This window comes from Oncorhynchus masou, chromosome 25 (genome assembly GCF_036934945.1).
Source record: "Oncorhynchus masou masou isolate Uvic2021 chromosome 25, UVic_Omas_1.1, whole genome shotgun sequence".
Taxonomy (NCBI): Eukaryota; Metazoa; Chordata; class Actinopteri; order Salmoniformes; family Salmonidae; genus Oncorhynchus; species Oncorhynchus masou.
The window spans coordinates 42,865,627-42,937,715 of NC_088236.1; the positions used below are offsets into that span (position 1 = coordinate 42,865,627).

Genomic DNA, 72,089 nt, shown 5'->3' on the forward strand with positions numbered 1-72,089 from the left:
TCGAGGGTTCGAGACCTGCTCCCTGCTGTTTCCTTACACTGGTGTCAGAAGTGATCGGACCTCGCATCCACGATAGTGCGTGTGTATGGCCGGTGAGCGCGTTCCTATAAATCGTAGAGTCGCAAGGAAGCGCGAGGACACACTCTTTGAAAGGAGGGAGTAGTGTAACCACACTGGGTTTATAAGTGCGGAAATCGTCTCTGCCGCAGGGGCACTGTCGATAGCGCGCCGAGACCTGCTCCCTGCTGTTTCATTACAATATGTATTCTATCAAATGGTAGCCTACAATGGTTTATACATTCATAGGCTACTTGATGGCCAACCGAGGCAAATGTATAATTCTCCACATTTAGCCTAATGTCAGTTCCATTGAAGACTTTTTCCCCACAAAAAGAACCACGAGATGGAGTTCCATAACTTCCATTTCAAATTTACACTCGGGCAGCCCCCGAGACATGTATAGGGCACTTAGCTTGATACCATTTTCTTTAATAAGCAGTCAACATAATAAGGCAGTTTAAACCACCTCCGTGACTCAGCCTACAACTGTAGTGCTCTCTCAACACACACGGCCTCACGGCCTGACAGTAAGCAGCAGGTCAACGTGAAATATATATTGTAATGAAACAGGCAGGGAGCAGGTCTCGAACCCTCAACCTACCGGCCCTAAATCCTGCGCGCTATCGACTGTACCCCAAACATGCTCAAGCGGCGGAGTCGATATCCGCGCGTATAAACCCAGGGTGGTTACAATATATTTTAATAAGAGAAATGCCGCGGCGCAATTTAGAAATAGGCCAAGAACCGGCAAATTGTTTGCAAAGTAGCTAAATTTGTGGGTACCGAGAACATGGCAACACTGCGACTGACTTACTGACTACTAGGATGCTAGCGCAAGAGCCACTGTAGAGTGAGTGTGCGTGAAGCAACCACCAGAGCGAGCGGCTCCCTCTGCGGGGCGAAACAACCACAACACCCCTTAACTATAAATACTCTACATTATTACAAAAGGCCAAAGATTAAGCTACTTAAGTTTCTTTATCAATCGTACCGTTTTTTGCTCATGTTTGAGTTCCCTGTGTTGCCAACCGGAAATAAAAACGGTACTATTAATACAGAATGTATTACCCCATTTTCATTGATGTTACAGACAAACTAGGACCAACAATAGCAGCCTGCCTCTGATTTGATGAGAAACTTGCCAATACTGGTATATAAATGAATCAATATAATACCAAGCAACCTCTTTTGACCTTGTGGTGTTTATTTATTTAATGCATTATACTGCCACTGTGCTATGGTAACACACACACTTTTTAAAATGTTTATGTATCCTTTATTTATACAGGTTTTTCTCATTGAGATAAAATACATTTTTCACTTAATAAATATGGTGCCATATGATCATTTTTGGCACCATTTATCATGATTGTGTGTTACCATGGTAGATTGTATACTGCAGTTTAAAACCATGGTATTTCCATGATCCACATCTATGGTATTATTTAGGTGCATCGCAGTACCATCACACTTCAAAGCTAAAACCATTTTTTCAGATCTATACCATGGTATAAATGATGCAATACCATGGTGATATTTAGGTATAGGCCTAATGGCAGTGCCATGGTAAGCGGAGGTGGTGTAGCTCATCTATTCACATGCTCATCTAACACTGTTCAGAAACATTTAGCATGCAGTAATGTAGCCTATGTTAAGTGCTCCCTAACAAAGCGGAGTAAGGGTAGGAAAGAGATGAAAGGAGGATTAAAAAATAGCATGGGCTTGCCTTCAAAAGATGACTTTTATATATGACAGCGCATATAGGCTGCACAGACCTGTAGCCAAATTAAACTCTAAATATGCCATTATATTATTTTGTAGATTTTTTTTTATTAGTCTTATGTTTCTTAGGACCGACCTAAAACGAATTAATAATGGATTTATTTTTGATCGTGTATGTTATTAAGATTGATGTCCACGCACATCTGCACAGGTCAAGTCCCACTTCTAAACTTGCTGAGAGATATAGAAGGCTTATCCCAGAATGTGGTAAAAATAGGACTGTATGAATTGGTCTCTAAAAAGCATTTCCTGATTTGTTGTTTTACAGGCAACATACCGTAAAGTCTGTCTGTAAAGGGTATATTTTACCAATCCAAAAATGGTTAGCTGACATGGCCAATTAAATGACTGTCAGTGACTGACAAAACAAGAGAAAAACTGCTGATGCACATGCTCATTTCGAATTTACACCTTGCGTATTCTACTATTCTAACTCTCAACAGTAAATTGCGACCACGACTGAGGGAGCCAAAGCGACTGAATATGTCACGTATGCCTGGCACTGAAAGGTATGCACTTTTTACATGGTTGAATAGCCTACATGATAGCCGACTCATGAATATATTACATGAATAAATATACATAAAGAATACACACGAATGTAAAACTATTTCGATGACTGGCTTTACCTTTTAGCATGTCAACATCTTGAGCGCCCCATTCATGCTCCACAGAACAGATGTATTTGTTCCTGTACGTATTCTCTTTATCAATGATGATCATACTGGTCGTCCGTCCTTCCTCCCTCTGCTCAAGCTGTTCCGTCTCTGCTTTGGACACCTCCACTGTTTGGCCGCATTCATCCTCCATCTCCCATGAGATCTTGACCAAGTCTGGAAACATATCTCTAGCCAGACATAGCAGGGTGATCTTCCCATTCGACTCAGGGTTGGACGCTGGGTAGACGGTCACTTTGGGTTTACGTACGTGATTGTCTGATTTTCAAGAGAAAAAATAACATTTAGAGTGAAAGGACCGTCACACACACGTTTTCAGACTTCAGATGTATTATGGTGTCAAGATTAATCGCAATGTCCCACACCATTTGTTTTATATCCATCTTTACTGCCTATATTCAAGTAAACAATTAATTACATACATCAATAATTTCCACGTACCAACTCGTCTTTCTTTTGTTGTCATAACAACTGTCCTTTATTGGAATATATAATTTCAATATAAAGTAAATTATAACGTTCAATATTATTTAAAATATTAAGATTATTAGCTCAGTAAACAATTCGACATTCTTGCCCTATATCAGGCTACTTTACATTTATATCACACATTTAACTGAGAGTGTATATCTATAAGATTAATGACACGCAATATACTGCAAATTGTGCGTATGGCTTCCTTGAAAATCTGAATGATCAATTATACAGGCTAATAACAAACGTTCAAATAAAAAAAATGAGATTTTGTTCAAACTTGGGATGATGGTAAATAGTGCGTGCATATTCGGAGCAATACTGCAGGAAGTTTTGTCAATTATTTTTGGACTGATTAGACATAGATTAATTATTAATTATTAATGACTACTGCTTAGTTTATTTCTGCCGAAAATCCGAGGAATGGATATCTTACCTGTCACATAAAGTCTCGTACCAGAGCCAAATACATAATCATACACTGTGAAAATTCCCTTGTCAAAAAGTAGTCTTCACTGTGTCTTGGGTGAGCTTGTGTTAACAATACAAAGGTTCAGCGGCATCATGCACCCCAAATGTCTTAGGGAGCACAAATATCTGAGGGGGCACATTCAAAACATGTTTAATTCTACAGTATGCACAAAAATATGTATATTTTTATGCATACCTAAGCATACCTCTTGAGCTAAAATATATATATATATACGCACATAGAATGAGTTGGAACATGAAGCCTACTGCCAAAGTGTTATTATACTGTTTATTTTTCATTTTCTTTAGTATTATTATTATAAAAACACAACCCCGCCAAGCCGCACTGCTTCTTGACACAATGCACACTTAACCCGGGAGCCAGCCACACCAATGTGTCAGAGAAACACCGTACAACTGGTGACCATGTCAGCATGCATGAGCCTAGGCCTGCCACAGGAGTCACTAGAGCGCGATGGGACAAGGACATCCCGGCAGGATGTTTTGGAGCCCAACACAAACATTAGGAGTACCAGAAATGAATATTTTTTTAAATCGTTTGCGATATAGCCTATATTGGGCCTATATTACCTACTTCTGAAGCACACGTTGTGCCATTGAAACTAATATGTAACACTGTAAATACGTGTTTATTATAAAAAGCTAAAATGTTGATACAAATACCTGTTATTTAAATTCGAAAATTAATTTGTGGAATATTAAGTTTCTACATTGTATAAAATCCCTTTTTTCCAATCAAGCTTAGGCTTACTGCTGTCAACAACCACAAAAAGAATGTTAATTTATGTGAAGGTAATAATGAAAATGTATGATGTAAATTATCACTATAATGGGGTAGGAAACAGGAGTCCTGACCTACAATTCATTCCAATAGGTTGGCCCTCTTTTACTCCTCCTTGCAGAACTGAGACAACTGGATAGGTATAAGAAACAGCTTCCAAATTCTGTCATGTCTCTTTCTGATGAAGGTTGACTGGGCGAAAACTCAGTTACTATTAAAATACATTTGCATCTGATTGGAAGTGTGCAGAAACTTTTTCCCGCTTTTTCAGCTTTGCATTTTGTCTCCAGCACCTTCACTAATCTTACAGGCTCCATGATCTCTATCAAAAAAAGCCAAACATACCATTGGCCCTGGCATCACGCAAATGCGTACAATATGGTGTTAAATGGGGAGTCATTGCAAATACTGTATGCTATTAATCATCACCCCCATTTTACATAGTTTAATAATCACAGTCTCCTCTTGGGTGACCAGCAAATATATTTTCCAGCTTGGAGTGTGAGGGGAATTCATACTCTCTCTGAATTTGTGGACAGTTGTAGCCTACATGCTTTCCTAGACTTGAACAAGCAAAAGGATCTGCCTGGTTCTTCATTTTTCTTTTATTAGCAGCTTTGTTCTGCTCTACGTGATTATGGAGTCCCATAGGGCGGCATACAATTGGCCCAGCGTCGACCGGGTTTGGCCGGGGTAGGCCGTCATTGTAGTAAATAAGAATTTGTTCTTAACTGACTTGCCTAGTTAAATAAATGTTAAATACACACACACATATATTCATAATAATGGAGTACCCTAAGTTTCAGATCTAGTATCTAATTCTATCCAGAAAATAATGACAGCAAAAGGTATTCTCAACATGTCACAGACTACACACCAGTCTGTATTGTGGAGCTACGGGACATTTCTTATCTACCTATTAAAAGAAAAGGCTCATCAGTAGGAACAAGTACACTGGTGAGCCTTTACTACTCGTAACCCCCTCTATGCTACCCTGTAGTGGGGAGGCCAGTCCTTAATCCATCCGGGTGCTCATTGACTCTGGGGCCGGTGAGAGCTTTATGGACACTACCCTGGTGTCGGAGCTGGGAATCTCCACTCAACCCCTTTCCATTCTGATGGACTTCAGAGCGCTGGATGGGTGCTCTGTTGGCAGAATCAACCAGCTCCTATCCACCTGCAAGTATCAGGCAACCACAGTGATTCCATGCAGTTTCTGCTCCTGGAGTCTCCTCATATACCCATGGTTTTGGCACCATCCCCTTATTGACCGGGCTAAGGGGTCCATCATGGGTTGGAACCCATTTTGCCATGCTCATTGTCGGAAGTCGGCACAGCCTGCCCCGGGACGTCTCCCTGCTGGCTTGGGAAAAATCCTGGATCTCTCCGCCGTTCCCATGGAGTACCAGGACTTATGGGAGGTTTTGAACTCTTCTGCCACATTGGCCATATGACTGTGCTACCGACCTTCTCCCGGGCACTGCATCGCCTTGGGGGAGACTCTATTCCCTGTTGACCAAAGCGATGGAAGAGTATATTGAGGATTATGCGTCCATCTTCCTCTTCTTTTTGTAGAAGAAGGACAATACCCTGCATCCATGTACTGACTACCGGGGTCTCAATGACATTACCGTTAAAAAACGTGACCCGCTACCACTCATCTCCTCAGCTTTTGAGCCTCTCCAGAGGGCGATCATCTTCTCCAAGTTGGACCTTTGGAAGCCTACCATCTGGTTTGGATACGGGAAGGAGATGAGTGGAAGTCTGCCTTGAACACAGCTAGCAGGCACTATGAGTACCTGGTGATGCTGTTTGGACTGACCAACGCTCCCTCAGCATGTCCTCCATGTCCGACAAGTCCTCCAGCGTCTCCTGGAGAACCAGCTTTTCGTGAAGGGTGAGAAATGTGAGTTACATCACTCCTCCATCTCCTTCCTAGGATACATCATATCTGCAGGGAATATTCAGATGGACCCTGACCATGTGAGAGCTGTGTTGGATTGGCCTCAACCCACATCCAGAGTGCAGTTGTAACGTTTCCGGGGTTTGCCAATTTCTACCGTTGTTTCGTCCGGGGTTACAGTACCTTTGCTTCCCCCATCTTTACACTCACCTCTCCCAAGGTTTCGTTCATATGTTCTCCAGCAGCTGAATGGGCATTCTCAGACCTCAAGCAGCGAATTGCTGCAGCTTTTGCCTTCCCCTCAAACTACTATAATAAACTCAAGACTCGTACTACTTAGCCTGCGCCATGATAACAGGAGTTGCTTACCAAGACAGTGAAAGTTCCTGAGTGTTGGGTTAAAGTTTTGACTTAAATCTACTTGAAAATCTATGGCAAAACCTTTAAATAGTTGTGTAGCAATGATCAGCTTTAAGAATCTTGAAAATAATAATGAGCAAATGTTGTATAATCCGGATGTGGAAAACGCTAAGTAACTTACCCAGAAAGACTCAGAGTTGTTATCACTGCCAAAGGTGCTTCTACAAAGTATTGACCCAGGGGTATGAATACCTACGTAAATCAGATTTTTCTGTATTTCATTTTCAATGAATTTGTTTAAAATATTGTGTGTAGATGGGTGAGACAAATAAATACATTGAATCCACTTTGAAATCAGTCTGTATATCAAGAATATGTGGAATATGTTTTTTTGTGTGTACTTTTTACCCCTTTTTCATGATATTAAATTAGTAGTCACAGTCTTGTCCCCGCACTGCAACTCCCGTATGGACTCGGGAAAGAGCCATCCGTATGGACTCGGTCGAGAGCCATGCGTCCTCCGAAACATGACCCTGCCAAGCCGCACTGCTTGCTTTACCTGGAAACCGGCTGCACCAATGTGTCGGACACCTGGTGACCGAAGTCAGCATGCATGCGCCCGGCCCGCCACAAGGAGTTGCTAGAGGGTAATGGGACAAGGACATGCCGGCAAAACCCTCCCCTATCTCAGATAACGCTGGGCCAATTGTGCACCGCCTCATGGTTCTCCCGGTCATGGCCGGCTGCGAGTGACGTCTCAAGCACTGAGATGCAGTGCCTTAGACTGCTGCGCCACTCGGGAGGCCCTATGAATAATTTTTGAAGGCACTGTAAATGCTACATTTTGTTTTGGTACCAAGGACTGATATGAGAATTATTAGAGACGCTCTCTGGAAACTAAGACAAGATAACTCACAGTTCTTAGAGGTGTAAGAGATATATTCAGAATAATATTTTATTTAATATATATATATACTCTGATACCGTATCACCACATAGTGATCAATGATGTATATAATCCCTGGATTGCTGATACTATGCTTTGGCCATGAAGAGGCTTTGAAGCCACCGGTCGGCCATATTGGCACTCCTCAGAAAAGCAGAAAAGCAGTCCTCCATAGGAATTAATGGAATTATACAGTATTTCAAGGACATAATTACATGAATACTTTGTAAAATGTTGTTCTATGTTTTTTAATATAATTTAAAAGTATGCATTAACCGGTCTGTAATACAAAAAAACGTGGACGAAATGAATGTAGACATGTTTTACACTGGTGGAGGAGTTCCAAGTAGTCTCCGTGGGTCCTCCCCCTGGGTAGACATCTGGTGTAGCCTAAATCATTGCTAGTGACTAATGTCATTATCAAATCGAGTTATTGCATAGCTTTTTTTTGTTGCTATTTCATGTCTGTCTCTGTGTGGGCTTTTGTATTTTATTAGATAATCTATGTGATTTTGTTGTGCTTGCTCCGTTTGTAGATTCTGATGAGGAAGTACTGGATGATAAATACGACCTGAAGAAGGGTGTCACGCCCTGACCTTAGTTATATGTTTTCTTTATTATTTTGGTTAGGTCAGGGTGTGACAAGGGTGGGTATGTTTGTTTTGCATTTGTCTAGGGTTTTTGTATGTCTAGGGGTGTTTGTAAGTCTAGGGGTGTTTGTAAGTCTAGGCATATGTAGATCTATGGTGGCCTGAATTGGTTCCCATTCAGAGGCAGCTGTTTATCGTTGTCTCTGATTGGGGATAATATTTATGTTGCCATTTTCCCTTGGGTATTTGTGGGTTCTTGTCTATGTGTAGTTGCCTGTTCAGCACGCTTTGTATAGCTTCATGGTGCGTTTTGTTCAGTGCTCATTCTTATAATAAAGAGATTGTACGCATACCACTCTGCGCCTTGGTCTCCTCCCTACAACGGCTGTGACAAAGGGTCTTATTTAGCAGGTCGATATACTGTCTGTACCTCTCAAACTAATCTGTCGAGGGAAACTTTTAATAAAATGTCTAAATTATTTCGGTGTATAGAATGATGTATATCATTGGTATAATTTATCTAATTAAAATATAAAAGCTGTATGGCTCTATTGTCAAAATACTTCCACAATACAAAATTTTTGGTTTGATTAACTATGTGGCTCAATCTGTTTTGGAGATAAGAAAATAATAGAATTTGTGTTTTACTTTCTTATAGCATGCTTTTCTATATAGCATTTTATATATAGCATTTTTTATGCTTTTTCTTATAGCATGCTCTGTATTCCTCCACTGAGAGATCCATGTTCCTCACCCTCCGAAACAGTTGTTTTTAAAGAACAAGAGAATGGTTAATTTTCCTTGACTGTGTACATGCAGATAAAAAAAATTTAAACCATGTTTAAAATATTAACTAAATTAGATCCTGATGTGGTTATAATTGAAATGGCTGCATTCACATACATCTGCACTGTATGTTTTCAATGTGAACAGTCAGAGCTTTTCACGCAGTTGCAGACTTGCAGGTACTGAAGAATGCAGTCCCACACATGTGAATACACAAACAACTAACACAGAGAGGACCGTTTAATGTAGTGGTTAACAGGAGTTATGTTTGCATGAATCAATATAACTCCCACCACCACCATTTCTATTCACCATGAGAAGACTATGAAAATGATAATACACTTAAGAAAATTATGACAGTCTGAGTGCAGTATAACTGCAGTATCTTGCAAATACTGTGTCGAAAAGACATTTTTTACTGTATTATTGTATTCAACTGTAGTACACTGCAGTTATTCTGCAGTTTCTGCTTCCAAAATACAACAGTCAACTGTAGCTACTGCACTTAACGCAATTTAGAAACTAAAACATCTGTGGCCCATACTTAAGAACATTAGAAAAGTTTATGTTTAAAAAAACGTATCTGTCTTAAAATGCGCATCAGCCAATTAAAATAATTGACGTAGTTGCATGTGATAAACGTTGGATATTTGCTGTTCCCATTAGAACCTGGCACATTTACCTCAATGCTAACCTGAAAAGCTGACTGTGATTATGGCAACTGATGGCTTTTCTTAAAATAGGTCAACATGGCCACCAGATGGATACTGTAGACCTCAAAATGCAAGGTTATAGGCTACTTCTGTCCCACTTGGTCTAAAACAAGTACAGTGTCCCAATATTGCATGATGCATCCTTGACTAGCCACCCTTAATTCAGGATTCAATCCAATTAGCAGTAGATCTGCATAGTAGCACATGACATTTAAACATATTTTCTGATTGAGCCAACATACTTTATGCAGAACTTACCATGAATGCAGTGTCCGTGAATAGAGCAACACTGCCTTTTAAAGGTGCATACTGTAATTCACAAAGTGCAATCAGATTGAATCCCGGCCTTAGTGTTTCATATTGAATACCCACTAAAGAGAGTATTTATTATCTATTATACAAAGGGTGGGTCTAATCATGAATGCTAATTGGTTAAATCTGCATCCCAGCGGTGTCTATTCCACAAGTTACTACTGGCTAAATCTATGATGTTAAAATGCCTATTTATTCTGTTCCATCTGACTGCACAATCCACTGTCTCATCAGCCCAGCCAGGGAATTTATGATCTTGATCTCCGCTATAAAAAGCATCTAGATAATATTTCACATTTCGTTTAGACTAACATTTAGTTTTCAACAGAGATATGGTTAAACCTTGCTGTCTCTCTCCAACATTTGCAACATAGTTTCAAAATTCAAATTCTGACTGACAGACTGACAGACAGGCATCTTGTCTCAGCCAGTCGGAATCATGAACAGCTGGTATCATTTTTATGAATGAACACTTATTTTAACTTAATATAATACATCAATAAAAATCAATTTAGCCTCAAATTTAATAATGAAATATGTTCAATTTGGTTTAAATAATGCAAAAGCAAAGTGTTGAAGAAAGTAAAAGTGCAATATGTGCCATGTAAAAAAGCTAACGTTTGAGTTCCTTGCTCAGAACATGAGAACATATGAAAGTTGGTGGTTCCTTTTTACATGAGACTTCAATATTCAATATATATATAGTTAATTTATTTAAGCACCATAGATCAAAGTGGGACAAAACCCAAATGCTGTTGTGTATTTAGGCGATGCCAAACACGTGCTGGATAGGAGGGCGAAGGCTGGATGGCCAAAGCGAAGGCTGTTCTGACACTTGGGTTGAGTTGGCCTGGACGAACAAAATATATCACAATTTTTCCCCAAAATATTTTAAGGTTGATATGGGTATATAATAGGTATAATTAATTTCTTCATATAAGAACATATACAAGTTGTATGGCTCTATTGTCAAAATGTCCTTTTGATAATGTTGACATGAAAATACTTCCACATTGCTGTATTTTTAGGACACTAATTCTGCTTTGATTAATTATGTGGTTCACTGATCACTTATTATAGAATATTAGGTTATAATTGAATTTGTTTTGCTTGCTTACATCATGCTTTCTTTTAGTTTTTTAGAAGTACCAGTTTTAGTGGTCATCCTGGAAATTGCAACGTTTGAATATCACAACTTTGAGCGAAGTTACCCAAATTCTCACAGCAGCTAACCCATCTAACTGTGAAGGAAGACTTTGCCTTACAACCACTGCATTGTCACGTTCTGACCTTAGTTCTTTTGTTATGTCTTTGTTTAGTATGGTCAGGGCGTGAGTTGGGTCGGTTGTCTATGTTCCTTTTTCTATGATTTGGGATTTTGGTGTTTGGCCTGGTATGGTTCTCAATCAGAGGCAGCTGTCAATCGTTGTTCCTGATTGAAAACCATACTTAGGTAGCCTGGTTTCACCTTTGAGTTGTGGGTGATTATTTCCTGTTTAGTGGTTTTGTCATTCACCTTACAGGACTGTTCGTTTGTCATTTATTGTTTTGTTCAGTGTTCTAGTACGTCATTAAAAGCTATGAACACTTACCACGCTGCGCATTGGTCCTCCTCTTCTTCCACCACAGACGAGCATTACATGAATGTTCTGTATTCCTCCACAGAGATCCACATTCCTCAGCCTACTCATCGTCTACACACCTGCTTCATTTCTATTCGCCTCGTCACTCAAGCTTCCAAACAGTTGTATTTAAAGATGAAGATGTTACATTTTTCCTTGACTTTGTGCATACAGTTAACATTTGTTGAAACCATATTCTTTCATATAAAACTAGATCCTGATGTGTTTATATTGGTAACTTTATATTGGTAAACCATGGCTCCAAAATCAGTTCAGAGTTGAAGACTGAGAAGTCAGCATGGGCAGTGTATGACCATTGAGTCCTGAATGATGGCACTTGAATATCAATAGATTGTCAAATATAAATAAAACATACGTTCAGAGTAATCTCCTTTGGAATACTATCAAGAAAAGAAAAAGAAAAATAGAATAGGTTGCATAACCAACACAGCTGTTCAATCCATAATCTACAGTCATGGCCAAAAGTTTTGAGAATGACACAAATATTACTTTTCACAAAGTCTGCTGCCTCAGTTTGTATGGTGGCAGTTTGCATATATTCCAGAATGTTATGAGGAATGATCAGATGAATTGCAATTAATTGCAAAGTTCCTCTGCCAGAGGGTGGTGCTTGGAATCATTGTTCTTCCTCTGTCAATCATGGTTACCTGCAAGGAAACACATGTCGTCATCATTGCTTTACACAAAAAGGGCTTCACAGGCAAGGATATTGCTGCCAGATTGCACTTAAATCAACCATTTATCGGATCATCAAGAACTTCAAGGAGAGCGTTTCAATTGTTGTGAAGAAGGCTTCAGGGCACCCAAGAAAGTCCAGCATGCGCCAGGACCGTCAGCTGAAGTTGATTCAGCTGCGGGATCGGGGCACCACCAGTACAGAGCTTGCTCAGGAATGGCAGCAGGCAGGTGTGAGTGCACCTGCATGCACAGTGAGGCGAAGACTATTGGAGGATGGCCTGGTGTCAAGAAGTGCAGCAAAGAAGCCACTTCTCTCCAGGAAAATCATCAGGGACAGACTGATATTCTGAAAAAGGTACAGGGATTGGACTGTATTTTCTCTGATGAATCCCCTTTCCGATTGTTTGGGGCATCTGGAAAAAAGCTTGTCCGGAGAAGACAAGGTGAGCGCTACCATCAGTCCAGTGTCATGCCAACAGTAAAGCATCCTGAGACCATTCATGTGTGGGGTTGCTTCTCAGCCTAAGGGAGTGGGCTCACTCACATTTTGCCTAAGAACACAGCCATGAATAAAGAATGGTACCAACACATTCTCTGAGAGCAACTTCTCCCAACCATCCTGGAACAGTTTGGTGACGAACAATGCATTTTCCAGCATGATGGAGCACCTTGCCATATCGCAAAATTGATAACTAAGTGGCTCAGGGAACAAAACATCAGGATATTTTGTGTCCATGGCCATGAAACTACCCAGACCTTCATCCCATTGAGAACTTGTGGTCAATCCTTAAGAATCCTTAAAAACCCACAAAGTCTGTCAAACTCCAAGCATTGATTAATGCAAAAATGGTCTGCCATCAGTCAGAATGTAGCCCAGAAGTTATTTGACAGCATGCCAGGGTGGATTGCAGAGGTCTTGAAAAAGAAGAGTCAATCCTGCAAATATTGACTCTTTGCATCAACTTCTTGTAATTGTCAATAAAAGCATTTGAGGCTTATTATACTTCAGTATTCCATAGTGACACTGAAGCAGCAAACTTTGTGGAAATTAATATTTGTGTCATCCTCCAAACATTTGGCCAGGATATATACAGTCCAAATGTCCAAATGCATGCATTTGGGAACTCAATGACACAATGTTTTTATTTTTATGGCTGCCATCTCTTCATTGTAGGAAGTGAACAAATTGTGTAATCATACATTTCAACCATTAAAGCCACTGGGAAGTGTTATATTATTTGTTTGCTAAACTGACATTTTGAAAGAAGGGCATTAATGTGGAAGCTTCTTGATAAACTTTGCATTGAGCTTTGCAAATTGCATCAATGTACAAATTCAACTCATGTCTCCCATGTTGTACAGGATGGACTACTTTTTCTATGAACTGATTTTGGAGTTCACACTGGCATCTAACAGCCATCTGTAGTGGTTTACAGAAGCTGTGTTTGAATTAAATATAATGACTCCCACCCCCATTTCTATCCACCATGACAAGAGTATGAAAGTGTCAATGGTAATAAAACTTCTGTGGTTAATACTTGCATACATTTGAAAGAGTTTAAATGTATCAAAATGCACATCAGCCAATTCAAATCATTGTCATAGTTACACGTGATAAAATGGTTGGTACTTAATAAACTGGGTTGTTCGAGCCCTGAATGCTGATTGTCTGACAGCTGTGGTATATCATCCCGTATACCACGGGTCTGACTAGACATTTATTTTTACTGCTCTAATTATGTTGGTAACCAGTTTATAATAGCAATAGGGCACCTCAGGGGTTTGTGGTATATGGCCAAGGCACTACGCGATGCGTCTTGCGTAAGCAGCCTTTGGCCATGGTATTTTGGCCATATAACACACCCACTTATTGCTTAAATGTAAGCTGTCCCCATGAGATAAAACAATTCCATATACAGTGCCTTGCGAAAGTATTCGGCCCCCTTGAACTTTGCGACCTTTTGCCACATTATAGGCTTCATACATAAAGATATAAAACTGTATTTTTTTGTGAAGAATCAACAACAAGTGGGACACAATCATGAAGTGGAACGATAGATTTGCAGTGGTCTGATACTCCTTCCATTTCAATATTATCGCTTGCACAGTGCTCCTTGGGATGTTTAAAGCTTGGGAAATCTTTTTGTATCCAAATCCGGCTTTAAACTTCTTCACAACAGTATCTCGGACCTGCCTGGTGTGTTCCTTGTTCTTCATGATGCTCTCTGCGCTTTTAATGGACCTCTGAGACTATCACAGTGCAGGTGCATTTATACGGAGACTTGATTACACACAGGTGGATTGTATTTATCATCCTTAGTCATTTAGGTCAACATTGGATCATTCAGAGATCCTCACTAAACTTCTGGAGAGAGTTTGCTGCACTGAAAGTAAAGGGGCTGAATAATTTTGCACGCCCAATTTTTCAGTTTTTGATTTGTTAAAAAAGTTTGAAATATCCAATAAATGTCGTTCCACTTCACGATTGTGTCCCACTTGTTGTTGATTCTTCACAAAAAAATACAGTTTTATATCTTTATGTTTGAAGCCTGAAATGTGGCAAAAGGTTGCAAAGTTCAAGGGGGCCGAATACTTTCGCAAGGCACTGTAGCTTAGGGTTCCAGGTTAAGGAGGTTATACCAAGGATCATTTAGGTTTTAGCTTTTTATTTTAAGACCCCTTCAAGTATCAACAAAATAAATTGAGAAAATATTTTGGACTTACTGCTATTAGCCAATAGAAAGTCATTGAATTACAGATTCAATACATGGAACAATGTAGTCCCCCCCCCAGAAAAAAATTGAAAGACGTTTGTTTTGAAATGTCTATCTGAGAGATGTAACACAGTTCAGGAAACATTTTAGCCACTTATTTTTGGCACTAAACAGTGACCATATATAGTCTTTATAGGGCCTGTGAGAGTCTCACCTTTCCACAGATGGGTATGTAGCCGAAACTGTTCGGACACCACAAAATACAGAGCACCATCGTGTTTGTGAGAGTGTCATCTTTCCATAGAGCGTCATCATAGGGTATAGGCCAAACCGTTCGGACGCTACAGACGATTTTTTGTGAGAAGACTGATTACCGGGACGTCTCATGATTTGACAAACACTGCTCTAGCTCTGTCACCTTTCACCGCAGATGCAGAAGTGCAACATTGACAGATGCGGTGCATTGAGATGCATTCAATGTAACACATAACTCAAACTGACTGGCTATGGGGATTTTTTTTATTGTGGTAATATTTCCGTGGGGTTGCAGACAGCGACCTTTTGGGTTGCCTTTTAAAGGTGCACGCTGTCAAAGCCTGATCAGATTTAATCCTGGCCTTAGTGTTCTATGTTGAAGAGCCACTAAACAGATCACTCTCTTATTCAACACAGTAAATTAATAAAGTTTACCTTTTAAGACACCAAGTTAATTTTCAGTGACAAGTTTGTGTGTGTTTATAAAGTAGCCTAACAATTACCTACCATATTTGATCATGAATTACACTGGTTGTCAATTCAATAAAGTGTATATGTGAAAGTTACAATTCTATGATTAATTTATGTTATTGATCGTATTATAGGCGTATATATGTTCTGTTTTGCATTTCTTTAGATTTTAATGAAATGTAACACTTGCACATATTGTTCTTCTTTGGGAAGTGTAGATAAAAGAAAGTAATTAAGACAACATTTTGTTAGGGCGTTACATTAAAACAGAATAAATGGTAATAACATAACGGAAACATAAGTCTACTGTATTTATTACTTTGGATAACAATGTTAGTTTCCTTTCCAAAGATGTGTTGAAAACAAGCTAAACACTCAACCCTGATTTCATTTAATTTGATTGTTTCAAGGTAAATAATACACATAAACAGAAGTATAAAGAGCTTGTTTTGTCATAGGGCTATAATTCTACAAATGCAGGAACCATAAGCTACCATTATGAACTCGTCTTCCCATCGCTGTCATATTCTTCAATTTGATGGCAAGAGCCGAACCCACAAATGTAGCTGAAAACGGACCAAGATAAAAATGAACCTTCCAGCAGCTTTGGATAACTATCTCTTCACACACTCAAGCTGTGGTTATGCAGCTAGCTATATCTTGTTTCCAGTAACTACCGTTTCACATTTCTTCAGAAAACCAAATATACATTAACCGCATTTTCCCACCACTATTGAGTCTAGGCTCAACATCTGTGTTGGTACATGCACATTGAAGCAAACAAGTTGAAAACAGAGAATAGGGGATCTTACAATCTTATTGTTTCGCTTCTGATAAGATTCAATCAAATAACATTCACAAATATTAATAGATGATCTTATAGTAAAGAAATGCTATGTTATATATATTAGGTAGCCTTTATTCATACAAAGCAGCAAGGAACTTTAAAATTTGCAGAACCATTGTTGTGACTTTTCATTCACAAAAGCAGCGTTTATTAAATCCATCCTCATCTGAAAGGATATTATTATTTTGAGCAACTTGGTTAATTTGAGCAGGCTGTGTTACTCTTCATAAAAGCTGCATTAAAAAAACATTGTATTAAATGTAAAAAAGCACCAATAAATGATTTTGCGCATAGCCCAATTTTTACGCTCAATAAGCACTCAGCATTTAGATATTTAATGCAACAATTGATTCTCCTACTCATTAATTAAGATGTGAAATACTATGTTAGAAAAACTAATTTCTTGAGAAAAATTACACTTCAATACAAGACAAGTTACAACATATTATATTGGATAATGATTTAGAACTCATGGGCCTACATATTTAGGTAGATATTTTGTATAAATTAAATACAGGTTGTGAGTATAATTTAGGCCTACCTCTGACATATTGCAGGGCAATTGGCAGTTGAAGCTATTAGAAGACATGGAAAACTATGGCTCACAATATTGTAGCATCTAAAAAATAAAGCAGGAAAAATAAAAGCAATACAAATAAAAATGTTAGACCTCAATGGGATGTAAAGTCCATGTTGTTTACCTCCCACTACAATTCTATCCATACATGGGGGGTGGTCTCCTTTCAATGAATGTGTCTACAGGTGCTGGGTCCTCTTCCCATGTTCCTGTGGTGCAGGAGAGAGAGCCCACAGCAGTACACCATGCTCTTCACTATCATCACTGTATAAACCAGAGAGGCCAGGTTCAGACTGCACGTTGACTGGAAGGATTCTGTAGAAGAGAAAAGAGTAAGACCGGGATTCAATTCATTGTTGGTTACAGAGGCATTGCGGTTCTTAAAGACATTCTCCTTTTAAGCCGACATATGCAACATTTACCGTGGATGGCATCTCGGCAAACAGGAAATATGCCTTTAAAATACACCTAGCCTATTCACCACGATCAGATTAGCTATCCAATCGCATTTTGTTGGCACCACTTCATTTAGTGTGTTTTTAGCAATAATAATGTTTTGCGAGTACAACAGGTAAAAGTGTTCCATGCGGCTCGCGCTGCTTTATCACAATACCTGGTACTCTGGCCCTGGATCTTGGAGCCACTATTCATGCAGGTCCAGGAGTCGTTTCAGCATTGGCATGTATTCATAGATGCCAAGGGAAGCCATGCTTTCCCCCAAAAATGTCCAATAAAAATATATCTTTCGTCTGTTTCATAATTTTCAATTCGCAACTGACAATGTATTTCAAAGGAGAAAGCATCAGAGTGAGCGAAACAGCGCCCCTCTGTCTCAAAGTGTGGGTCATCTGATGCGGTCTGGTCCAAACGAGTATGACATTGTTGCCGCCCGTAGCATTAAAGGCAAGGGAAGCCAGCGTACACCAGTGTGCAAATCAGCGTTGAGCTAAACTGATCGAGCTCAGCGAATGGTCCTGGTATTCCCCCCCCAAAAAAAGTTAAGGGAAGCCAGCTTGGATTTGCGTCACTCAAATCCCATTGGGAGCAAATGCCATTGACAGAAAAACTTCAATTGTTGCATGTTGTTTAGTTGTTCTCCTGTGGCTAGCTAGCCAGCTAGCTAAAATTGTCTATTTCCTAAATTACCTATGGATAGAGATAGGGATTTGGACTTATGTTACCTAGCTAACGTTGACCATGAATGGAAGTTAGGCTAGCGAGTAAGCAAAAAATAAATGCATGTAGTATATGACAGCGTGATAGACTGTTCCTCAACTAGGGGCGGCAGGGTAGCCTAGTGGTTAGAGTGTTGGACTGGTAACCGATAGGTTGCAAGTTCAAATCCCCGAGCTGACAAGGTACAAATCTGTCGTTCTGCCCCTGAACAGGCAGAACGACAGTTAACCCACTGGCAGTTTGCCCACAGGCAGTTAACCCACTGTTCCCACTGTCCCTAGGCAGTCATTGAAAATAAGAATTTGTTCTTAACTGACTTGCCTAGTAAAATAAAAAAAATTAAAATAAAAGAGGACAATGGCATTTCTGTTCAAGTAGGGTGAGCCAATATGTTTTTCTTCTTGCGCGAACGAGCATGAGCATGAGCACACAGATATCAGAACATCCACATATTTAGCTTGCGTTAATTGGACTAAATTGTTTTTGTATCTTTTAATGATCACTGTATCAGACGAGGAGAGAGGATTTGATGATGTTGAAACTGTTGAAGTTGAAATGGTGCTGGAATAGAGGTAGCTCCTGTTTTCTTTGCGACTTGTGGTAACGGTGGTTTTGCTGTAAGTCAATAGTTTAGTGGTCAGCAAATTTCAGAAACATTAAATTGCTTGACCATGCTGTAGGTCATGTAACTGTCTGCTACTGTACATGCAATATGCTTTGAGGACTGCTTTGAGGTTACTATACGGTTTTGCAATAAAATAAAGCTGTGGTTGAATTTATTATTATGGTCTCGGCCTTTCTATCAATGTTGCAAGGCATATGAATGAACAGGTTACAGGGCTAACAACGCAATTATCACAACACATATTTTTATTTTTTTGGAGGGGGGACTTGGCTTTATAGCACAGATGAGGGAAGGCAACTAAACACTCCAGGATCCGGATCATAAGAGGATACAGCGCATTCGAAAATTATTCAGACTCCTTGACTTTTCATATTTTGTTACGTTACAGCCTTTTTTCCCTCCATCTACACACAACACCCCATAATGACAAAGCAAAAACAGGTTGCGATTAAAAATGTAACTGAAATATTACATTTGCATAAGTATTCAGACCCTTTACTCAATACTTTGTTGAAGCACCTTTGGCAGCGATTACAGCATTGAGTCTCTTTGGATATGACGCTACAAGCTTCGCACACCTGTATTTGGGGAGTTTCTCCCATTCTTCTCTGCAGATCCTCTTAAGCTTTGTCAGGTTGGATGGGGAGCATTGCTGCTCAGCTAAATCTTGGTTTCATCAGACCAGAGAATATTGTATCTCACGTTCTGAGTCCTTTAGGTTCGTTCTGAGTCCTTTAGGTTTCTTTTGGCAAACTCCAAGCAGGCTGTCATGTGTCTGACTGAGGAGGAACTGTGGAGCTCTGTCAGAGTGACCATTAGGTTTAGAGGTCGACCGATTCCATTCCGTATTTTATCTAACGGGTGGCATCCATAAGTCTAAATATTCCTGTTACATTGCACAACCTTCAATGTTATGTCATAATTACGTAAAAGACTGGCAAATTAGTTTGCAACGAGCCAGGCGGAACAAACTGTTGAATATACCCTGACTCTGCGTGCAATGAACGCAAGAGAAGTGACACAATTTCACCTGGTTGATATTGCCTGCTAACCTGGATTTTCTCTGGCTAAATATGCAGGTTTAAAAATATATACTTCTGTGTATTGATTTTAAGAAAGGCATTGATGTTTATGGTTAGGTATTGATGTTTATGGTTAGGTACAGTCGTGTAACGCCTGTGCTTCTTTTGCAAATGCGATTTTGTTAAATAAATAAAATCTGCCAAATCATGGTCCATAAATACAGATTTCCGATTGTTATGAAAACTTGAAATCGGCTAACCAATTAGGTTCTTGGTCACCTCATTGACCAAGGCCCTTCTCCCCAAATTGCTCAATTTGGCCAGGAGGCCAGCTTTAGGAAGAGTCTTGGTGTTTCCAAACTTCTTGCATTTAAGAATAATGGAGGCCACTGTGTTCTTGGGGACCTTTAAGGTTGCAGAAATGTTTTGGTAACCTTCCCCAGATCTGTGCCTCAACACAATCCTGTTTCGGAGCTCAACGGACAATTCCATCGACCTCATGGCTTGGTTTTTGCTCTGATATGCACTCAACTGTGGGACCATATATAGAGAGACGTGTGTGCCTTTCCAAATCATGTCCACTCAATTGAATTTACCACTTGGACTCCAAGTTGTAAAAACATCTCAAGGATGATCAATGGAAACAGGATGCACCTGAGCTCAATTTTGAGTCTCATATCAAATGGTGTAAATAAATTGTAAAAAAATAAATGTAAACCTGTTTTTGCGTTTTCATTGTGTTAATCCGAGAGAACATTTTAATTTAATATATTTTGGAAAAAGTCACGTGGTCTGAATAATTCCTGAATGCACTGTATGTGAAGGCACCCTTTAAAGGTAATTTTCAATTCAGCAGACATAAGCCATGAATGCCTTCTTACACTCCCCCCCATATTTTTGAATTGACCCGAACGAACCATGCATGAAATACACATATATTTTACCATCGGCAAGATGTAGAGTCTGTGACTGCTGCGTGTCATTTCTGAACAGGCAGGTTGGTGAAGCCACTGTGGTTCGCGGAGCTTCAGTTGGTTTTTCTGAGAATGAAATGGAAAAAGATCATAATAAAAAAGAAATCCGAGCATTCTGTAGGCTACTGTCGAGGATAATTGTTGAGAAAAAAAGGCTATTTTGTTTAAAAACTTGAGACTAACTACACAACATTCCAATACAATTACCAAGTATGAGTCCAATTTTTGTATACTTTCTTTTTTTCTTTGAAAAGTTAATAGGCCTGTCAATTTTACAAGGTTGAATACACAATAACCTACTCATAATTATATTACATACATATTAAATGAATAATGATGTATATAAAACAGTTTTACATTAGTATGTAGGCCTATTTCAATGACTGGCTTTACCTTTTAGCATGTAAACATCTTGAGGGCCCCCTTCATGCTCCACAGAACAGATGAATTTGTTCCTGTAAATCTTCTCTCTATCAATGATGATCATACTGGTCGTCCGTCCTTCCTCCCTCTGCTCCAGCTGTTCCCCCTCTGCTTTAGGCACCTCAACTGCTCTGCCGTTTTCATCCTCCAGCTTCCATGAGATCTTGACCAAGTCTGGAAACATGTCTCCAGCCAGACATAGCAGGGTGTTCACCTTCGACTCAGGGTTGGACTCTGAGTAGACCGTCACTTTGGGTTTTTGTAGGGTATTGTCTGGTTCTCAAGAGAAATAATAACATTTACAAACTTCTTTAAAGAGCCATCACACAAGTTCAGACTTCAGATGTATTCTGTTGTCAAAAGGAATTGTGATGTCCCACACCATTTGTTTTATATCCAGCTTTACTGTCTATAGTCAAGTTAACAATTACATAAATAAACCAACTGATTTTTCTTAGCTATCGTTTAGGGAAGATATTATTTCAATAAAGTCAATTATAACATTCAAAATGATTTAAATCAGATTTTTAGCTCAGTAAACAGTTTGACATTCTTCCCTATATCAGATTACTTTACATGTCACACATTTAACTGAGGGTGTATATCTAATATTAAGGACATGCAATATTCTGCAAATTATGCACATGGCTTCCTTGAAAATCTGAATAATCAATTATACAGGCTAATAACAAACATTCAAATTCATAGATATTTTTTCTAACATGGGTTGATCATAAATAGTGTGTGCATATTTGGGTAGCAATACTGCAGGATGTTTGGTCAATTATGTTGGACTGATTAATTATTAATGACTACTGCTTAGTTGATTCTGCCCGAAAATCAGAGGAATGGATCTCTTACCTGTCACATAAAGTCTCGTACCAGAGCCAAATAAAAGTACATACACAGTGAATATTCCCTTGACAAAAAGTAGTCTTCACTTCGCCTTGGCAGAGCTTGTTAGCTATACAAATGTTCAAATGTTCCACGGCCTCATGCACCCCAAATATCTGAGGGGGCACACTCAAAACATGCTTAATTTTACAGTATGTTAAAAACAATATATATATTTTTATGCATATCTAAGCATACCTCTTAAGCCTAAAAAAAATCTGGAGGGGGCACGCACACAGAATGAGTTGGAACATGAAGCCTACTAACAACGTTTTTCCATTGGTAGCACTGTTGTTAAGAGCACAAACGTTAAGAGCAAAACATAAACATTAGGAGCACCAGAAATTATGTTTTTAATCAATTGAGGTGTAGCCTGTATTAGCTACTTCTGAAGCACACGTGCCATTGAAGCTAATATAACTGTAAAGACAAGTTGATTATAAAAAGCAAAAATGTTGATAAAAATACCTGTTATTGAATTAAAAGGTTATTTGTAGAATCTTAGGTTTCTACATTGTATAAACACACTGCCCAAACCAGCTTAGGCTTACTGCTGTGCTATGTCACATGCTACAGCAAATCTCCAAGTATGTTAATTTGTGATGATAATGAAAATGTATGATGTAAATTATCACTGACTTGAGAGGAAACAAGAGAGTTCTGACTTACATTTCATTGTAATAAGTTGGCCCTATAAAGGCACAAGGCGAGACCCAGATGCAGACACGGGAGGCAGATGTCTTTGATATTTACTAAACAATCCAAAAGGGGTAGGCAAGAGAATGGTCGAGGACAGGCAAAAGGTTAAAACCAGAGTCCATGAGGTACAGAGCAGCAGGCAGGCAGAACGGTCAGGCAGGCAGGTACGGAGTCCAGAAAACAGGCAAGGGTCAAAACCGGGAAGACTAGCAAAAAGAGAATAGAAGCAGGAGTACAGGAAAACACTCTGGTTGACATGAAAAACATACAAGACAAACTGGCACAGAGAGACAGGAAACAGATGGATAAATACACTGGGGAAAAATAAGCGACACCGGGAGGTGCTGGAGACAATCACAAGGTGAATCAGATCACAGTGTGACAGGCCCTTTAACTCCTCCTTGCAGATACACTTTCCCCTCACTCCTAGTCTTTCCTATGTTGGGCTCTGATGAAGGTTGACTGGGCGAAAGCTCAGTTACTATTAAAATACATTTGCATCTGATTGGAAGTGTGCAGAAACTTTTTCCCGCTTTTTCAGCTTTGCATTTTGCTTCCAGCACCTTCACTAATCTTACAGGCTCCATGATCTCTATCAAAAAAAGCCAATGCTCACCTTCAGCCCTGTCATCACGCAAATGCTTACAATATGGTGTTAAATACTGTATATTATTAATCATCACCCTCATTTTACATTGTTTAATAATCACAGTCTCCTCTTGGGTGACCAGCAAATATCTTTTCCAGCTTGGAGGGAGAGGGGAATTCATACTCTCTCTGATATTGTGGACAGTTGTAGCCTACGTGCTTTCCAAGACCTGATAAAGCAAAATGATCTGCCTGGTTCTTCATTTTGCTTTCATTAGCAGCTTTGTTCTGCTCTACGTGATTATGGAGTACCCTGAGATTCAGATATAGTATCCAATTCTATCCACAAAATAATGACAGCAAGGGTAAGGCCATATTCTCAAAGTGTTACATTCTAAATCGAACCAACATATCACCAACTACCAATCTATTCAAAATGGAACAAAGATATACCAGCGATATATATTATTGTGCCTCTGGAAAGTACTCAGACACCTTGACTTTTTCCACATTTTGTTACGTTACAGCCTTACTCTTAAATTGATTGTATTAAAACAAAATCCTCAGCATTTTACACCCAATACCCTATAATGACAATTGCAGTCAGCATGTCAATTGCACACTCCCTCAAAACTTGATACATCTGTGGCATTATGTTGTGCGACAAAACTGCATATATTAGAGAGGCCTTTTATTGTCCCCAGCACAAGGTGCACCTGTATCATGATCAGCTTATTGACATGCTACACCTGTCAGGTGGATGGATTATCTTGGCCAAGGAGAAATGCTCACTAACAGGGATGTAAACAAATTTGTGCACTAAATTTGAAAGCCATTTGCTCAGAGACCCAAGCCAGCATCTGCAACTGATGTATGATGTGTGCCACAAATGCACTGGCTGGCTAGGCTACCTAGATGTTTTCATTCCAAATTAGTGACTGAAAGTAGTTACATTTTTAACATAGTGATGACCTACACTTTGCAAATAACTTTTGAATTACAGGTGCATAATGATGCACCCTGCAACAAGCAAGCTCAGCCATATTTGTTCTATTGCCCAATTACTGTACAAGGTCGCTGTGGTTCGGCAGTTCATAGTGCCCTGCTGGAAAATACCCCAAAGTGGGGGAATTTTCTGTACACCAGCATGAGGGAGCTGACACACCTTGCAGTTATGGAGCACAACACGATTGTGGACAGAAACCAGCTAGGGATAATAAAGGTATAAAATCATGACTACAACAGTAATGACACAACCACCTCATTTTCTTCTCTTCAGATTCTCAAAACACACTACAAAGACATGTCTACAAAATTCCCCTGCAAAAGGTTACTATTGATACACCAAGATGGTGCCGAAGTAGAAGGCAGTTGTGCCCCCAGCCGAGTTTGTTTATTTGTAACTTATTTTGTAACTTATTTTTTACATAAAGTTGCCTCTACCGTCTCTTATGACCGAAAATGACTTCTAGACATCAGGACTGCAATTTCTCAACATGGACTAGCAGAATATTTACAGTGCCTTGCGAAAGTATTCGGCCCCCTTGAACTATGCGACCTTTTGCCACATTTCAGGCTTCAAACATAAAGATATAAAACTGTATTTTTTTGTGAAGAATCACCAACAAGTGGGACACAATCATGAAGTGGAACGACATTTATTGGATATTTCAAACTTTTTTAACAAATCAAAAACTGAAAAATTGGGCGTGCAAAATTATTCAGCCCCTTTACTTTCAGTGCAGCAAACTCTCTCCAGAAGTTCAGTGAGGATCTCTGAATACTTCGCAAGGCACAGTATTTTCCTTTCGCGACTCTGACGAGCCCGACACAATGGATATACTGCTTCCTCGGGAACAGGCCGCGATCCCCATGATCTGCATGAAAAGGAGGCAGAGAATAGGGGCCGAAGAGTGGGCTGCCTTCTGAGAATTCGTAGGCGATCGAATAAACCCCACTTCTCTCCATTCTGCTAGCAAACGTGCAATACTTGGAGAATAAAATCGACAACTTATGCGGAAGATTAAACTATCAACGGGACATTAAAAACTGTAACATCTTATGCTTCACAGAGTCGTGGCTGAACGACAACAATATCAACATAAAGCTGGCTGGTTATATGATGTACCGGCAGGATAGAACAATAAACCAGCTGTAAATAACAGCTGGTAAACGATATCTAAGGAAGTCTCGAGCTATTGCTCCCCTGAGGTATACTATCTCATGATAAGCTGTAGACCACACTACCTACCGAGAGAGTTTTCATCTGTATTCTTCATAGATGTTTACATAGTCCCAGCCTCTGACTGTGGTGGTAAGACAGCATTGTATGAGCTATATTCCACCATAAGCAAACAAGAAAACACTCACCCAGAGGCTGCGCTCCTAAGTAGCTGGGGACTTTCAATGCAGGGAAATCCGTTTTACCAAATTTCTATCAGCATGTTATATGTGCAACAAGAGGAAAGATAATTCTGGACCACCTGTAGTCAACACACAGACGCATACAAAGCTCTCCCTTACCCTCCATTTGGCAAATCTGACCATAATTATACTCCTGCATACAAGCTCAAATTAAAGCAGGAAGCACCAGTGACTCGATCAATAACAACGTGGTCAGAAGATGCAGATGCTAAGCGAAAGGACTGTTTTGCTAGCACAGACGGTAATATGTTCCGGTGTCCCTCCAATGACGACAGTACACCACATCAGTCATTAGCTTCATCAATAAGTGCATCGATGAAATTGTCCCCACAGTGACCGTACGTACATAGCCCAACCAGGAGCCATAGATTACAGGCAGCACTGGGCTAAAGGCTAGAACTGCCGCTTTCAAAGAGCGGGACTCTAACCCGGAAGCTTATATGCCCTACGACGAACCATCAAACAGGCAAAGACTCAATACAGGACTATGATCAAAGCGTACTACACCGGCTCTGATGCTCGTCGGATTTGGCAGGGCTTGTAAAACCATTACAGACTACAAAGAGAAGCCCAGCCGAGAGCTGCCCCCCTTCCAGACGAGCTAAACTACTTCTATGCATGCTTCGATGCAAATAACACTGAAACATGCATAAGAGCACCAGCTGTTCTGGAAGACTGAGATCACTCTCTCCGCAGCCGATGTGAGTAACACCTTTAAACAGGTCAACATTCACAAGGCCGCAGGGCCAGAGAGATTACCAGGACGTGTACTGCGAGCATGCGATGACCAACTGGCAAGTGTCTTCACTGACATTTTCAACCTCTCCCTGTCCGATTCTATAATACCAACATGTTTAAAGCAGACCACCATAGTGACTGTACCCAAGAACACTAAGGTAACCGACCCGTAGCACTTGCATCTGTAGCCATGAAGTGCTTTGAGGCTGGTCATGGCTCACATCAACACCATCATCCCAGAAACCCTAGACCCACTTCAATTTGCATACTGCCCTAACAAATCCACAGATGATGCAATCTCTCTATTGCACTCCGCACTGCCCTTTGCCACCTGGACAAAAGGAAGACAAATGTGACAATGCTATTCATTGACTACAGCTCAGCATTCAACACCATAGTGCCCTCAAAGCTTATCAATAAGCTAATGACCCTGGGACTATAAACACCTCCCTCTTCAACTGGATCCTGAACTTCCTGACAGGCCGCCCCTAGGTGGTAAGGGTACGTAACAACACATCCATCACACTTATCCTGAACACAGAGGCCCCTCAGGGGTGAGTGCACAGCCCCCTCCTGTTCTCCCTGTTCACTCATGACTGCAAGGCCAGGCACAACTCCAACACCATCATTAAGTTTGCCTATGGAACAACAGTGGTAGGCCTCATCACTGACAATGACGAGGCAGCCTATGGGGAGGAGGTCAGCGACTTGTCTTGTCCGTGTGGTGACAGGACAACAACCTCTCCCTCAACGTGATCAATACAAAGGAGAAGATTGTGGACTACAGGAAAAGAGGACCAAAAGAGGACCAAGCAGACCAAATTCCCTGGTGTCCACATCACCATCAAACTAACATAGTCCAAGCACACCAAGACAGTTGTGAAGAGGGCATGACAAAACTTATTCCCCCTCAGGGGACTGAAAAGATTTGGCATGGGTCCCCAGATCCTTAGAAGGTTCTACCGCTGCACCATTGAGAGCATCCTGACCGGTTGCATCACATTGCCTGGTATGTCAACTACTCGGCCTCTGACCGCAAGGCACTACAAACGGTACTGCGTAGGGCCATCCAGGGCCTCTATACCAGGTGGTGTCAGAGGAAGGCCCTAAAATGTTTCAAATACTCCAGCACCCTAGTCATAGACTGTTCTCTCTGCTACCGCACAGTAAGCGGTACCGGAGTGCCAAGTCTAGGTCCCCCCTCTTTTATACCGCTGCTTCTCTCTGTTGTTATCATCTATGCATTGTCACTTTAATAACTCCACCTACATATACATATTACCTCAACTAACCGTTGCTCCCTCACATTAACTCTTTACCCCTCTGTACATAGTCTTGCTATTGTTATTATACTGCTGCTCTTTAATTACTTGAAGGTTCATTTATTTACCATAAGCCAATTTAGCAGGCACTCTTATCCAGAGCGACTCACAGAAGGGTTGTGCATACAGTTCTGTACTTGTCCTCCGTGGAACTCATACTCACAACCCTGGCATTGCAAGCAACATGCTCTAACCAACGTAGCCACATGAACTACGTGCAACCACACCAGCCCAGAACTTCCACATCAGGCTTTTTCACCTGCAGGATCATCTGAGACCAGTCACCCGGACAGCTGATGAAACTGTGGGTTTTCACAAGAGAATCATTTCTGCAAAACCTGTCAGAAACTCAGGGAATCTCATCTGCGTGATCGTCGTCCTCACCAGGGTCATGACCTGACTGCAGGTCGGTGTCGAAACTGACTTCAGTGGGCAAATGCTGACCTTCTATGGGCAAATGCTGACATTCTATGGGCAAATGCTGACATTCTATGGGCACTGGCAGGCTGGAGAAGAAATTCATGTTCACGGACGAATCCCAGTTTCAACTGTACCGGGCAGATGGAAGACAGAGTGTATGGTGTTCTGTGGGCGAGCTGTTTGCTGATGTCAAAGTTGTGAACAGAGTGCCCCACGGTGGTGCTGAGGTTATGTTATGGGCAGGCATAAGCTACAGACAGCCAAAATAATTGCATTTATCGATGGCAATTTGAATGCACAGAGATACCGTGACGAGATCCTGATGCCCATTGTCGTGCCATTCATCCACCACCATCACCTCATTTTTTTTTCTATTTCAATATAACCTTTTTTTAACTCGGCAAATCAGTTAAAAACACATTCTTATTTACAATAACATCCTTCCAGGGAACACAGAAAGACCGATTTTTACCTTGTCAGCTCACGGATTCGATCCAGCAACTTTTTGGCTACTGGCCCAACGCACTAACCACCCCATGTTTCAGCAATGATCTGTACCCAATTCCTGGAAGCTGAACATGTCCCAGTTATTCCATGACCCGCATACTCACCAGACATGTCACCCATTGAGCATGTGTGGGATGCTCTGGAAGGACCTGTACGACCGTGTGTTCCAGTTCCTTTAATATCCAGGAACTTAACACAGCCATTCAAGAGGAGTAGGACAACATTCCACAGCCACAATTAACAGCCTGATTAACTTTATGCGAAGGAGATGTGTCACACTGCACGAGGCAAATGGTGGTCATACCAGATACTGACTGGTTTACTGATCCACGCACCTCCAGTTTTTTAAAAGGTATCTGTGAGCAACAGATGTATACAGTGAATTCAGACCCCTTGACTTTTTAGATTTTGTTTTGTTACATTCTTATTCTAAGATTAAATAAATAGTTCCCCCCCTCATCAATCTACACACAAAACCCCATAATTTCAAAGCAAAAGCAAATTTAGACATTTTTAAATTGTTTTTAAAAATATCACTGTTACCTAAGTTCTGACCCTTTAGTCAGTACTTTGTTGAAGCACTTTTGGCATCGATTACAGCCTAGCGTCCTCTTTGGTATGATTCTACAAGGTTGGCACACCTGTATTTGGGGAGTTACTTCTTTGCAGATGTTCGATCGGGTTCAAGTCCGGGCTCTTGCTGGGCCACTCAAGGACATTGACTTGATGGCTCCAAACTTCTTCCATTTAAGAATTGAATGAACCTTTATTTAAACAGGGAGTCACACTGAGGTAAAACTATTTTACACGAGAGCCCTGTATACATTTACACATAAACCACAACAGCCCTACTAAACACTAAAATAAAACACATAATACACAACATTAAATATATTTAAGAAAAGCAATCGCATTCTGTAACGTAAAAGTCTCCAATCAATCATTTTATTTGCCCGAAAGGCACCAGAATATCTTACTGCAAGGAATTCTGCATTTTGTTCTACACAAGGAGCAAAAACACTAAAAGCAGATTTTCCCAATTCCGTGGAGACTGCATTGTAAATCATTGTAAATCATTAGAAGGTTGTGTAGCTCTCTTCCTACATACAGAAAGGTCCATCCCACATGTTTGTAAAGAATACAATTCCTCTGACCTCATGGCTTAGTTTTTTTGCTCTGACATGCACTGTCAACTGTGGGATCTTATATAGACAGGGGTGTGCCTTTCCATATCATGTCCAATCAATTGAATTTAGCACAGGTGGACTCCAATCAAGTTGTAGAAACATCTCAAGGATGATCAATGGAAACCTCGATGCACCTGAGCTCAATTTTGAGTCTCATAGCAAACGATTGGAATATTTATGTAAACAAGTTATTCAGACCGTTATACCCATATATACCTGAAAAGCAAACAAACCTCTGTCCAACCTCTGCACAGAATGTACATATACAGGACACATCAAGAAGATGAAGTTTAGATACTGTTTTCTCATTGGCAAGACATCTTGTTTATTTATTTATAATTCCTTTTATAATTGCAATTCACTTTGGATTTGAAGAAGACACTACACTCTCACCTCTTATTATGTCACTTACTGTGGTATAGAAACCTTTTCATGAATTCAATGCTTGATTTAAACCACAGAGTTTTTTGTACAGGCTGTGTGGATCAGGTCTCACTGTGGGTTGACGAGTCCCAGCAGGCACAATAGTAGGTGGCAGAAAGGGACACTTTAACTGACTGGATCTTCAGCTCACTGGTGTCAGACTCCCTCCCAACAGTGAAATCTGCTCTCTGAGGATGAGTGGAATCACGACTGATAGAATTGTCATCAAAATCAAAGTATAGAATCCGAGTAAAGGGTTCACCCTCTCTCTTCTGGTACCAGTGGACCAGGTTACCCCTACACCGATCAGTAACTTTGCAGCCGAAGGAGACGCTCTGTTTCTCTCTCATAGACTTTGATATCTGGTCCTGTTGTAGCCGCTGTCCTGAAGCAGCCACTGTAAAACAAAAGTGGATCACAAAAAAAATCACAGTAAAGTTACTATATTCAAATATATGGATACAGGTTTGATGAACCACTTACCCAGAAAAATAGAGAATATTATTATACTACAGTCCATGTTCAGTTAATATTAAGATTTGGGGAATTGAAAAGCTACACGTTATATATATCACTGAACATGAGACTGATTTAACAGATCTTTACTGAAGTATGGTTTGGATCATAGAGTTGATTATGAAGATGAGAGGTGAAAAACCAGTTGGGGTGTGTCGTCTCAAACAGTTCCTCTGACAATGTCACTTCCTGTGGTGCAAAACACTTTCTTTTTCATTAATTCACAGCTTGATTCTTCCGCAGCTCAAGAATCAAGTTAAAAGGTTCTCCCTCCTTCTTCTGGTACCAGTAGACATACGCTGTACACTGATCATTGTCTTTGCAGCTGAAGGAGACAGCCTGTCCCTCTGTCCTAATCCATGATATCTCCTGGTCCAATTTCTGCCCTGCCACTGACACTGCAATGACAATTGACAACAACAACACACTAATAAGACAAAAATATATTTGCAAAACTTAAAAGCAATTACACGTGTCCACATACTATGCATCAATCATAGACTTAAATTCAGACAGAGACACTATTTTCTGCCAGTCATTTCCAGTTGCCCCACGACTTGGGTGCATTGAAAGAAGAGAAGATACAGTACTTCAACAGAGTAAAGAATGACCACAGAGCATAGAGACATTTCTATGATGATTCTGAGATGTCTTCTTTTGAACCTGAAGATAATTGTGTTTGGAAGGAGCATAGATGATGTGAGGTGAAACACTTTGACTTACTGCTCCTCCAATCTAATGTCACTTCCTGTGGTTGTTGACAAGGGCTATGTTACAATTATATTACATACGTGTCACTCCTTCCTCCCAAAGTGTGCACTTGTTCACTTCCCTTCACTGATTTGAAAGAAATATGGTGGAAAGGCCACTAGCCAATGCCTCCACGTATTCAATGAAGGGAGAAAGTTGATGTTATGGACACACCCATTCACTGTCTAAATTCAACCATTATAGTCTTTCTACAGATTTATCAATACTACTCAGGTAAGTGACCAATTCTATGTGTATCATTGTTCAAGGTCCTCCTATCTTTTGATGGAGACCTCTATCTTCAAGTTCCATAATTGCTCTTTTGATACTGACATTGCACCCCTATGTCTTTTACCACAAGATGGTGGTAAAACATAGCCCTATAAATAATTTAAAAAAAAGTTGAACAGAGAAATGGTTCACACAACAAACCAATGGCTATATCGTTTCAATCTTATAAATGGGGACTGTTGATTTTGGCTACATGTTCTGTTATCACTGATATTGTGTTATTATTATTATTTTATTTACCATTTAAGGTTTATAGTCCACCAAAGTTATAAGTATGGAGGTGGTGATCTGAGTAAAGAACAACCAACCTATGACCATGTCAAATGAAAAAACTGAGCAAATGTTTACTACAGCTGCAATGTCAGAGTGTGTGCACGCACCCTATTAAACTGGGTAATTACTGAGCAATGCCTTTGGAGCCGTCTGACAAGCTCTACTAACCATCATGATTAAGTTTAGTTTATTTATGGTATTGCACATTACCACAGGTTATTTTCGAACCTGCCAAGTGTATATCGGTTATACAAAACCCAGTGTATGTTGGTTATAAAAAACCCTGTGGGAATAGCAAAGCTCCCATTATTGAAGAATTCCAAAATTTTTAGAACATCAATCAAAGAACTCAAATCATAATTTACTTACTTTATTTAAGTGTCTGTACATCACTTACAGTAGTTTTTTTTCCTACAATTCAACATGGTCAAGGAGCAAATGGAAATGACTAGAGGGAAATAGTTCCTGTCTGATTTTAAGTCTATGATTGATGCAAATATTGTGGAGACATATTTGCTTTTAAATCAAATCAAATCCAAATCAAATTTTATTTGTCACATACACATGGTTAGCAGATGTTAATGCGAGTCTAGCAAAATGCTTGTGCTTCCAGTTCCGACAATGCAGTAATAACCAACAAGTAATCTAACTAACAATTCCAAAACTAATGTCTTATACACAGTGTAAGGGGATAAAGAATATGTACATAAATATATGAATGAGTGATGGTACAGAGCAGCATAGGCAAGATACAGTAGATGGTATCGAGTACAGTATAGACATATGAGATGAGTATGTAAACAAGGTGGCATAGTTCAAGTGGCTAGTGATACATGTATTACATAAGGATGCAGTAGATGATAGAGTACAGTATATACGTATACATATGAGATGAATAATGTAGGGTATGTAAACATTATATTAGGTAGCATTGTTTAAAGTGGCTAGTGATATATTTTACATCCTTTCCCATCAATTTCCATTATTGAAGTGGCTGGAGTTGAGTCAGTGTGTTGGCAGCAGCCACTCAATGTTAGTGGTTGCTGTTTAACAGTCTGATGGCCGTGAGATAGAAGCTGTTTTTCAGTCTCTCGGTCGCAGCTTTGATGCACCTGTACTGACCTCGCCTTCTGGATGATAGCGGGGTGAACAGGCAGTGGCTCGGGTGGGTGTTGTCCTTGATGATCTGGTTAAAACCATATGGGGCTACGGGTTCCCAACTAGGAACCCCCCCCCCTTCAGCCCAAATGGTGGCGCAGGGCACTTCATGACAAACGAAGTGAGTGCTACGGGGCGGTAGTCGTTTAGCTCAGTTACCTTAGCTTTCTTGGGAACAGGAACAATGGTGGCCCTCTTGAAGCATGTGGGAACAGCAGACTGGTATAGGGATTGATTGAATATGTCCGTAAACACACCAGCCAGCTGGTCTGCGCATGCTCTGAGGGCGCGGCTGGGGATGCCGTCTGGGCCTGCAGCCTTGCGAGGGTTAACACGTTTACTCACCTCAGCTGCAGTGAAGGAGAGACCGCATGTTTCCGTTGTAGGCCGTGTCAGTGGCACTGTATTGTCCTCAAAGCGGGCAAAAAAGTTATTTAGTCTGCCTGGGAGCAAGACATCCTGGTCCGTGACTGTGCTGGATTTCGTCTTATAGTCCTTGATTGACTGTAGACCCTGCCACATACCTCTTGTGTCTGAGCCGTTGAATTGAGATTCTACTTTGTCTCTATACTGACGCTTAGCTTATTTGATAGCCTTACGGAGGGAATAGCTGCACTGTTTGTAATCGGTCATATTACCAGTCACCTTGCCCTGATTAAAAGCAGTGGTTCGCGCTTTCAGTTTCACGCGAATGCTGCCATCAATCCACGGTTTCTGGTTAGGGAATGTTTTAATCGTTGCTATGGGAACGACATATTCAACGCACGTTCTAATGAACTCGCACACCGAATCAGCGTATTCGCCAATGTTGTTGCCTGACGCAATACGAAACATGTCCCAGTCCACGTGATGGAAGCAGTCTTGGAGTGTGGAATCAGCTTGGTCGGACCAGCGTTGGACAGACCTGAGCATTGGGGCTTCTTGTTTCAGTTTCTGCCTGTAGGCAGGGATCAGCAAAATGGAGTCGTGGTCAGCTTTCCCGAAAGGGGGGCGGGGCAGGGCCTTATATGCGTCGCGGAAGTTAGAATAACAGTGATCCAAGGTTTTGCCAGCCCTGGTGGCGCAATCGATATGCTGATACATTTTATGGAGTCTTGTTTTCAGATTAGCCTTGTTAAAATCCCCAGCTACAATGAATGCAGCCTCAGGATGTATGGATTCCAGTTTGCAAAGAGTCAAATAAAGTTCATTCAGAGCCATCGATGTGTCTGCTTGGGGGGGAATATATACGGCTGTGATTATAATTGAAGATAATTCTCTTGGTAGATAATGCGGTCGACATTTGATTGTGAGGAATTCTAAATCAGGTGAACAGAAGGATTTGAGTTCCTGTATGTTTCTGTGATCACACCACGTCTCGTTAGCCATAAGGCATACGCCCCCACCACTCTTCTTACCAGAAAGGTGTTTGTTTCCGTCGGCGCGATGAGTGGAGAAACCCGCTGGCTGCGCCGCCACCGAAAGTATCTCTCCAGTGAGCCATGTTTCCGTGAAGCAAAGAACGTTACAGTCTCTGATGTCCCTCTGGAATGCTACCCTTGCTCGGATTTCATCAACCTTGTTGTCAAGAGACTGGACATTGGCGAGAAGAATGCTAGGAAGTGGGGCACGATGTGCCCGTCTACGTAGTCTGACCAGAAGACCGCCTCGTTTCCCTCTTTTACGAAGTCTTTTTTTTGGGTCGCCGGCTGTGATCCATTCCGTTGTCCTGGTTGAAAGGCAGAACACAGGATCCGCTTCGTGAAAGTCATATTCTTGGTCGTACTGATGGTGAGTTGACGCTGATCTTATATTCAGTAGTTCTTCTCGACTGTATGTAATGAAACCTAAGATGACCTGGGGTACTAATGTAAGAAATAACACGTAAAAAAAACAAAAAACTGCATTGTTTCCTAGGAACGCGAAGCGAGGCGGCCATCTCTGTCGGCGCCTCCTGCATCTTTTAAGTTCTGGTAATGTATTTTTGTCTCAGTGTGTTGATGTTGTGATTTTGTCTTTGCAGTGTCAGTGGCAGATATTGGACCAGGAGATTTCATGGACTAAGAAAAAGGGAGAGGCTGTGTCCTTCAGCTGCGAATACAATGATCAGTGTGGATCGTATGTCTTCTGGTACCAGAAGAAAGACAGAGAACCCTTTACCTTGATTCTCAACATCGCAAAGAGTAACTGCGCTGTTGATGCAAGCTACAACCATCCTCAAAAAGATGATTTCTCATCCCTGAGAAATAACAGATCTGATCTGAAGATCCAGTTAGTTAATCAGTTTGAATCACAGCCTTATTATTTTATATTGAATACCCAATAAAGAGAGCATTCCCTTATTTTTTCAATAGAGTAAATTAATAAGATTCACCATTCAAGGCACCAAGTTAATTTTCAAAGTGGTTTGGATGAAAGTGAAAATTATATGATTAATTTCTCTTAATTATAGTATTATATATATGTATATATGTGTATATATGTGTATATGTATGTGTATATGTGTATATGTGTATATGTGTATATGTATATATATGTATATATATGTATATATATGTATGTATATATATGTATATATATGTATATGTATGTGCAAATGTTAGGCTACATTTGATTTAAATCTAATGGAAAACCAAACCTAACATTACTAACATTACATTAGATTTAAATAAAATGTAGCCTAACATTTGCACATTTTGTTAAAGGGCCTTCTATGGTAAGTGTAGAGAAAAAAAGTATCTTAAGACATTTCGGTAACACTTTATATCACAGAATGGGTACTAAAATAATAACGTGGAAAATTAAACCCATTCTAGTGTGTTTGCTACTTCTCTTGATAACCCTATTACTTTCCTGGTAAAATAAATTCAACACTCCAACCCTGATTTAATTTATTTTGATTGTTTCATGGTAAAAGTACACATAAACAGAAGTATGAAGAAGTTGTATTCCCACAGACCTACAATTCTACAAATTCAAGAACAATAAGCTACTACTATGGAATCCTCTTGTCTGAGGATCTCTGATCACTCTCATATTCTCAAATTTGATGGCAAGGAGTGGCACATAGCCTAGCAGTTATGGGCCGGTAACAGAAATGTCACTGATTCGAATCCCTCAGCCGACTAGTATAATTGTATGTGGTATGTGCACTTGAGCACTAGATAAGAGTCGGTTTAATGACTAAAATGTAGAAATTGACCCAGATAAAAATAAACATCCAACAGCTTTGAATAACCAAAAACTCATCACACTATCGAGCTGTGCATGTTTCCAGTAACTACCGTTTCACCTTTCATTGGAAAAAACAACAAAGAAAGATGGTAACCACATTTTCCCACCACTATTGAGTCTAAGCTCAACACCTGCGTCGGAACTTGCAGATTAGAACTAACAGATTGAAAACAGACAATAGGGGATGTTATAAGTTTAAGTTCCGCTTCTGAAGTGATTCAATAAAATACAATTTTAAGTATAATGTATTATTAATTATGGTGACAGTTTGCTCATATAAAACAGCACGGTTGTAACTTTTCTTTCACAAGGGCAGCGATTATTAAACCCATCCCAATTTGAAAAGATATGGTTATTTGTAGAAATGTGCTACTACATAGGCTGTGGTGTAAAGTACCTAAGTAAAAACACTTTAAAGTACTAGTTAAGTCAGTTTTGGGGGTATCTATTCAAATTATTTTCAGATAATTCATTAAAGGTCAAATTCAATATTTTATCTAATAATTATTTCATTTTTATTTTGATTACTAAAGGGATCGTAAAATTCAAAATCAAGTATGATCCATGGTTTGACCATGGTTTGACCATCTTAAAACAATCCATATGTTAGCTCAGAAGGTATACGAATATATTGCACCCCTCTTCAATGATATGCCCTAAGACGGAATTCTACTTTAAAATAACTGTACTTACTGATATTAACTGTATACATGATGGCAAGCCATGTAGCACTAGCAGTAACCCATTAACTTCTTGCGTCGAGCAATCCCGGATCCGGGATTCTAGTTATAGCCTCAAGCTCATTAGCATAACGCAACGTTAACTAATCATGAAAATTGCAAATGAAATGAAATAAATATATTTGCTCTCAAGCTTAGATTTTTGTTAACAACACTGTCATCTCAGATTTTCAAAATATGCTTTTCAATCATAGCTAAACAAGCATTTGTGTAAGAGTGTTGATAGCTAGCATAGCTATAAGCCTAGAATTCAGCCAGCAACATTTTCACAAAAACAAGAAAATCATTCAAATAAAATAATTTACCTTTGAAGAACTTCAGATGTTTTCAATGAGACTCTCAGTTAGATAGCAAATGTTCAGTTTTTCAAAAAAATATTATTTGTGTAGGACAAATCGCTCCGTTTTGTTCACGTTTGGCTATGAAAAAACCTGTATCCAGTTATAGCCTCAAGCTCATTAGCATAACGTAACGTTAACTATTTATGAAAATCGCAAATGAAATGAAATGAATGTGCTAGGTCTCAAGCTTAGCCTTTTCTTAACAACACTGTCATCTCAGATGTTCAAAATATGCTTTTGAACCATAGCAAAACAAGCATTTGTGTAAGAGTATTGATAGCTAGCGTAGCATTTAGTGTAGCATTTAGCGGGCAACATTTGCACAAAAACCAGAAAAGGATTCAAATAAAATCATTTACCTTTGAAGAACTTCGGATGTTTTCAATGAGGAGACTCTCAGTTACATAGCAAATGTTCAGTTTTTCCTGAAAGATTCTTTGTGTAGGAGAAATCGCTCCGTTTTGTACATCACGTTTGGGTACAAAAACCCCCCCGAAAATTCAGTCATCAAAACGGCGAACTGTTTTCCAAATTAACTCCATAATATTGACTGAAACAAGGCAAACGCTGTTTAGAATCAATCCTCAATGTGTTTTCCCATATCTCTTCATTGATATATGTTCGTGGTAGTCTCCTTTCTCCGGTGAATCGCTTGGAAAAAGACATGCAGTTGAAGATGACTCACCAATTTCGACGGAGGACACCGGGTGGACACCTGGCAAATGTAGTCTCTTATGGTCAATCTTCCAATGATATGCCTACAAATACGTCGCAATGCTGCAGACACCTTGGGGAAACGATAGATCGGGCAGGCTCATTCCTTGCGCATTCACAGCATTATAAGGAGACAATGAAAAACAGAGCCTCAAAAATCCTACTCATTTCCGGGTTGAAGTTTCATCTTGGTTTTGCCTGTAGCATCTGTTCTGGGGCACTCACAGACAATATCTTTGCAGTTCTGGAAACGTCAGCGTGTTTCCTTTCCAAAGCTATCAATTATATGCATAGTCAAGCATCTTTTTGTGACAAAATATTGCGCTTAAAATGGGCACGTCTTTTTATCCAAAAATGAAATAGCGCCCCCATAGATGTAACAGGTTAACCTGTTGTGACTAGGGGGCAGTATTTTCAAAATAACGTTCCCAAATTAAACGGGATATTTTGTCAGGACAAGTTGCTAGAATATGCATATAATTGACAGGATAGAAAACACTCTAAAGTTTCCAAAACTGTAAAAATATTGTCTGTGAGTATAACAGAACCTATGTTACAGGCGAAAGCCTGAGAAAAATCCAATCCGGAAGTGACTCATCTTTTGAAAGCTCTGCGTGCCGATGCGTCCCTATTGAGCAGTGAATGGGCTATCAACCAGATTCCTTTTTCTACGTATTCCCCAAGGTGTCTACAGCATTGTGACGTAGTTTTACGCATTTATGTTGAAGAATAAGCGTAAGCGGCCACATTGTGTAAGTGGTCACCTGGTGTCCCTCAGAGGGATTCTTGCGTAAAATACAGAGGTAGCCATTATTCCAATCGGTCCTACTGAGAAACCAATTGTCCCGGTGGATATATTATCGAATAGATATTTGAAAAACACCTTGAGGATTGATTATAAACAACGTTTGCCATGTTTCTGTCGATATTATGGAGCTAATTTGGAATATTTTTCGGCGTTGTCAATTTCTGGTCGATTTCACAGCCAAACGTGAAGAACAAACGGAGCAATTTCGCCTACAAAAATAATATTTTGGGAAAAAATGAACATTGGCTATCTACCTGGGAGTCTCGTGAGTGAAAACATCTAAAGTTCATCAAAGGTAAACAATTTAATTTGATTGCTTTTCTGAATTTCGTGACCAGGTTGCCTGCTGCTAGCAAGGCATAATGCTATGCTAGGCTATCGATAAACTTACACAAATGCTTGTCTGGCTTTGTCTGTAAAGCATATTTTGAAAATCTGAGATGACAGGGTGATTAACAAAAGGCTAAGCTGTGTTCCAATATATTTGACTTGTGATTTTCATGAATAGGAATATTTTCTTGGAATATTTATGTCTGTTGTGTTATGCTAATTAGTGTCAGTCCATGATTACGCTCCCGGATCCGAGATGGGGAGTCATTAGAGGTTTAAATAGGCCTAGTTATGACAAATAATATAATATGAATCTTCCAGTTCAGGTAGAGCCCAATACACAGTATGTTTAATTATTATTATTTGTATGTTCAATTATTAACATGTATTTATTAGTACTGTACATTTCATAAATTAATAAATTGCTTTATTGAGTATTTTCTATCTTTTCACATGGTGATTTGCAACAAGTGTATTGTGACAGATCTCTCATTACCAATGAAGTGCATTTGAATAATGGACTCAGAGGACCAAGATCAACAGCACAACCAGTAGGCTCAGTCTTGGCAAGTCCAGGAGTCATCAGACCAGGATGTCCTCAACTGTGGTCCTAGGGCCTCAGGCCCTCCTGCAGGGGAGAAACAGTGATAGGGTAAAAAAAAGGGTGATTAGAGGGACCAGGGTTTCCCAAACTCTACAATTTCCTATTGGAAAAATGTATGGTGAAAAAACGATTGGAACCATTTCCCTGTTTGACCGCTAGGTTTTATGGGTATTATGACACCTCCTCTGTGGGGCTCTATGTCATTCACATATTAATTTCTTGACGCTACCCATCCCTTAAGCGGGATAATTGTCATCAGCAACCGCTGAATAGCATAGCGCCCCAGTCAAATAATATTACTATAAATATTCATATTCATGAAATCACAAGTGCAATATTGCAAAACACAGCTCAGTCTTTTGTTAATAGACCTGTTGTCTCAGATTTTGCATTGATGCTTTACAGCGAAAGCAATCGAAAGCGTTTGTGTAAGTTTATCGATCGCATGACAAAACATTAAGTACACTTAGCATCAGGTAGCTTGGTCACGAAAATCAGAAAAGCAATCAAATTAATAATTTACCTTTGATGATCTTCAGATGTTTTCACTCACGACACTCCCAGTTACACAACAAATGTTCCTTTTGTCCCATAAAGATTATTTTTATATCCAAAATACCTCCGTTTGTTTGTCACGTTATGTTCAGAAATCCACAGGAAAGAGTGGTCACAACAACGCAGACGAAAATTCCAAATAATATCCATATTGTCCACAGAAACATCTCTTTTTTATAATCAATCCTCAGGTTGTTTTTAAAATATATATTCGATAATAAAGTATATAAACCGGGAGTGTAGGTTTTTCAATAGGACAGGGAGAAATAATGGCCGCTTTACTCTGTTGCGCAAAACTCACTCTGGGAGCCCCAACCTATCCACTTACGCAATGTGATCTTTCTATCTCATTTCTTCAAAATAAAAGCCTGAAACTATGTCTGAAGACTGTTGACACTTTTGGGAAGCCATAGAAAAAGGAATCGGGGTGATATCCCTTTAAATGGAGGATAGGTATGCATAGGAATGGAGAGGTCTCAAAATAAGAGGCACTTCCTGATTGGATTTTCCTCTGGTTTTCGCCTGCAATATCAGTTCGGTTATACTCATAGAAAATATTTGGACAGTTTTGGAAACTTTAGAGTGTTTTCTATCCTAATCTGATGGGTATTATTTTGTGCCAAAAATGAAAATACTGCCCCCTACATGCAAAAGGTTAACTTCATAAGGCATTTCCACCATGCTTGCTGATTAAGATATGGGCTCACTTGTGCAATAATCACTTCCATTTCTGTCGACCAAGTCTCTCACTTGATGTTTTGCAGCAACAGACTTCCAACTACCTTCCACCATCATCAGCATATAACCTAAATGCCATTCATCAGATCCTTGTTCTCCCAGTTGGTGGGATTTTGTTGCAACCTGTCATCAGCATCTGGCTCTGGGGAGCATTCCTCTGCGACAAGGCCTACCCCAAACTATTCTATCAAATTCCATATGGTATTCTGCTTCTGTTGTTAAGCCTGTACCAAATTGAATTATCAATACTACTCAGCTAAGTGATTAAATCCAGCTGAATCCTTGTTTGAGGTCCTCCTTACTAAATGTGAGACTGTTGATGTACACCTCTATGTACCAATCCCAGATTGCTCCTTTAATTCTGACATTGCTCCCCTGTCTCTTTCTCCACAAGATGGTGCTAAAACGTAAGCCTTTAAAACATTTTTTAGAAGTCAAGTTGAATAGAGAAATGGTTCACAATTGACCAATGGCTATATCTGTTCAATCTTACGAATGGAACAGTTGATTTTGGTTAGATTATTTGCTATCACTGATGTTCTGTTATAACTCATTTACAGCATTTTCATATGCAATTCAAGATTTATAGTTCACCAATGTTCTGATGTGGAGATCTGGGCAAAGAGCAACAAACCTATGACCATGCCAAATATCCATCCTTGTCCTATTTTATTTAACCTTTATTTAACTAGGCAAGTCAGTTAAGAACACATTCTTATTTACAATGATGGCCTACAGGGGAACAGTTGGTTAACTGCCTTGTTCAGGGGCAGAACAAAAGATTTTTACCTTGTCAGCTTGGGGATTCAACCTTTCGGTTACTGGCTCAATGCTCTAACGACTAGGCTACCTGCCACCCCTGAACAAGACTAATATAGTAACACACTACTGTGCTTCATGAACTAGAGGTTGAATTGGATATTGTCAGAGCATGTTTACACAGCAATCAACAATTCAAAGATGCACCGTATGACAAATGTACCAAGACAGTCATGTTGGAGATGATTACGTCCCTTACTTTACTGGAAACTTGTATCTGTCACTGATCAAACCACAGAAATGCCACAACCATCCTCACCATTAGCAAGTGTTGATGTGTGACAAAAACATCCTGTAGCTAACAAACTGTCATTCTTGTAGCCAATAAAGCACAATCAGATTGAATCCTGGCCTCATTGTTTTATATAGAATACCCACTGAAGAGAGCATTCTTTCATCTTATTCAATACAGTAAATTAATAATGTCCACCATTCAAGGCACCAAGTACAATGTGTACAGTGGCAAGACTGTGTGCATTTAGGAACTTACATTTATTTACCACATTTAAAAAAAAAAATTACAGTGCTTCTTAATTCAGTGAAGCAATACTGTTTATCTAGATTATTATGAGTTTGTTATTGGTTGAACTCATCTTACTATTTGTTTTTTGGATGAAAGTGAAACAGTTACGATTAATTTCTGTTAACTAGAGTATTATATAAGTAATATGTTGTATTTAATTAGAATTAAATAAAAATTAAAGTTGCACATATTGTTAAAGGGTCTTCTTTTGGAAGTGTAGGGAAAAACATTCAAATAATTAGACATTTCAGCACTTCAAGGCACAGCACAGAGTAAATGGGTGATGACATTATAATAACTTGGAAATGTATGTTACCTCTACTGTATTTACTACTTTTCTTGATAACCATATTCATTTCCTGGTAAAGATATGCTGCAAATAAATGAAACACTCCAACCCTGACTTCATTTTATTTATGTGTCATTTGATTGTCTCAAAGAAGAAGTTCAGATAAACAGAAGTTTGAAGAATATGTTTTGCCGTTGGCCTACTATTCTACAAATGCAAGAACAATAAGCTACCGTTATGGTATTGTCTTGTCTGCCCATCACATTCATATTCTCGAATTTGAGAATATTTTTTATATTTAGAACTCATGGGCCTACATATTTAATAATAAAATATTTAGGTAGATATAATAATTAGGTAAATATTGTTGTATAAATCAAATATAGATTTTATGAAAATAATTTACCACTAGCACAGATATTACAGGGCAAATTTCATAAAAGAGTCAACATTTTTATCAAAAGGATCTACCTTCAAGATATGCTCTTCTTATTTTACAAAATGTTATTGGACTAACTTTTCTTTCAAGAAGGCAGCGATCATTAAACCCACCCTCATCCGAAACAATACGTTTATTTTGAGCAACTTTGCTCACTCGATAGGCTGTCTTAAACAAGGAAAATGTCACTCTTCGTACAAGCCGTATATATGTATATAAAGCGTAAAAAAAAGTTTAAAAAAAATAATAATACAGGACCCGAGGGGCAACAGGTAGCCTACATTAAGAGCGTTGGGGCAAGTAACTGAAAGGTTTCTGGTTCGCATACCCGAGCTGATTAGTTGAAAAATTGGTTGATGTGCCATTGAGCAAGGCACTTAACTCTAAATGCTCCTGTAAGTCGCTATGGATAAGAGCCTCAGCTAAATTACTTAAGTGTAAAAATGGAACAAAAATGAAATATGTAGAAATATCTCATCACACAATCGAGCTGTGGTTATGCATCTATATCTTGTTTCCAGTAACTACCATTTCACCTTTCATTAGAAAACCAAAGAAACATTAACCACATTTTCCCACTACCATTGAGTCTTGGCTCAACACCTGCGTCGGAACATGCAGATACAAGCAAACAGGTTGAAAACAGAGAATAAGAGATCTTATGACCTTAATGTTCCGCTTCTTAAATGATTAAATAAAATACATTTTCACCAAAAATAATAGATGATCTAATAGTAAAGAAATACAATGTTTTGGGGTTTTAGGTTGAAAACAGAGAATAAGAGATCTTATGACCTTAATGTTCCGCTTCTTAAATGATTAAATAAAATACATTTTCACCAAAAATAATAGATGATCTAATAGTAAAGAAATACAATGTTTTGGGGTTTTTAAGTAACTTTTATTTTCTATTATGGTGACAGTTTCCTCATACAAAACAGTACAGTTGAACCACGAAGGCAGCGATTCTTAAACCCATCCCTATCTGAAAGGATATGCTTCTTTTGAGAAACACTGCTCACTAGATAGGCCCTCTTACGCAAGGAAAATATCACTCTTTAAACAAGCCTTATCAATGTAAAAAAACAACATTGAATAAATGTAAAAAAGCACAAATTAATGATTTCACTCATTTAGCATTTTGTCTGCTCAATAAGCAGTCAGAATATAGTTCTTTAAAGTAAAATAAAAGCTGGATTTGATTATTTATTGTAATTTAATTAAATCATTGATTTAAGATACAAAATACTATGTTAAAAAACGTACTCTAATTTCTTAAAAATATACATACTACGCTTCATTACACACATGACCAAATACTAAATATTATTTTGGATAATGATACATATTTAGAACTCATTGGCATGCATATTTAATAATAAAATATTTTGATAGATTTAATATTTAGTTAAATATTTTGTGTAAATCAAATACAGTTGTGTAATTTCCCACTTTGACAGATAATGCAGGGCAACATTCATAAACCATAAGGATTTACCTTAAATATGTCCTATCCTTAACTTTCTGAAAACCTTAATTTAATCTTTATTCAAGTGTCTGCAGTGTGTAGCTCCCACAATCATCAAAAGTAAAATGTGATATTAATTTAAATGTTAAGGAGGGAAACACAATATACTAAATTTAAATGTTCTGCAATTAATGTCATAATTGGCAGTTGAAGTAATTGGAAATACAAATGAAATGTTCTGCAATTAATGTCATAATTAGCTATTGAAGTGTAAATCTATGGCTCACAATATCTTATCATTTAAAAAATAAAGCAGGAAAAAAATAAAAGGAACACAAATTCAATCTGAGACCACAATGGGGTGTAAAATCCTTGTTGTTCCCAGCCCACTACAACTCTATCCATACTGGGGCATATCCTTTCAGTGAATGGGTCTACTGGTGCTGGGTCTACTTCCCAGGTTCCTGTTGTGCAGCAGGAGGGAGAGCGCACAGCAGTACACCATGCTCTTCACGATCATCACTGTGTAAACCAGAGAGGCCAGGTTGAGACTGCATGTCGACTGGAAGGAATCTGGGGAAAAGAAAATAGTATAGGCCGGGATTTTAGCCAAAGGTTTTATTTTAATATAGTCCAGTATTCTTTTGGTATTTGTTTGCTGTCATCTTGTTTCTTTCTATTTTTATTCATGAGTTTGCTGGTATTTGCTCAGTCCTATTACTCTGTTTGTGTTGTATGCTGTTGTTTCTGTATAGAAAATGGAAAATGTCAATAAAATATTGGTCCGATTTGAATCGATCCAATTGCACTATGCGCCACGAAGATGTAATTTACAATTTAGCCAACATATGCAGCGTTTACTGTGAATCGGTCTCCACAAAAAATGGAACGTTGAGGGTTTTTAGATCGACTCGACTTGTTACCAGCGCCATCTCTCCGTAGGTCAAGAGATTTTCAAATTTTCTCTTTATATTACTTCCTTGCTTTGCCTTTGGATGTGGCATGGCAAAGTGACATTCTTGCTACACACCTCAAATTTACCGTAAATAATGCAACTGTTGAATGATGCAACTTCACCATAAACACAGTGCCTTCGGAAAGTATTCACACCCCATGAATTTTTCCACAATTTGTTATGTTACAGGGCTGTGACGATCATGACATTTTCTCAGCCGTTTATTGTCATTCAAATGGCTGCCAGTCTCACGGTAATTGACCGTAATTAACATAAACATGTTAAGGATATCCAGGCTTCCACGCATACAAACCACATACAATCCGCTAATGCAGGCCTTTGGAATATCAACAGTTAAAAAAGTATAACAATTTAATTTAACATACCATCACAATAAATCCATTATTTATTTTAGACAGGCCTAAAGAAACATGATGTGAAGAAAATGTATTTCAGAAGAACAGAATATGAGTTGGCCTAGGATACTGTATGTTATCTGGCTTTGAGCCATGCCATGTGCTGGAGGTTTGTTCACTTAGCCAATAAGACCTGTTACATTATTTGTTTTAGGCTACATGATTTTATGGTAAGAAGAATATAATATAATTTATCTCAATAAAATAGAAAGGATATTTTTCGCATTCCAGAGCAAGCGTGCATATGAAGTGACTATGTTGAGCGTAAAAGTGATCGTTTGAAACCGGTCCTGTTTTAGAGTAATTTGGCAACTTTAGTTGTGAATGATACTAACCTTAGAAAGCTAAAAAATAATATGGGCTGCATGATGCAACTATAGGCTATTGATCATTTGAGAAAGTAGAAAAAAAGCTTGTGCTCTGTTCCTTGCCTCAGGTTGCACATGATGTTCTCTAATCAAGTGATCATATTTTCACCCTATCAGACCATTCTCAATTTAATCTTGTCTTTACTATTATGTACAATTAGTTTAGATTTATAATGGTTTTATCAAATGGTCAGGAAAAGAGTCAGGGGGAAAAATACATGTGATCTGCATCTTCTCAAATAGTGGAGGATGACTTTCCACTGGTTTGTTTTTCAATCATGCTGGGTTGGATACTCCGGTTTTGTAGCAGAGCATGTGAGTATTATGAGCAGCTGAGAAATAAATATAGTAGCAGCTGGGATCCTCCTTCTTTTTAGTGGCAACCATCAAATCTCTGCTTTTACACGGGATTTCATATAGAAATGTCTGGGCTTATAAGAACACTATTTTCCCTCCACGCATCAACCACTGTTTGAGCATGCAGCCTCTCACTGAATGACAGGTAATATTCCACCCAAACCCTGTTCCTGCTGTAAACCAGTGCTTAATTTGGGAACCAAAGTGAAATCTGTTCTGGAACATCAATGATAACATGTTTTCACAAAAGAACATCTTTCATTAAACTGTTGACAGCCCCTCTCTCTGTGCGCTTGAGAAATGCATGAAGGACAGAGAGGAGGATATTGAAAAGCTCAGTGGTGGGATATTCTGTAGTTAAAGGTAATGTGTCAGCCTATTAATGGTGAAAATACATTTAAAAAAAATAATTTACACGGCTATTCAAAATAAAATACAAATTCACTATAATTGTAGGCTAACTCTATAAGCTGCCCTGCAAAATCCTATATGTTCTCTCCCAGACTCATGCATAGAAAGTTTGGAGCGTAGCTTAAGTTAATCAGTCCATCCAGTATACATAATAATACAGTCCAAACTCAAACAAATTACAATTTGTTTATTATTCGAGTATAGGCTAGACCAGTGTTTACCAAACTTTTTACAGTCCCATATCCCTTTAAACATTCAATCTCCAGCTGTGTACCCCCTCTACCACCAGGGTCAGTGCACTCTCAATTATTGTTTTTTGACATCATTGTAAGCCTGCCACACACACACCATATGATGCATTTATTAAACATAAGAATGAGTGTGAGTTTTTGTCACAACCCGGCTTGTGGGAAGTGACAAAGAGCTCTTTTAGGACCAGGGCAAAAATAATAATATAATAATAATAAATAATCTTGCTCTTTATTTAGCAATCTTACGTAAAAAAACATTTGTTTATGGAAAATTATGAATAACTCACTACAGGTTAATCAGTAGGGTGTGCTTGAAAGGATTCACATTGCTCTGCAATGTTGGGTTGTATTGGAGAGAGTCTCAGTCTTAAATCATTTTCCACACACAAGTCTGTGCTTGTATTTTGTTTTCATGCTAGTGATGGCTGAGAATCCACTCACACATAGGTACGTGGTTGCAAAGGGCATCAGTGTCTTAACAGTGCGATTTGCCAAGGCAGGATACTCTGAGTGCAGCCCTATCCAGAAATCTGGCAGTGGCTTCTGATTAAATTCAATTTTCACAGAACCGCTTGTTGCAATTTTGCTGAGGCTCTCTTGTTCAGATATCGGTAACTGGACTGGAGGCAGTGCATGAAAGGGATAACAAATCCAGTTGTTTGTTCCATCCGTTTTGTGAAAGTACCTACGTAATTAAGCACCCACCTCACAGAGGTGCTTCGCTAAATCACATTTGTCATTGTCCATAAGCTTGAGTTCATTTGCACACAAAAAATCATACAATTATGGAAAGACCTGTGTGTTGTCCTTGTTAATGCAGACAACTTCTTAATCATAGCCTCAAATTTGTCCCAAACATTGAATAAAAAGAGGAGAGTCCCTGTAATCCTAGATTCAGATCATTCAAGAAAGAAAAAACATCACCCAGATAGTCCAGTCGTGTGAGAAACTCGTCATCCTCCACAATAGTATGGGACTTGCCTGTCATAGCCACTCAGTAGCTCACCATACAAGATGCTTCTAGCCCATTATGAACGGTATCTGTTGCTTTTATACATGTCAAACTACTCGAAAGTCGTCTTAATTCTCGATCAAACTCCTGTGGCTTATTTTTGGCATGTTTTGTTTCTAAATGTCTGTGCAACAGTGAAAGTTACATCGAGTTGTGAGATAGTACTTTTGCATATAACACACTGTGGCTGAGGAAAGGCACTACTCCCAATATAAGTGAACCCCAAATCAATGTAGTTCTCATCATATTTGCGCCTCTTCGATGGTCCAACGTCCCTGTCTGTTGTGCTTTCCCAAGTAAGGGGGCAGTGGCTCTTCGGCTGCATCAGATTCACAACTTTCGGTGTCCATGCTAGCTGTCATGCTGTTCATGCTAGCAAGAGAGTAACGGTTAATGTGATTGGATATTAATTATTTGACTAGGCTACATGTTTTTGACATTGTGTTGTTATTTCGCTGTACACTAGATTGATACATTTTATTTTTGGCAGTGAAACGAGGATACTCAGGTGAGAAAAAACACCCAAATGTATAGCCCCGTTGTAAAATATAAATGACTGTTCAAAAATGTGAATCACATTTTTATTTGGCGTACCCCTGATGGCATTGCAGTACGCGGACCCCAGTTTGGGAATACCTGAGCTAGACCAATTATGTACCAAATACATCTTAAATCAGTTTTATATTTTTCTGCTGTGCATAATGTGCAGTAGGATATGTATTGTACTACAACACAATTAAGTTGTTTTTGTGGGTGCTTATGCTCATATATAGGCATATTCTTATGCATGAGCTCTACAATGCATATGGATGTTTTGAATTAATAATCAGCTTAGAACACGCTGTCCATTTCGTTGTGTTATAGGCTTTGAAACAACATCCAAAATCGCCATGTTTTGCACTCAGTTTCAACCTATTGTCGAACTTCTATTTTTCAAATTGATCATCACAGTGAGGTGAGCTTTAACCTCTAGCTTCGAGCAATCCCGTATCCGGGAGCGTAATCATAGCCTCAAGCTCATTAGCATAACGCAACGTTAACTATTCATGAAAATCGCAAATGAAATGAAATAAATATATTGGCTCACAAGCTTAGCCTTTTGTTAACAACACTGTCATCTCAGATTTTCAAAATATGCTTTTCAACCATAGCTACACAAGCATTTGTGTAAGAGTATTGATAGCTAGCATAGCATTAAGCAGGCAACATTTTCCCAAAAACAAGAAAAGCATTCAAATAAAATAATTTACCTTTGAAGCACTTCGGATGTTTTCAATGAGGAGACTCATTTAGATAGCAAATGTTCAGTTTTTCCAAAAATATTATTTGTGTAGGAGAAATAGCTCTGTTTTGTTCATCACGTTTGGCTAAGAAAAACCCCAGAAAATTCAGTCATTACAACGCCAAACTTTTTTCCAAATTAACTCCATAATATCGACAGAAACATGGCAAACGTTGTTTAGAATCAATCCTCAAGGTGTTTTTCACATATCTATTCGATGATAAATCATTCGTGGCAGTTGCCTTTCTTCTCTGAACCAAATGGAAATGTGCACGCAGCTGGAGATTGCGCAATAATTTCGACAGAGGACACCAAGCGGACACCTGGTAAATGTAGTCTCTTATGGTCAATCTTCCAATGATATGCCTACAAATACGTCACAATACTGCAGACACCTTGGAGAAACGACAGAAAGTGTAGGCTCATTCCTGGCGGATTCACAGCCATATAAGGAGACATTGGAACACAGCGCATTCAAAATCTGGGGCATTTTCTGTATGAAATTTCATCTTGGTTTCGCCTGCAGCATTAGTTCTGTGGCACTCACAGACAATATCTTTGCAGTTTTGGAAACGTCAGAGTGTTTTCTTTCCAAAGCTGTCAAGTATATGCGTAGTCGAGCATCTTTTCGTGACAAAATATCTTGTTTAAAACGGGAACGTTTTTTTATCCCAAAATTAAAAGAGCGCCCCCTATATTGAAGAAGTTAAAAGCACAATACTGTTTTGATGTTGTGTTTGATGTGATTTCCGTTTGCATTTGCATTGATGTCCGAGTGGTTACAGGGGCAATAGAGCCAGCCATTAGTGACCTGATGGTAGTTAGCGAGTTGGGTATTGCCAATGCATATCTAGAGTGCATAAGAGTATCTTTTGTGACGCAATGGTCATGTGAAACTTTACTGCGGTCATGACAAATGACTGCCTTTGTGGCAGTAATAGCATGAATTTAAAATGGATTAAATGGAGTTTTTTGCCACTGGCCTACAAACTTCATAATGTCGAAGAGGAATGATGTTCTTTGAAATTATTTAAAAATGAAAAGGTGAAATGTCTTGAGTCAATATGTATTCAACCCATTTGTTGTGGAAAGCCTAAATAAGTAATAATTTGCATCACTGAAGAATTTCAAACAAAGATTCAACCACAAAGACCAGGGAGTTTATCCAATACCTTGCAAAGAAGGGCACCTATTGGTAAATGGGTAAAAGAAAAATAAGAATTGAGTGTCCGTTTGAGCAAAGTGAAGTTATTAATTACACTATGGATGGTGTATAAATTCACCCAGTTACTACAAAAATACATGTCCTTCCTAACTCAGTCGCCGGAGAGGAAGAAAACTGCTCAGGGATTTCACCACGAGTCCAATGGTGACTTTAAAACAGTTCCGGATTAAAGAGAAAACTGAGGATGGATCAGCAACATTGTAGTTACTCCACAATACTTACCCAATTGTCAGAGTAAAAAGAAAGAAGTATGTACAGAATTCAAATATTCCAAAACATGCATCGTTTTTGCAACAAGTCGCTAAAGTAAAGCTGCAAAAGAATTGGCAAAGCAATTCACTTTTTATCCCGAATACACAGTGTTATGTTTGGGGCAAATCCAATACAAACATTACTGAGTACCACTCCATATTTTCAAGCATTGTGGTAGCTGCATCATGTTATAAGTATGCTTGTAATTGCTAAGGACTGATGAGTTTTTCAGAACAAAAAATACATGGAGTTGAGTTATGCACAGGCAAAATCCTAGAGGAAAACCTGGTTCAGTCTGCTTTCGACCAGACATTGGATGAATTCGCCTTTCAGCAGGACAATAACCTAAAACATGGTTCCAAATCTCCACTGGAGTTGCTTACCAAGAAGACAGTGAATGTTCCTGAGTGGCCGAGTTACAGTTTTGAATTAAATCTGCTTAAAGAATCTATGGCAATATCTGAAAATAGTTGTGTGGCAATGATCAACAACCAATTTTGATAAAGCTTGAAGAATTTTGAAAAGAATAATGGGTAAATGTTGCACAATCCAAGTGTGGGAAGCTCTTAGAAACGTACCCAGAAAAAAAGGTGATGTATTGACTCAGGGGTTTGAATGCTAATCAAGGTATATTAGTGCCATATGTTCCATTATTGTTTTGGGACCAATGTTGAACATTTTCTTCCACTTTGACATTACAGATTATTTGGTGTAGATAATTTGACATAAATCCATTTTAATCCCACTTTATAACCCAACATAATGTGGAAAATACTTTCTGAATGCACTGTGAATCTGTTAATTGATCCAGCCACTCAAGCATATATTTTTTTCCTTTTTCAATTTTTGTTTTTGAATATACCCCAACTCTGAATGAAATCCACATAAATTTTACCGTTTGTAGCCTGCAGAGCAGTTGGTGCAGCCTTTGTGGATGGCGGAGCTTCAGTTGGATCCTCTGAGTATGACATGGAAAAGCATTTATCAGCGAATTATCTACCGTCAGACATAATTAATACAACAATATCAGCCATGACATATCTCTGTTTCTGCAGTTATTGCCAGCGTTTTTGTTGGAGATTATGTTGGGGAGAATAGTTACGCAAAAAAAGTTGATTACAAAAAGGTGATTACAAAACCAACTACACAACATTCCTATGCAATTAACAAGTGTAAGTCCACATTACTATGTACATTATTTGTTATACTTTGAGAAGGTGATATGGCATTTTTAGATGCTTGAACACATGATACTCATGTAAATATATCACATAAACATACAAGTATACTAAACATTAGGAACACCTTTATAATATTGAGTTACACCCCCCTCTAAAAGGTGTCGAAAGTGTTCCACAGGGATGCTAGCCCATGTTGACTCCAATGCTTCCCACAGTTGTCAAGTTGGCTGGATGTCCTTTGGGTGGACCATTCTTGATACACACGGGAGCGTGAAAAACCCTGCAGCGTTGCAGTTCTTGACACAAACCATTGAGCCTGGCAGCTACTTCCATACCAAGTTCAAAGGCACTTACATCTTTTGTTTGCCCATTCACCCTATGAATGGCAGACACAAAATCCATGTCTCAATTGTCTCAAGGCTTAAAAATCCTTCAATAACCTGTCTCCTCACCCTGATCTACACTGATTGAAGTGGATTTAACAAGTGCCATCAATAAGGGATCATAGGATTCGCCTGGTCAGTCTATGTTGTGGAAAGAGCAGGTGTTCTTAATGTTTTGGATACATGATTTTTGTGTTTGAATTGACTCCAACCCTGCATTAAATACACATCAATCCTACCACAGGTAACATGCAGAGTGGTTGGTGCAGCCATGGTGGTTGGAGGAGCTTCAGTTGGTTCCTCTGAGAATGACATGGAAAAATATCACATTAAATCATATTTAACAGAGCATTTATGTAGGCTAAATGACACAGATAATAGTCATTCAAAAAAGGTGATTTGTTTAAACTTGAGATATTAACTTGCGAAACTATGCAATTACCAATTTTTATGGACTTTCTTCTTTACTTTGAAAAGGTAATATGCCATTTTTTACATGGTTGAATACATGATAGCTTACTTATAAATATATTCAATTAATACATATTACATGAATAATGATGTATGAAAAAATATAACACATGCTAATGTCAAACTATTTAAATTACTGGCTTTACCTTTTGGTATGTCAACATCTTGAGGGCCCGCTTTATGCTCCACAGAACAGATGTATTTGTTCTGGTACGTCTTCTCTTTATCAATGATGATCATACTTGTCGTCCGCCCTTCCTCCCTCTGCTCCAGCTCTTCCATCTCTGCTTTGGGCACCTCCACTGTTCGGACGTTTTTATCCACCATCTTCCATGAAATCTTGACCGAGTCTGGAAACATGTCTCTAGCCAGACATAGCAGGATGGTTTTCCTGTTCGGCTCAGGTTTGGACACTTGGTAGACCGTCACTTTTGGTTTTTGTACACTATTGTCTGATTTTAAAGAGACACAAGAACATTTACAGTCGTCTTGAAATGGACATCACACAAGTTTTCATACTTCAGATGTAGTCTGTTGTCAAGATGAATTGTGATGTACCACACCATTTGTTGTATATCCAGCTTACTGTCTAATTTCCATTAAACAATAAATTACATAAATAAATTACATGTACCAACTCATTCTATTTTTCATATCAACTGTCCTTTCTAGAATATTGTATTTCAGTATCACTCAATTAATACGATTCTTAGCTAAGTAAACAGTCAAACATTCTTTCCCCATATAAAATTACTTTACATTTATATCACACATTTAACTGAGGGTGTATATCTCTAAGATTATAGCATGCAATATACTGCAAATTGTGCATATGGCTTTATTGAAAGTAATTGCAAACTCTCGAAAATATATTTATTTATTTTCCAACGTGAGTTGATCACACACAGTGCATATTTGCTTCAGGATGTTACCTCAATTATTTGGGAAATTGATTAGACATATTCATTATTCAATATTAATGTCTATTGCCAAAAATCAGAGGAATGGATCTCTTACCTGTCACATGAAGTCTTATACCAGAGCCAAATAAAAGTACATACACAGTGAAAATTCCCTTGACAAAAAGTAGTCCTCATTGTGTCTTGTCAGGGCTTGTGTTAACTGGACAATTAACTGTACAATGGTTGACCAGTTAAGATAATTTCATTTTCCCCATAATAAGGTATAATAATAATAAGGTATAATTTCCAAGGATATCATCAGAACACAATCATCCCTTATAATCCTTAAAGATGCACTATGCAGAAATTGCTCTGCCATATCCTGGCTACTAAAATTTGCCTAATTTCAGTTTATGTGACAAAAAAGCAAGTAGAGTGTGGAGAATCATTGATCCATCTAAACCGCTGTAAATATATTTTTCATTACCAAAAATATTGTATCAGTTGTATGAAGCTGGTGTACGAAACCGAAAGTAAAAGAAGCAAAAATAAAACGTAAGCATGGGAAGCAAAGAAAAGGTGCACATAGAACAGTTCTACCCCAACTTAGACTTGCTTTCATTCAGAATTACTGGTCTATAACTCACAATTCTACGTGAATTTTGTCAGGTCATCAATAAGTTACATATTGCAGCTTTAAAAGGCTAATCTTTTGTGTTTAACTTAGCTAACATATGGAATTGTTGTAAGATGGTATGTGTGGCCTCTTTAGGGACCAAAATATTTACAGCACCAGTCAAAAGTTTGGACACACCTACTCATTCCAAGGTTTTTCTTTAATTTTACAACTTTCTACATTGTAGAATAATAGTGAAGCCATCAAACTATGAAAAAGCTGTATTCAAGGCAAATGGTGGCTACTTTGAAAAATCTAAAATATATTTGGATTTGTTTAACACTTCTTTTGGTTCCTACATGATTTGATTATGTGTTATTTCATAGTTTTCGATGTCTTCACTACTATTCTACAATGTAGAAAATAATAAAATGAAGAAAACCCCTTGAATGAGTAGATGTGTTCAAACATTTGACTGGTACTGTATATGTAAATACATCATTTGATGAAATCTTTCATTTGGCCTTACTGCTTTTAGCCCAGAGAAATGCAAAGAATAACATATTCATACATGGATAACAGATTTTTTTTAAACTATCAAAATAATTGTTTTAAAGTGTGTGTCCTATATCTGTGAAATATTAGAAAGATCAGGAAATTATTTATATAGAATTGTTTGCCCATATAAAAAAATGGCACTCAACTACTTCCTTATATACAGTGCTTCCATAATCTGTTTTAACTGCTACCTTCAGACAAGTCTTGTGGGTGTCCTAGAGCAAAACAAACGACATGTATGTGTTCCATGTATGTCTTCACCTTTCCACGAAGGGATCATTAGTGTTTAGCCCAAACTGTATGGATGTTTTCATGAAACGACCGATTTCATGGATGTCTCATGGTCTTACAAATATAGCTGTAGCTTTGCCACCTTCCACCAAAGATGTGACATGAGACACAAAAAAATCTGTAGCTTATATTGACAGATTTTCATAGGGATCTTTTTTATGCTAATTGGATTCCGCGGGGGTGTGGACATTGACTCTAGGGGGTTGAATTCCCTCTCTTAGCCGACTTCTGCCTACTACTGCATGTAGCGTCTGAATGGTTTGGGCAACACAGTAATACACTACATATTCAAAAGTATGTGGACACACCTTCAAATTAATTGTTTCTGCAATTTCAGTCACACCCGTTGCTGGCAGGTGTATAAAATCAAGCATACAGTCATGCAATCTCCATGGACAAACATTGGCAGTAGAATGGCCTTATACTGAAGAGCTCACTGACTTGGAACGTGGTACCTTCAGAGGATGCCGCCTTTCCAAAAAGTCAGTTCATCAAATTTCTGCCCTGCTAGAGCTGCCCAGTCAACTGTAAGTGCTGTTATTCTGAAGCGGAAACGTCTGGGAGCAACAACAGCTCAGCCATGAAGTGGTAGGCCACACAAGCTCACAGAACGGGACTGCTGAGTGCTGAAGCGCATAGCGTGTAAAAATTGGCTGTCCTCGGTTGCAACACTCACTACCTGTCACAGTTTCTGTGTTATTTGATTGTTGTTTCCTTAGGTTACCGCTGAAGGGCACCCTTACCTTGTTTTCTAGTTTCCAGGTCACCCTCATTATTACTTATTGGATTCACGTGGGTTTAATTACCTTCTCTGTTCACCTGGTTGCCTTGTTATTTAGGTTTCTCATTTGGCCTGTATCTTTGCTTAGGTCTCGTGTTTTTTTGTGTGCTCTTGTCCGGTTGCCTTGTTTTTGTTGTGACTCTAAGTAAATGTTCTGGATTTACCCTTACCTCTGCTTGCTGTGTTTCTCTGCGCCTGGGTTTGAGTTCGTACTAGCAGTATTGTTACAGCAGACCTAAGCCAATGATGGACCCAGCAGAGATTTCTCAGTCTTCCGAGGAACATTCCAAACTCCACCATTTACGGTCGGCTTTCACCCACCATGGAACTGAGATTGGTTGCCATGAGGCGCGGCTGCAGACATTGTCGGATGATTTAATAACTCGTGTGCACTCTGCAGACAGGACAGGTGGAAGCAACGGTAGCTGCACCTGTGGCTGTTCCTAATCCTCCACTCCCTACCAACTCAGCGTCTTCCTCCCTTCGGGAGCATCAACTCCCGACACCGGAGCACTATGAGGGGCATCCTGGAAGTGTCGTGGGTTCCTGCTCCAATGCTTTTGCTGGCCTTCGAGCTGCAGGCATCAACGTTTCCCACTGAGCGTTCACGAGTGGCATACGTCATCTCCTTCTCTCAGGGTGGGCTCTGGCCTGGGCCACGGCCATATGGGAGCAGCAATCAGACATTTGTCTTAATTGGCAAAGCTTCACCCAGGAGATGAAGAGGGTTTTTGATCACCCCTTCAGTGCCAGGAACGCTGCTAAAAGACTCATTGCGCTTCGGCAGGGCAGCCGGAGCATAGCTGATTACGCCATTGACTTTCGGACGCTCGCCGCTAAGAGTAGTTGGAATACAGAGGCGCTTCACTCAGCCTTTCTGAATGGACTCAGCAAAGTTCTCAAGGATAAACTAGCTTCCCGGGACAACCCTGACACTCTGGATGAAATTACCGTTCTGGCCATCCGGTTGAAGGGTTTCGAGTTGTTTCCACTGTTTTGGGTTCCGCTGTGGGAGTCGATTCTTTGTTTGTTCCACTGCCTTATGCTGCATCTGCTTGTCCTGTACCCCGTCAGAGTTCTCAATTCGGCTCTGGTTCTCCTTCAGAGGAGCAGATGAAATTGGGGCGCACAAGACTTTCCACTCTAGAGAAAAGGTGCAGGATTAACGAGCAACGTTGTCTTTACAATGTACATGAAATGCTTCAGTCTGGTTTTAGAGCCCATCATAGCACTGATACTGCACTCGTGAAGGTGGTAAATTACCTTTTAATGTCGTCAGACCAAGGCTCTGCATCTGTCCTCGTGCTCCAAGGTTTGTCCTCTGACAAATCAACTGTACATTTTCACTACATATTTTACCTCTTGGTGATGTCATTAGGAAACATAATGTTAACTTTCACTGCTATGCAAATGATACACAGCTGTACATTTCAATGAAACATGGTTAAGCCCTAAAATTGCCCCCCCCTGGAACCCTGTGTTTCAGGCAAGGAGGGTATTAATCAGATAGGCAACAAAGAGACAAAAGATAACCCTGAAGGAGCTGCAAAGCTCCACAGCGGAGATTGGAGTATCTGTCCATAGGACCACTTTAAGCCGTACACTCCACAAAGTTGGGCTTTACGGGAGAGTGGACAGAAAAAAAGCCACTTCTTAAAGAAAGAAATAAGAAAACATGTTTGGTGTTCAAATGGCATGTGGGAGACTCCCCAAACATATGGATGAAGGTACTCTGTTTAGATGAGACTAAAATTGAGATTTTTGGCCGTCAAGGAAAACGCTATTTGTGGCGCAAACCCAACACATCTCATCCCCCCCTTGCAGGGCACCAAATACAAATCAACAGAAATCTCATAAATCAAATTTCTCAAACATACAAGTATTAGGCACCATTTTAAAGATAAAATTCTCATTAATCCAGCCACAGCATCTGATTTAAAAAATGCTTTACAGCGAAAGCTCCACAAACAATTATGTTTAGGTCACCACCAAGCCACAGAAAATCCCAGCCATTTTTCCAGCCAAATAGAGTCACAAAAAGCACAAATAGAGATCAAATTAATCACTAACCTTTGACGATCTTCATCAGATGACACTCATAGGACTTCATGTTACACAATACGTGTATGTTTTGTTCGATAAAGTGCATATTTATATAAAAAAATCTAATTTTACATTGGCGCGTTACGTTCACTAGTTCTAAAACATGTAGTGATTGTGCAGAGCCACATGAATTCACAGAAATACTCATTATAAATGTTGATAAAATTCAAGTGTTATGCATGGAACTTTAGATACACTTCTCCTTAATGCAACCGTCCATCATTTATATCCAAATAGCTTCTTTTGTTACGGCGTTTGGTAAACAAATCCAAACCTGTGTTCAGGTACAGTTGGACGAAAAGTTCAAAAAGTTATATTACAGGTCGAAGAAACTTGTCAAACTAAGTATAGAATCAGTCTTTAGGATATTTGTATCAAATGTTTAACAATGTTCCAACCGGAGAAATCCATTGTCTGTAGAAAAGCAATGGAACGAGAGATACCTCTCATGTGAACGCGCGTGACTGAGAACGAGGCTGCTGCCAGACCCCTTAGTCAAACAGCTCTCATTCGCTCCCACTTCACAGCGGAAGCCTGAAACAACGTTCTAAAGACAGTTGACATCTAGTGGAAGCCTTAGGAAGTGCAACATAACCCATTATACTCACAGACATCATTCAAACTGTTTTAGAAACTTCAGACTGTTTTCTATCCAATAATAATAATAATATGCATATAATAGCATCTGGGACTGAGTAGGAGGCCGTTTACTATGGGCACGCTATTCATCCAAAAGTGAAAATGCTGCCCCCTATTCCAAATAAGTTAAGTACCTGAAACACAATCAATATTGCTTATCCATGGGTATTGTCAGCCAGGACCAAACTATGACTGGGCGTTCGATTCTGTTTCCACCGTGCCTAAGGAAACCCCTTAGCCGCCCTATATTCACGGTATAGCCAGATAGCACACAAACCTCTGCCCAACCACATGATGTATGAGGGACTCATCAGGGAGATGCAGTTTAGACAGTATTTGCTAATTGGCAAGGCATCTCTCTGATATATTTAGGATTCCTTTGAGAATAGCATTTTATTTCTTGAATCGAGCAATCCCGGATCCGGGATCCTATTTATAGCCTCAAGCTCATTAGCATAACGCAACGTTAACTATTCATGAAAATCACAAATGAAATGAAATAAATATATTTGCTCTCAAGCTTAGACTTTTGTTAACAACACTGTCATCTCAGATTTTCAAAATATGCTTTTCAACCATAGCTAAACAAGAATTTGTGTAAGAGTATTGATAGCTAGCATAGCTATAAGCCTAGAATTCAGCCAGCAACATTTTCACGAAAACAAGAAAATAATTCAAATAAAATTATTTACCTTTGAAGAACTTCAGATGTTTTCAATGAGGAGACTCTCAGTTAGATAGCAAATGTTCAGTTTTTCAAAAAATATTATTTGTGTAGGACAAATCGCTCCGTTTTGTTCACGTTTGGCTATGAAAAAAACCTGTATCCAGTTATAGCCTCAAGCTCATTAGCATAACGTAACGTTAACTATTTATGAAAATCGCAAATGAAATGAAATAAATATGCTATCTCTCAAGCTTAGCCTTTTCTTAACAACACTGTCATCTCAGATTTTCAAAATATGCTTTTGAACCATAGCAAAACAAGCATTTGTGTAAGAGTATTGATAGCTAGCGTAGCATTTAGCGTAGTATTTAGCGGGCAACATTTTCACAAAAACCAGAATAGCTTTCAAATAAAATCATAAAATATAAAATAAAATCGTTCGTGGAAGTCTACTTTCTCCTCTGAATCCCATGGAAAAATACTTGCAGCTGAAGATGACGCACCAATTTCGACGGAGGACACCGGGCGGACACCTGGCAAATGTAGTCTCTTATGGTCAATCTTCCAATGATATGCCTACAAATACGTCACAATGCTGCAGACACCTTGGGGAAACGGCAGAAATTGTGGGCTCATTCCTGTCGCATTCACAGCCATATAAGGAGACATTGGAAAACAGAGCTTCAAAAATTTTGCTCATTTCCTGTTTGAAGTTTCATCTTGGTTTCGCCTGAAGCATCAGTTCTGGGGCACTCACAGATAATATCTTTGCAGTTTTGGAAATGTCATTGTTTTCTTTCCAAAGCTGTCAATTATATGCATAGTCGAGCATCTTTTTGCGACAAAATATTTTTCCCTTAAAACGGGCACGTTTTTTTATCCAATGATGAAATAGCGCCCCCATAGATTCAAGAGGTTAACTTTGGATTTGAAGAAGACACTCCACTCTAACCTCTGATTATTTCACTTTCTGTGGTGCATTTTATCTTCATGAATTCACAGCTTGATTAAAACCACAGAGTTTTTTAACAGGCTGTGTGGATCAGTTCTCACTGTGGGTTGACGAGTCCCAGCAGGCACAGAAGTAGGTGGCAGAATGGGACACTGTAACTGACTGGATCTTCAGATTACAGTTCTTACTTTGTCTCATGGCTGAGAATGCACCTTTTTGAGGATGGTTGTAATCTGAATAGACAGTGCAGGAACCACTTTGTATGCGTAGGATCAGAATGAAAGGTTCTCCCTCCTTCTTCTGGTACCAGTAGACATAATTGCAATTATGATCAATGTTTTGGCATCTGAAGATGGCAGGGTTTCCCGGTTTCCTAATCAATGTCATCTTATTGTCCAATTTCTGTCCTGCCACTGACACTGCAATGACAAAATGGCAACAACAACACACTGAGACAAAAATACATTGCAGAAGTTAAAAGAAATTACGTGTCCACAATATTTGCATTAATCATAGATTTAAATTCAGACAGAGACACTACTTTCCTCCAGCCATTTCCAGTTGCTCAATGACCAGGGTGCACTGTACATTTTTTTTACATTTTATGTGATGGACAAACACTTACTAAAGTAAAGTGAGTAAAGAATGACAACAGAGCCTAGAGACATTTCTATGATGATTCTGATGTGTCTTCTATTGAACCTGAAAATAATTGTGTTCAGTTGGAGCAGAGATGAAGATGTGAGGTGAAACACTGTCACTCAGGCATTGTGGTTTCTAACTGCTCCTCAAATCTGATGCCACTTCCTGTGGTTGTTGACAAGGGCTATGTTCCATTGATATTATCAACTTCCTCCCAAAGTGTGCACTTGTTCACTACCTTTTACTGATTTGAAAGAAATATGGTGGACAGGCCACTAGACCTTGCTTCCACCTATCCAATGCGTACCAATACCAATTCACTCTATAAATTCAACCATTGAAGTATTTTTTTTACCAGATTTATGAATACTACTCAGCTAAGTGATACATTCCAGGTCCTCCTAACAAAATGTTTGACTTTTGATGTAGACCTCTATGTACAAATCCCAGATTGCTCCCTTGACCCATCAGAGTCTAAGCCCTGTCTAAGTCGGGGAAGGGTGGGGGGTGTTCTACTAAGCTATAAGTAATAATTCTAAGTATCATACCAAGTATCATTTAGCTATTTGATTTTGAATTGTAAGACCCCTTGAAGTATAAAAAAAGTTTAATTATTTGATGAAAAATAATTTTTAAAACGTGTTTTATTTTATTTTATGTTGGAAGATCGACTGTAGCGACTATAGACGTTTGGTCTGACAAACACCGCTCTAGCTCTGTCACCTTTCATGTGGAGATGTGGAAGTGCGACACCGGCTGATGCGGTGGATTGAGCCAAAAAACAGATATCTCTAGCTTAAACTGAAAAATATTGATGGGGATTTTTGTTTATGCTAATTTGATTTCCACCAGGGTGCGGAATTCGGTTTAAAGAGACACTTCAGTATTTTCGCAATGAAACCCTTTATCTACTTCCTCAGAGTGAGACGAACTCATGGATACATTTTTTATCTTTGTGTGCAGTTTGAAGGAAGTTGATAAATAGCGTTACCGCAATTGCTAACTAGCGTCTGTGCAATGACTGGAAGTCTATGGTAACTGCTAGCATGCTAGTAGATATTGTAGACTTCCAGTCATTGCGCTAACGCTTGTAAACATTGGCTCGTGAAACTAACTCTAACTTCCTTTATACTGGATGCAGAGACATACAAATGGTATCCATGAGTTCATCTCATGCTAAAGTAGATAAAGTGCTTTATTGACAGAATCCCGAAGTATCCCTTTAAGGTGTCCCTGTTTCCCACCTGTTTTGTGGGATATTGTTTGTGTATGTGTATGGAGCACTACGTTACTTTACGTTTCGTTTCGTTGCTTGATTATTGTTTTTGTTTGAAAGTTTCACTTAGTTAAAAGATGTGGAACTCAACACACGCTGCGCTTTGGTCCATCCATTCAAACCAACGTGACAGAATATCCCACCAATCAAGGACCAAGCAGCGTGCAACAAAGATACAAGTGAGTTGGACCTGGGAAGAGATCATGGGAGGATGCAAGACCCTTCTTTGGCGGGGGTCGCCAGGAAATCAGGAAGGACAGCGACGAAGCCAGGCCACAGCGGAGGGAATGGCCAGAGACCGTCAGGGAGGCGATGGAGATGTTGGGGGAGAGCGAGAGGATAGATATGTTAGTCAAGTGTGTTCTGCTTAACATTCAACCTGAGGAGTCAGTCAGCAGTCTGGTGAACTCTGTGCTAGCTTCACGCAACTGGCCTTCAGTGCGCCTCCCCAGTCCAGTAGGTCCTGTGTCAGCTCCCCGCACTCTCCCTGAAGTGCGTGTCACCAGTCCAGTGCCACCTGTGCTGGGTCCACGCACTAGGCCACCATTTCTCCTTCCCAGTCAGGTATGTCCTGTGCCAGATCCCTTCACTCACCCTGAAGTGCATGTCAACAGTCCGGTGCCACCTGTGCCGGCTCCACGCACTCGACCTGAGGAGCATGCACTCAGTCTGGTGCAAGCTGCACCAGTGCCCAATCCAGGCACGGTGTCCAGTCCCGCTCCATGGTAGGAGCCTTCCTCTGCGCCGGAGCCCAGTCCAGGCACGGCGTCCAGTCCTGCTCCATGGCAGGAGCCTTCCTCTGCGCCAGTGCCCAGTATAGGCACGGCGTCCAGTCCCTCTCCAAACACAGAGCCTTTCTCTGCGCCGGTGACCAGTCCAGGCACGGCGTACAACCCAGCTCCATGGCCGAAGCCCTCCTCTGAGCTGGTGCCCAGTCCAGGCACGGCATCCAGTACTGCTCCAAGGACGGAGCCTTCCTCTGCACCGGTGCCCAGTCCAGGCACGGCCTCCAGTACTGCTCCAAGGACGGAGCCTTCCTCTGCACCGGTGCCCAGTCCAGGCATGGCTGGATCCGGGGTCTGGGCGGGGGCGGCGACCCGCACCGGAACCGCCACCGACACTAGTCCCCCCCTACCATCCCCATTTGGTTTGGTTTCAGGTTTTGCGGCCCGGAGTCCACACCTTTGGGGTGGAGGGGGTACTGTCACACCCTGACCATAGAGAGCCCTTGGTTCTCTATGGTTTTGTAGGTCAGGGCATGACCAGGGGGTGTTCTAGTCTTTTCATTTCTATGTTGGTGCTCTTGGTATGGTTCCCAATTATTACTTAAAGTGTCCCTGTTTCCCCCCTGCTTTGTGGGATATTGTTTCAGTTAGTGCCTATGTGTGCGCTGTACTTCACGTTCGTTGGATGTTTTGTTGTTTCTTGTTGTTTCACTGTGAATTAAAATTTAGTGGAACTCAACTCACGCTGTGCCTTGGTCCGCTCATTACGACGATCATGACATTATGGTCCATTGTTTAGCAAGCTAGCTAGCTATATCTCCTAAAACTTCTTAAAGCTAGGGGTTCAGCTAGCAGAAATGGCAGTGTGCGAAATTCAAAAATATTTTTGGGAAATATTTAACTTTCATACATTCCCAAGTGCAATACATCCAATTAAAACTTAACTTCTTGTTTATCTAGCCATCGTCTCCGATTTCACAAAGGCTTTACAGCGAAAGCACACCATACGATTATGTTAGGTCAGCGCCGAGTCACAAAAAAACATACAGCCATTTTCCAGCCAAAGAGAGTCACAAAAAGCAGAAATAGAGAAAATTAATCACTAACCTTTGATGATCTTCATCAGATGGCACTCATAGGACTTCATGTTACACAATGCATGTATGTTTTGTTCGATAAAGTTCATATTTACAGTGGGGCAAAAAAGTATTTAGTCAGCCACCAATTGTGCAAGTTCCCCCACTTAAAAAGATGAGAGAGGCCTGTAATTTTCATCATAGGTACACTTCAACGATGACAGACAAAATGAGAAAAAAAATCCAGAAAATCACATTGTAGGATTTTTTATGAATTTATTTGCAAATTATGGTGGAAAATAAGTATTTGGTTAATAACAAAAGTTTATCTCAATACTTTGTTATATACACTTTGTTGGCAATGACAGAGGTCAAACTTTTTCTGTAAGTCTTCACAAGGTTTTCACACACTGTTGCTGGTATTTTGGCCCATTTCTCCATGAGATCTCCTCTAGAGCAGTGATGGTTTGGGGCTGTTGCTGGGCAACACGGACTTTCAACTCCCTCCAAAGATTTTCTATGGGGTTGAGATCTGGAGACTGGCTAGAACACTCCAGGACCTTGAAATGCTTCTTACGAAGCCACTCCTTCGTTGGCCGGGCGGTGTGTTTGGGATCATTGTCATGCTGAAAGACCCAGCCACGTTTCATCTTCAATGCCCTTGCTGATGGAAGGAGGTTTTCACTCAAAATCTCACGATACATGGCACCATTCATTCTTTATTTTACATGGATCAGTCGTCCTGGTCACTTTGCAGAAAACCAGCCCCAATGCATGATGTTTCCACCCCCATGCTTCACAGTAGGTGTGGTGTTCTTTGGATGCAACTCGGTATTCTTTGTCCTCCAAACAGGACGAGTTGAGTTTTTACCAAAAAGTTATATTTTGGTTTCATCTGACCTTATGACATTCTCCCAATCTTCTTCTGGATCATCCGAATGCTCTCCATCAAACTTCAGACGGGCCTGGACATGTACTGGCTTAAGCAGGGGGACACGTCTGGCACTGCAGGATTTGAGTCCCTAGCGGCGTAGTGTGTTATTGATGGTAGGCTTTGTTACTTTGGTCCCAGCTCTCTGCAGGTCATTCACTAGGTCCCCCCGTGGGGTTCTGGGATTTTTGCTCACCGTTCTTGTGATCATTTTGACCGCACGGGGTGAGATCTTGCGTGGAGCCCCAGATCGAGGGAGATTATCAGTGGTCTTGTATGTCTTCCATTTCCTAATAATTGCTCCAACAGTTGATTTCTTCAAACCAAGCTTCTTACTATTTGCAGATTCAGTCTCCCCAGCCTGATGCAGGTCTACAATTTTGTTTCTGGTGTCCTTTGACAGCTCTTTGGTCTTGGCCATAGTGGAGTTTGGAGTGTGACTGTTTGAGGTTGTGGACAGGTGTCTTTTATACTGATAACAAGTTCAAACAGGTGTCATTAATACAGGTAACGAGTGGAGGCCAGAGGAGCCTCTTAAAGAAGAAGTTACAGGTCTGTGAGAGCCAGAAATCTTGCTTGTTTGTAGGTGACCAAATATTTATTTTCCAGCATAATTTGCAAATAAATGTATTAAAAATCCTACAATGTGATTTTCTGGAATTCTTTTCTCTCATTTTGTCTGTCATAGTTGAAGTGCTCCTATGATGAAAATTAGAGGCCTCTCATCTTTTTAAGTGGGAGAACTTGCACAATTGGTGGCTGACTAAATATTTTTTTTGCCCCACTGTATATCCAAAAATCTAATTTTACATTGGTGCGTTTTGTACAGTAATGTTATAATATAATGTAATGTTATAAATATTCACTTACCTTTGATGATCTTATCAGAATGCACTCCCATGAAACCCAGTTCCACAATAAATGTTTGTTTTGTTCGATTTTTGTTAGCGCGTTTAGTTCACCAATCGAAATTCACAAGACACAGGCAAGTCCAGACGAAAAGTCAAAAAAGTTATATTACAGTTCGTAGAAACATATCAAACTATGCATAGAATCAATCTTTAGGATGTTTTTATCATAAATCTTCAATAATGTTTCAACCGGACAATTCCTTTGTCTTTAGAAACGGAAAGGCTCTGGAGCAATGAACCACCCTTGCTGTCTATGCCTGGCCGGTTCCCCTCTTTCCACTGGGATTGTCTGCCTCTAACTCTATTACAGGGGCTGAGTCACTGGCTTACTGGTGCTCTTTCATGCCGTCCCTAGGAGGGGTACATCACTTGAGTGGGTTGAGTCACTGATCTGACCTTCCTGTCTTGTGGTTGTTCTGCCTGCGGCTATGGAATCCTGACCAGTTCACCGAACGTGCTACCTGTCCCAGACCTATTATTTGACCATGCTGGTCATCTGAGAACATTTGAACATCTTGGCCATGTTCTGTTATAATCTCCACCCGGCACAGCCAGAAGAGGACTGGCCACCCCTCATAGCCTGGTTCCTCTCTAGGTTTCTTCCTAGGTTTTGTCCTTTCTAGGGAGTTTTTCCTAGCCAACGTGCTTCAACACCTCTATTGCTTGCTGTTTGGGGTTTTAGGCTGGGTTTCTGTACAGCACTTTGTGATATCAGCTGATGTACGAAGGGCTATATAAATAAATTTGATTAGATTTAAAAAAGGAACGCAGCTCGCTCTCACGGCCGTGCGCGTGACTTGGCTCATGGCATTCTGCCAGACCCCTTACCCTTCTCCTTATGCAACCGCTGTGTCAGATTTAAAAAAAACGTTACATAGACACTGTGTATTCGATAGGCCAAGCTTTGAAAAACTACAAACCTCAGATTTCCCACTTCCTGGTTGGATTTTTCTCAGGTTTTCGCCTGCCATATGAGTTCTGTTATACTCACAGACATCATTGAAACAGTTTTAGAGTGTTTTCTATCCAAATTTACTCATAATATACATATTTTAGCATCTGGCACCGAGTAGGAGGCAGTTTACTCTGGGCACGCTTTTCATCCAAAAGTGAAAATGCTGCCCCCTATCCCAAAGGAGATAACTAGCCAAGCAAATGTGTCTGAGATACGAAGAATAAGGTCATACACATAACGTTAGCTAGCAACCCAGGCAGCTAACAGTACACTTGAAATTAAATCACTTTCTGTCAAAATTAGAAACGTGTAATATCTGAAAATCTTAGCAGTATACATCATGGTTGGACGGATCTCCTGTCTGATGCCATGCATGGTTGCCTTAGTTTGACGATGTAATTCCGAGTGCTTATTCCGAGTGCTGATTTTCTCCATCTCCTTAGCTATCATACTTAAATTCCACTGATTTCAAAACTCTGTCCTCCAGAAAGTGGAGAGCATGCACATAAAGTTAGCTAGCGAGCCAGCCAGCTAATGTTGGCTAGCTAACTGTACACTTTAAGTTGACATTAAGTTTATGCAGTTTTACTAAGCCTAAACATACCAGCTCCAATAAACAGACGAGTGCTATATGGTAGACCAATCCAAACTCATCTCTCGGCATGTCCACCCCACTCATTATCTCAGCCAATCATGGCTAGTGGGAAGGTTGCTCGCTTTTTCTGTGGCTAAACCAACTAGGATCGTAATTTTTTATTTTTTATTTGCATTTACAGATGGCATACACGTATCCCATAGGCCTCTACATTATGGACAAGGTATGTGTAAGTTAACAATTATCAAAACAGTTTTTTTCTTACACATTCATCACAATAACCAAGGTATGAATTCTGTTGAGGGCATGTTTTGTTAATTATCTATATAATTACAATTTTGGGGATTCACAGACTTCACCCTCCCTATCGCCTACACCCCTGATGAATATAACAGCAAACCTGTTAGATGACCATACACCAGGCACTGCAAAATCAGAACTAAAATATTGTGTTACTCTTATACACATTATTATTAATAATAATAATAGGGGAGGGGAGGGTATTTAAAAAATAAACCACAAAAGGTTCTTCAAAAGGTTCTTTAAGGATCCATTAAAAGGGTTTCTTTGAAGAACCCTTATAATAAAGGGTTATTCAAATAACTTATAGGGGTTCCCCCACAGTTTCAATTTGAAGATCCCCTAAACTAGGATACTCCAGGAACCTTTTCTTTTTCGAGTGTAGTAGGGGTGTTGGACATGAAACACTTGGCTTCTAGAAGGAGCAATAAAGTATAGTCTTCACTGATGTTAATCCACAAATCAACTTGTAGTGTACATTTTGTTTTCAGTATGTGTCATTTCTGTATTGCTGTGTTTTTTATGTTGCTGTTGTTTTTTCTTTGTATAGGTATTTCCAAATAGTAGCAATGGTGTACATCTTCAAATTATGGTTTATTAGAGTGTGAGCTTCAGAGGTGACTATCTGCAGTGTCTGACTGGCCCCAGGGATATAATATGCACATTAGGCCTCTGCCGCCCTCTGGTGTTTTTTAATTTTTATTTAACTAGGAAAGTGAGTTAAGAACAACTTCTTATTTACAATTACAGCCTAGAGGGGAACAGTGGTTAACTGCCTTGTTCAAGGGCAGAACGACAGATTGTTACCTTGTCATCTCGGGGATTCAATCCAGCAACCTTTCAGTTACTGGCCCAACGCTCTAACCACCTGGCACCACAAATGGTGTATGCAGTATGCATACATGCATGCAGTAATGCAATCGTCCAAGTACTTCCAAAGTACATGAGAAGAGAACACATTTAGTTAACAGAGCCCTTATCACTGTGTAAAGGATGTATGTACATTGTAATTACTCGTTGTTACAATGTTACATTGTTGCATACATCAGTAACCTTATGCTGTATCACATCTGGCCGTGATTGGGAGTCCCTTAGGGCGGCACGCAATTGCACCAGCGTTGTCCGTTTTTGGCCGGGGTAGACCATCATTGTAAATAAGAATTTGTTCTTAACTGACTTGCCTAGTTTAATAAAGGTAAAAAAAAATCCCCTAACCCTAACCAGCCCTTAGTACAGTGTTAAAGTGTAATAATGGGTCATTACAATAATTGTTACACAGTAATAAGGGCAATGCAATGTAAAGTCTAACCCAGTTCATGCATAACAGAAGATAAGAAAACAATGATTAATAAGATTTACAAAATCACCGGCAATAAATTAGTAATAGAAGCAAATCGTTGTCTACATCTAGTTCCTCCTTGTTTTAAGCAGATGTATTAGTTAGTATTTTAGCATCATCAATGCTTACTGAGCCATTCAGGGCTAGTGTATTTGTTTTGTTCATCATAATGTATTAGACATGACACTTTAAGGGGCCAATCTTGGATTGATACATACATTTTTGGGCTTGTATATTAACAATATAGCCATTGATTCTTGAAGATTATGAATGATTAATGCCTCATGAGCTAAGTTTAACTGTCTTACTGCATCAAACTGTTGTGTTTACTTGGACTCGCTACGCCAGTTATACTGTAGCTTACGTTACATTTTCCAATGCCTCCATGCACCAATTCAACCCAATGAACCCATGATGTCAATTCACCAATGATGTATAATTTTAAATCATCAGTCATCAATCAAGTATGTATTTTTCAACACAACACTAACACATGTTCTTCAATTAAACACATTAAATGGCCATTTCTTCCTCCTCTGCTACATAAAATGTTTTATGAAAACAGCATTCAAGGTGGCAATGTTCCTATTCACGGTCCATTAAGAGGACTCAAGCCTGTATATTTATGTTTATATATTTCAGAAAGGAAACACCACCACATATACATTCAAGCATTTATTAGAACATATTACAATGCATAGTCTAGGCTCTGCTCCTTCAGGTAGCTCACTGCCAGAGCGAAGCATCATAAAGATGATAAAATAATTACAGGCAGTGTTTATACCTCACACACATGGTTATGGACACCTATACCATGTCATATACAGAGTTGAAATGTATTCAATGTTGAGTCTGCATCCAAAAATTACGTTTATATATACATCACAGAAAACTGAAGTCTAACAAAACCATTTGACATAGAAACAATAGATTCTCTGCACACAAAAAAAGTTAGTTTATTAATTATCAAGCTATGTGACCATGAGGTCACTAGGTCATTTGACTGCAGGAAAGTGCTACATACTGTATGTGTATAGCAGAATGTGCCATTTATGAGCTCTCAATAGGCCAGCAAAAAATGATTGTCTACTAGGCCTATGTGTGAACACAAACTATGTGTAGCATGAGCTAACGCAGCCATATGACCATTTCTCATATGACGCATCGATTGGTACCCTCGATGAGGCAAGATGAGCAGTCATCTTGGTACATGGGATATACAGTTGAATTCAGACGTTTAGCCAAATACATTAGCCAAATACATTTACCTTAGCCAAATACATTTAAATTCCTGACATTTAATCCGAGTAAAAAGGTCAGTTAGGATCACCAATTTATATTAAGAATGTGAAATGTCAGAATAATAGTAGAGAGAATTATTTCTTTCAGCTTTTATTTCTTTCATCACATTCCCAGTGGGTCATAAGTTTGCATATACTCAATTAGTATTGCCTTTAGTAGCATTGCCTTTAAATTGTTTAACTTGGGTCAATGTCACGCCCTGACCATAGTTTGCTTTGTATGTTTATATGTTTTGTTTGATCAGGGTGTGATCTGAGTGGGCATTCTATGTTGGATGTCTAGTTTGTCTGTTTCTGTGTTTGGCCTGATATGGTTCTCAATCAGAGGCAGGTGATAGTCGTTGTCTCTGATTGGGAACAATATTTAGGTAGCCTGAGTTTCACTGTTGGTTTGTGGGTGTTTGTTTCCGTGTCTGTCACCACACGGTACTGGTTTGGCTTTTCGGTCATGGTCACATTAATTGTTTTGTATTTCTTAGTGTTCAATTTGTTTTATAATAAACGATATGGACACTTACCACACTGCGTTTTGGTCCGATCCCTGTTACACCTCCTTCAGACGAAGAGGAGGAAATCTGCCGTTACAGTCAAACGTTTTGGGTAGCCTTCCACAAGCTTCCCACAATAAGTTGGTTGAATTTTGGCCCATTTCTCCTGGCAGAGCTCGTAACTGAGTCAGGTTTGTAGGCCTCCTTGCTCGCACACTTTTTCAGTTCTACCCACAAATGTTCTATAGGATGAGGTCACGGCTTTGTGATGGCCACTCCAAAACGTTGACTTTGTTGTCCTTAAGCCATTTTTGCCACAACTTTGGAAGTATGCTTTGAGTCACTGTCCATTTGGAAGACCTATTTGCGACCATGCTTTAACTTCCTGACTGTCTTGAGATGTTGCTTCAATATATCCACAGAAT

The 72,089-nt window shown here is 39.5% G+C and overlaps 2 protein-coding genes across 2 annotated transcripts; both read right to left on the minus strand.

Moving 5' to 3' along the window:
* Positions 1-15,934: 15,934 nt before the first annotated feature.
* Positions 15,935-31,152, minus strand: LOC135513653 (uncharacterized). Its single transcript, XM_064936512.1, has 5 exons — positions 30,967-31,152; positions 30,551-30,880; positions 21,252-21,560; positions 20,829-20,924; positions 15,935-17,376 (listed from the first exon to the last, which is right to left on the minus strand). Exons 1-5 carry the CDS (start codon positions 31,001-31,003, stop codon positions 17,228-17,230), a joined length of 921 nt encoding a protein of 306 aa, XP_064792584.1. The 5' UTR covers positions 31,004-31,152; the 3' UTR covers positions 15,935-17,227.
* A 13,325-nt stretch (positions 31,153-44,477) lies between these two features.
* LOC135513654 (M1-specific T cell receptor beta chain-like) lies at positions 44,478-56,756 on the minus strand. The gene is made up of 6 exons (XM_064936513.1): positions 56,727-56,756; positions 54,634-54,691; positions 53,763-54,068; positions 53,385-53,447; positions 52,477-52,539; positions 44,478-45,625 (listed from the first exon to the last, which is right to left on the minus strand). The coding sequence occupies exons 1-6, from the start codon at positions 56,754-56,756 to the stop codon at positions 45,474-45,476; spliced, it is 672 nt and encodes a 223-aa protein (XP_064792585.1). The 3' UTR covers positions 44,478-45,473.
* Between the last annotated feature and the right edge of the window lie 15,333 nt (positions 56,757-72,089).

What these genes read in the sequence shown, in the direction of transcription:
- LOC135513653 (XM_064936512.1), bottom strand. Translation starts at nt 31,003, where the DNA reads ATGGACTGTAGTATAATAATATTCTCTATTTTTCTGG. An exon ending in AATATTCTCTATTTTTCTGG is followed by an intron (nt 30,881 to 30,966) that starts GTAAGTGGTTCA and finishes TTTGTTTTACAG; the next exon opens with TGGCTGCTTCAGGACAGCGG. An exon ending in AGATGTTTACATGCTAAAAG is followed by an intron (nt 20,925 to 21,251) that starts GTAAAGCCAGTC and finishes TTTCATTCTCAG; the next exon opens with AAAAACCAACTGAAGCTCCG.
- LOC135513654 (XM_064936513.1), bottom strand. Translation starts at nt 56,756, where the DNA reads ATGAGGGTGACCTGGAAACTAGAAAACAAG. An exon ending in CCTGGAAACTAGAAAACAAG is followed by an intron (nt 54,692 to 56,726) that starts GTAAGGGTGCCC and finishes CTTTTTGTCAAG; the next exon opens with GGAATTTTCACTGTGTATGT. An exon ending in AGATGTTGACATACCAAAAG is followed by an intron (nt 53,448 to 53,762) that starts GTAAAGCCAGTA and finishes TGTCATTCTCAG; the next exon opens with AGGAACCAACTGAAGCTCCT.